This window comes from Carcharhinus amblyrhynchos, chromosome 5 (genome assembly GCF_965287045.1).
Source record: "Carcharhinus amblyrhynchos chromosome 5, sCarAmb.v2.hapA, whole genome shotgun sequence".
Classification (NCBI taxonomy): Eukaryota; Metazoa; Chordata; class Chondrichthyes; order Carcharhiniformes; family Carcharhinidae; genus Carcharhinus; species Carcharhinus amblyrhynchos.
Window position 1 is genome coordinate 31760060 of NC_137328.1, and position 72089 is coordinate 31832148.

The 72089-nt window shown below is 44.0% G+C and overlaps 2 protein-coding genes across 2 annotated transcripts in view; both read left to right on the top strand.

The window, feature by feature from the left end:
- The first annotated feature begins 7115 nt into the window (after positions 1–7115).
- Positions 7116–40557, top strand: LOC145342938 (leptin receptor overlapping transcript-like 1). The gene is made up of 4 exons (XM_080188574.1): positions 7116–7196; positions 8218–8293; positions 22846–23032; positions 39785–40557. Exons 1-4 carry the CDS (start codon positions 7181–7183, stop codon positions 39899–39901), a joined length of 396 nt encoding a protein of 131 aa, XP_080044700.1. The 5' UTR covers positions 7116–7180; the 3' UTR covers positions 39902–40557.
- Positions 40558–46198: 5641 nt separating this feature from the next.
- LOC145342939 (beta-1,4-galactosyltransferase 1-like) overlaps positions 46199–72089 on the top strand; it is a 71246-nt gene continuing 45355 nt past the window's right edge. The window contains exons 1-2 of the mRNA XM_080188575.1: positions 46199–46529; positions 63365–63600. Coding sequence (XP_080044701.1) covers positions 46241–46529; positions 63365–63600 — 525 coding nt within the window. The 5' untranslated portion in view covers positions 46199–46240. The remainder of the gene's footprint in view (positions 46530–63364; positions 63601–72089) is intronic.

The following is a 72089-nucleotide window of genomic DNA, read 5'->3' on the forward strand; positions in this document are numbered from 1 at the left end:
CCCCACCTCTCCCTCACCCCCACCCCTCCCCCACCTCTCCCTCACCCCCACCCCCACCTCTCCCTCACCTCCACCCCCACCCCCACCCCACCTCTCCCTCACCCCCACCCCGCCTCTCCCTCACCCCCACCCCGCCTCTCCCTCACCCCCACCCTCACCCCCCACCCACCTCACCCTCACCCCACCCCACCTCACCCTCACCCCCACCCCCACCCCACCTCTCCCTCACCCCCACCTCACCCCCACCTCACCCTCACCTCACCCCCACCTCACCCCCACCCTCACCCCCACCCCACCTCACCCTCACCCCCACCCCACCTCTCCCTCACCCCCACCCCACCTCTCCCTCACCCCCACCCCACCTCTCCCTCACCCCCACCCCACCTCTCCCTCTCCCTCACCCCCACCCCGCCTCTCCCTCACCCCCACCCCACCTCTCCCTCACCCCCACCCTCACCCCCACCCCACCTCACCCTCACCCCACCCCCACCCCACCCTCACCCCCACCCCACCTCACCCTCACCCCACCCCCACCCCACCTCACCCCCACCTCTCCCTCACCCCCACCCCACCTCTCCCTCACCCCCACCCCGCCTCTCCCTCACCCCCACCCCGCCTCTCCCTCACCCCCACCCCCACCCCACCTCACCCTCACCCAACCCCCACCCCACCTCACCCTCACCCAACCCCCACCCCACCTCACCCTCACCCAACCCCCACCCCACCTCTCCCTCACCCCCACCCCACCTCTCCCTCACCCCCCTACACTGCCCCTCCCTCATCCCACCCCCACCCCTCTACTCTGCCCCTCCCTCATCCCACCCCTCCACTCTGCCCCTCCCTCACCCCACCCCTCCACTCTGCCCCTCCCTCACCCCACCCCTCCACTCTGCCCCTCCCTCACCCCACCCCTCCACTCTGCCCCTCCCTCACCCCACCCCCACCCCTCCACTCTGCCCCTCCCTCACCCCACCCCCACCCCTCCACTCTGCCCCTCCCTCACCCCACCCCCACCCCTCCACTCTGCCCCTCCCTCACCCCACCCCCACCCCTCCACTCTGCCCCTCCCTCACCCCACCCCTCCACTCTGCCCCTCCCTCACCCCACCCCTCCACTCTGCCCCTCCCTCACCCCACCCCCACCCCTCCACTCTGCCCCTCCCTCACCCCACCCCCACCCCTCCACTCTGCCCCTCCCTCACCCCACCCCCACCCCTCCACTCTGCCCCTCCCTCACCCCACCCCCACCCCTCCACTCTGCCCCTCCCTCACCCCACCCCTCCCCCTCCACTCTGCCCCTCCCTCACCCCACCCCTCCCCCCCCCACTCTGCCCCTCCCTCACCCCCCCCTCTACTCTGCCCCTCCCTCACCCCACCCCCACCCCTCCACTCTGCCCCTCCCTCACCCCACCCCCACCCCTCTACTCTGCCCCTCCCTCACCCCACCCCCACCCCTCCACTCTGCCCCTCCCTCACCCCCACCCCTCTACTCTACCCCTACCCCCACCCTTCTACTCTACCCCTACCTCCACCCTTCTACTCTACCCCTCCCTCACCCCCACCCCTCTACTCTACCCCTACCCCTCTACTCTACCCCCACCCCTACCCCTCTACTCTGCCCCTACCCCTCTACTCTGCCCTACCCCTCTACTCTGCCCCCACCCCTACCCCTACCCCTCTACTCTGCCCCCACCCCTACCCCTCTACTCTGCCCCCACCCCTCCCCCTCTACTCTGCCCCCACCCCTACCCCTCTACTCTGCCCCCACCCCTACCCCTACCCCTCTACTCTGCCCCCACCCCTACCCCTACCCCTCTACTCTGCCCCCACCCCTACCCCTACCCCTCTACTCTGCCCCCACCCCTACCCCTACCCGTCTACTCTGCCCCCACCCCTACCCCTACTCCTCTACTCTGCCCCCACCCCTACCCCTCTACTCTGCCTCCACCCCTACCCCTCTACTCTGCCCCCACCCCTACCCCTATACTCTGCTCCCACCCCTACCCCTACCCCTCTACTCTGCCTCCACCCCTACCCCTCTACTCTGCCCCCACCCCTACCCCTCTACTCTGCCCCCACCCCTATACTCTGCTCCCACCCCTACCCCTACCCCTCTACTCTGCCCCCACCCCTACCCCTATACTCTGCTCCCACCCCGACCCCTACCCCTCTACTCTGCTCCCACCACTACCCCTACCCCTCTACTCTGCCCCCACCCCGACCCCTACCCCTCTACTCTGCCTCCACCCCTACCCCTACCCCTCTGCTCTGCCCCCACCCCTACCCCTCTGCTCTGCCCCCACCCCTACCCCTCTGCTCTGCCCCCACCCCTACCCCTATACTCTGCCCCCAATCCTTCACCTGGGCTTTCTGCTTCACAACTTCCTCTCTGCCACTCCTGTACTCCCTCCCGTTAGAATACTCGTTGGAATTCAGAAGAATAAGGAGAGATCTTATAGAAACATATAAGGCTATGAAAGGAATAGGTAAGGTAGAAGCAGGGATGTTGTTTCCACTGTGGGTGTAGATTGAGGACTGAGTTGAAGAGGAACTTCTTCACAGACAGTTGTGAATCTGTGGAATTCCCTGCCCAGTGAAGCAGTTGAGGCTACCTCATTGAATGTTTTTAAGGTAAGGATGGATAAATTTTTGTATAGTAATTAAGGGTGAGCAGGAGGGTAAGTGGAGATGAGTCCACAAAAAAATCAGCTATAATCTTGTTGAATGACGGAGCAGGTTCAAGGAGCCAGATGGCCTACTCCTGGTCCTTGTTCTTATGTTCTTCCCACTCTGCTCTCCCCTTCCTCCATGCTTCTGCCTTTCCATACCCTCCTTCATTTCTTCCCACTTTCCCAAGCCTCTCCCCACCACTCGACCACCCTACTCCCCAACCTTCCCTTACCCCCTCCCTTGCTGCCCCACCCCCTCCCATACCCTCTACCTTCCGTTTCCTTCTGTTCTCACACCCTCACTGTCCCATATCCCTCCCCTCCTCCACCCCTCCCTTCCTCCACTCTGTCTCACTTCCCATGCCTCCCCCCCCACCCCTCCCATACCCCCCCCACCTCTCCCATACCCATGCCTCCCCCCCACCCCTCCCATACCCATGCCTCCCCCCCACCCCTCCCATACCCATGCCTCCCCCCCACCCCTCCCATGCCTCCCCCCCACCCCTCCCATACCTCCCCCCCCACCCCTCCCATACCTCCCCCCCACCCCTCCCATACCTCCCCCCCACCCCTCCCATACCCATACCTCCCCCCCACCCCTCCCATACATATGCCTCCCCCCCAACCCTCCCATACCCATGCCTCCCCCCCAACCCTCCCATACCCATGCCTCCCCCCCAACCCTCCCATACCCATGCCTCCCCCCCAACCCTCCCATACCCATGCCTCCCCCCCAACCCTCCCATACCCATGCCTCCCCCCCCAACCCTCCCATACCCATGCCTCCCCCCCAACCCTCCCATACCCATGCCTCCCCCCCCAACCCTCCCATACCCATGCCTCCCCCACCTCACTTCATCTTCCCTGCCTTTCCATACCTCCCTTCCATACCCTTAACATCCCCCAACTCCACTGCCTTCTTTCCGCAATCTCCTTTCCGTCCCCACCTGCATTACCACACTCCACCTATCTCCCCCTTCAATCCTTTCCTCCTCCTACTGCTTTTCTATTCTCTCCCTTCCCGTCCTTCATTCCTCCTCCACGACCACTCTGCTCATCCCTTTCCTCCAATCCCATTCGCTCCCCTACCTCCTCACTCCCCCCCACCTCCCACTCCCCTCCACCCCCCCACCTCCCACTCCCCTCCACCCCCCACCCCCACTCCCCTCCACCCCCCCACCCCCACTCCCCTCCACCCCCACCCCCCACCCCCCTCCACCCCCACCCCCCACTCCCCTCCACCCCCCCCACCCCCCACTCCTCCCACTCCACCCCCCCACCCTCCCCCTCCACCCCACCTCCCCCTCCACCCCACCTCCCCCACCTCCCCCTCACTCCCCCTCAACCCCCCCCCACTCCCCCCAACCCCCCCCCCCACTCCCCCCCCCCCCACTCTCCCCCCCCCCCCCCACCCCCCACTCCCCCCACTCCCACTCAGACACTACAACAACAGATGAAAGAATTCCGCTCAACAATCACCAGGCAGGAGTGTTCCCTTCCTGTCAGCAGTTAAGGGCATTCAGTCTCTGATCTTTGGGTAAGCATTCTCCAAGTCGACCTTCAAGACACACAACGCAGAATCACCGAGCAGAAACTGATAACCAAGTTCCGCACGCATGAGGACAACGTCAACCAGGATCTTGGGTTCATGTCATACTACCTGTAACTCCCAGGACTTGCAAAATCTCACTAACCGTCCTGGCTTGAGACAATTCACACCACTTTAACCTATACTTAACCCAGTGGCGTAGCTAGGGTGGGGAGCAGGGGGAGCGACCGCTCTGACAAAAGGTATATTACCTTTATACTGACTAACTCCTGCCCACACCCAACCTCCTGACTGACAGCTTGATGAAGCAATTTGGACCACGGCTCCTCACCCACTAACTGACAAGTTTACAGAGAGGTTGGAACCTGTATTGGGAATGTACATAACCTAGGAACTGAATGGCAGAAACACTCATGTAAAGTGCAGTGAGGTGGGCAGATAAATATACCAGTACTCATTTGTTAATATTACACTGTATCTTTTAATTCTTTCACAAAGTTGAGCCAGAAGTTATGAAGCTGAGATGTCCCATTTCTCTGTTGAAATTAACGATCTCACAGCACTCCTGAGATTATAGTGCCAGAGAGAAATATTCATTGTCCTTCCTGCTGTCTGCAAGTGTCCACACAAGGGGATTTTGAATGCCTTTCGAACTTCGTGCACGGAATTCATTAATTACAGCCCACCTGTGATTATTGATTTTTTAAAAAATGTATATTTTGTGGTTATATATTGTGGTTTATGGGGAAGACCCGACCCAACTCCCTGACTGACAGCTCGATGAACCAATCGGAGCATGGCTCCTTACTCAATAATTCCCACCCACACCCACCCTCCTGACTGACAGCTTGATAAACCAATCCTAGGATGATACTTCACCACCGCCCCCCCCCCCCCCACACTCTGCCAATCTGGTACACAGGACCTCACTTAGTGCTGACTGACAGTTGAGTTCACCAATCACAGCATGGAACATCCACAAGCTTCGCCAATCCAGTCACAGCTCCTCAGCCCTGCTCCATCAGTGGGACGGCCTCGTCTATGGATGAACATTGGGATTCAGCAGCATCATTTTTCAGAAGCCTTTTCAAAAATAAATGTTTTTTCAAAGGAAAGAAAATAAATCACTAAGAACGGTTGTTTTGCGTGTGATGTGATGATGTCAGCGCAGGGGCAGGGCCTGGACAGGGCGGGTGGGGATTGGAAGAATAGTAATAAGAGGGCGGTCATGTTTTATTTCGTGGTGCCTTTTTTATGTGCTCACTCCCTCTAACCTTTGAACCTGGCTACGCCACTGACTTAACCCTCTCTCCACTTGCATTGTCAACACCTGCAAAGACTTGATTACCTGTTAAGACTTGCATTCCAACCACTATTTTGTAAATCGAGTCTGTGTCTATATACACCCTATTTGTGAACCCAATCCTCCACTCACCTGATGAAGGGGCAGCATTCTGAAAACTCATGCTACCAAATAAATGTGTTGGACTTTAACCTGGTGTTGTAAGACTTCTTATTGTGCCTACCCAGTCCAACACTGGCATCTCTACATCACGGGTAGCGGGGAGACTGTGAGTGGATGGAGGGAATGACGAGAGTGTAAATGTATGAGGGGGTAACCAGGGTTGCAGATTTGCAGGTAGGCAATGTGTGTGAGGGCTGGGTGCAATATGGAGGGAGAGTTTATGATGGGGCAATTATTCATACAGGCATGTTTTTACAAGTTAAAAAGCAATGTTTGTGTGTATTTTTTGTCTTCCACTTTGCATTTTGTGGAAAGAGGGTGGTCAGGTTCAGGGGAGACTTGAGGTCATGGCGTGGATAGCCTAGAGGCTGAGTGCAAGGGGCCCCACAAACTGTAATTCTGCCTCTGCTTTGATCATCAAAAACAAAGGCAAATTTTTTTAAAGCTGAGAAACTTGTATGTATACTTGTTCAAAGCTACCTGGGTGTGCTTGTATAAGGAATGCAGAAAGTTTGCACTAAGATACAGCTAGTAATTCGGAAGGCAAATAGTAGGTTGGTCTTTATTGCAAGGGGATTGGAGTAAAGAATAAAGGAGTCTTGCTACAGATGTAGAGCAGTTTGGTGAGACTGCATTTGGAGTACAATGCAGTTTTTGTCACCATATTTAAAAAAGGAAGAACTTGTATTGGAAACAGTACAACAAAGGTTCACCAAATAAATGCCTGGGATGAAGGGTGGCTGTTCTATGCGAAGCTGAGAATATGATATTCTCTGGAGTTTAGAGAGGTGATCTCAATGAAACCTACAACATTCTGAAGAGGCTTGATAGGGTAGATGCTGAGGGATTGTTTCTGTTGGTTAAGAAATCTAAAATGTTGGGTCAGTCTCAGGATAAGGGGCTTATTATTTCAGACCAAGTTGTGAGGGAATTACTTGTGTTATGAATCTTTGGGATTGTCTTCCCCATAAAGTTGTGGGTGTTCCATTGTTGGAAACATCTAAAGCTGGGACAGACAAGTTGTCTCAGAGAATTAAGGGATGGGAAAGTTGAAGTCTAGGATCAGCCATGATCATATTGAATGGGCACAGTGAGACGTCTCACAATACCAGGTTAAAGGCCAACAGGTTCACTTGGAATCACGAACTTTCACAGCACTGCTCTTGCCTCAGGTGAATGGAGGTTAGTTCACAAACACGGCACATATAGGGATAGAGACCTCATACTAAATGATGCATTAAGTTTAATGCGCCATGTGGTCTACTCTAGCTGCTATTTGTAATATGTGTTTTTAGCTTACCTAAGCCAGGACACAAACGAAACACAGAGCTTAATCACTCACACCCACTGCTCGACAAATTGAACACGACCTCAAGTTTGGAGTGCCTGACTGCGCGCGCAGGTGGCCGAGCGAGGCAGCGTCATTTCCGGTGGGCAGAGTACCGCGACTTTGGCCCGGAAGTGGATTTGTTTGTTTGTTTTGGGCCGGGGGGAGACAATGGCGGGGATTAAAGGTGAGGAGTTTGTGTGGGAGGGGGTTGCGCTTCCACCAATGGATAGCAATGGGGACAGAGACCTTAGGTTGGTGCGGCCGATACGCTCCCGCTTCCTTATCACCGTCGATCCTCCCCTTTCCACCCGCCCCCCTTTTCTCAACTCCTGAACACGCCAGCCCCCGCCGCCCCCCTCTGCGCGCGCCCCCGCCGCCCCCCTCTGCGCGCGCCCCCCCGCCCCCTCTGCGCGCGCCCCCCCGCCCCCTCTGCGCGCGCCCCCCCGCCCCCTCTGCGCGCGCCCCCCCCGCCCCCTCTGCGCGCGCCCCCCCCGCCCCCTCTGCGCGCGCCCCCCCCGCCCCCTCTGCGCGCGCCCCCCCCGCCCCCTCTGCGCGCGCCCCCCCGCCCCCTCTGCGCGCGCCCCCCCGCCCCCTCTGCGCGCGCTCCCCCGCCCCCTCGCACCCACCCTTCTGCCCCCTCCCTCTCTCGCCCCCTCCCCTTCTCACCTCCTCTGCCTCCTCTGCCTCCTCCGCCCCTCTCCCCCTCTCCCCCTCGCCCCCTCTTCCTCTACACCCTTTCCGCCCAACCCTCTGTGCCAGCTCCCCCCACCCCCTCTGCCCCTGCCCCCCCGGGACCCTACCATGGTGACCCTTCGCGCCACCCAGCCCAACCCTACGTGCCAACCAGCCTGCCCCTTCGTGCCACCCTGCTGCCACCTCTGCACCCTTCCACCCCCCCCCCCCCCCCAAGCACCTCCCTGCCCTCCCCACCCTTGGTGCCTGATCTCGGTGCCCCCCTGCTCATCTCAGCACACCTGCCCCCTGGTGCCACACCCCCATGCCCCCTAGGTGCCCCCTTCTGCGCACGCCACCGCCCCCCTTCCCCATCCCCTTCCCCAGTTCCTCTCCACCCCTTCCCACATGCCACTCCCCACCCTCTCTTCAACCTTGTCCTTTCTTGTGCTGACCCCTGGAGGGAAACCTGTTTTTAAAAATTATTTTTACACTTGAGTTGCAGAAATGTTTACATGTCGTATGTCTTCCAGCTCTGATCAGCCTATCATTTGGTGGAGCCATTGGATTGATGTTTCTGATGCTTGGATGTGCCCTTCCAGAGTACAAGTAAACAATTAATACCTTTTTTTCAGTGCCAATTGAAGCATCATTCTACCTCAATTTTGTCCATTAAAATTAGTGGAGATTTATTGTTTGATTCTTGGAGAGAATTAATGTAATGATTATGGACTAGAAACTAAGTTCCCCAGAGAAGGTAATGCTAATTTGCACTTTGAATTGTAGTCAAACAGCCATTGAACTGTAGAAATGTTCAGATGCTTCAATTATTACTTATAAAGAGTACTATCAGCCTTGCATTCTATATTCCTGTTTGTTAACTTGACATGCATCTTAATTTACAACTGATTCTATTCATGGGAGAAGGGACTTGAGGCATGTTGCAGGGACAGTACTGGAGGATTATGTAGTTTGAGTAGGAGGAAGGTTGTGAGGGGTATATACAATGACAAAGATCAACTGGACCACGCGGCCTCTTTCTGTGTCATAGAGTCTATAAGCTTTTTAAGGTGTGGATGTGGTGACAGACAACGTTGGGTGAAAAGAAAACAGGACCAAGGCTGGTAGAAGGAGGTTGTACGTGGAGCTGGTTGGCAGGGAAAGAGCAACAAGTGGGGTACTTTGGGGATCGTTACTGTTATGTTATGTATATTGAAATTAGGGATAGAAATACCTCCAAGTTTGTAGATTGTTTCAAACTGAGAGGGACTGCAAACAAGGAATAGGTTAATCAAATGTTGAAGGATAGGGACAAGTTGATGAGCTGAGCCAATAAGCGGCAGAAAATAACTTGGAGAAATACAAATCCACAAAGGTCCATAAACAATGGAAAGATAAACTGAACAGCATTCAGAAAGAGAAAATGAGGATTTTGGACAAGCTGGCAAATAGAATGTTGAAATCTTTTGGTATAGTATGCAGCAGCAAAGAAAGGGTTTTATAGAAATAAAGTTGAGCATAGGGCCCAACAACAAATTATTGGGACTCCAAAGCCACTAGAACTGGTGGGCACTCCATTTGTGGCAGTGCTGTGGCTTTAATTTGATGGCACTTTTAATTTGATGGCAACATTCTGACTTCAATGAGTTGCCAACAGTGCCATGATGGAAATACAGTTCATTACAGACTGATCAGAGAGGTTAACAGGACCATTTAAAAACTGCTTATTGGGTAGCTGGGAATGTAGTGTGAGCAGGGGACTGCTGGAATTTGCTGGTGTAAGTGGAGAGGGAAGATGGCTGAGCAATAAATGGGCAGTGGTTGTCAGTGGGGACTCTGGGACTGAATTTGTTGGTTTTTTCATCAACAGGGAGATTGGAGTTGCGCTGAGACCATATTTCATTTATTTCCTTATTTAGCTGCAGGTTTGGATAGACTGACCACATGAGCTGTCAGGTGAGGAGCTGTAAAAAGGTGGCTAGTGTTGATTCCAATAATTGTTGAGCAGGAATGAATCTGAAGCTAGCCTCTATCTTTACGCAGGTTAATCTCGAAGACAACAAAGTCTCAGGCTCCTAGTTTCTCCTCCCCTCTTCCACTTGTCACCATTTATATCAACCGATAGCCATCACCTGTTTAACAATGCAGTTACTGCAACAATATAATTGCCATTGCATCTTCATGTAACTAATAAGACATTGGCAGCAAATGCCTTGACCCAGTGGGTCCATCACAGAGGTTCCAGCAGTAGGAGACAGCAGGCTAGTTATTAGAATTTGGGAGGAGAGTTACAACCCTAAAGATCTAATTATAATGAGATTGGCACCAAAAGTAAATTGTTTGAAAATGGATTAAAAAGAGGCAAAAATAATTCAATGACATTTCAAAGCATGAAGTAAAAAGAAGAGAAAAAGTCCCTTGTTAAGATGGAAATGCATTAAAAAAAATGCATCTTCAAAGCATGGTAAATGTTAAATATTTATTGGAAAATATATTTCAGGAGAAAAAATGGTATGAGCAGATATTATCATGTTATTTAAAAACAGTAAATTTTCATTATTAATATGGTTCTATAAAGTTTTGCTCAAAAACTATACCAATAGGCTACAAAATGTGTGGACAGAAGTGCATCTAATGTACAGGATTTTTAATAAATAAGGGAGATCAACAAAGCCCTGGGCTCAAGTCTGAGTCATGTATCATGATGTGTTCGTGTCCACTCTTGCCCTAATCAAGTGTTACAGGTGTTTGTGCCAAGCTATTTTATTTTCACCATTTTTGGGAAAGGCCCTTGCATCTAGTTACTTCAGAATCACATATTGAGTAAGTAAATCTCCCCATAATGCAAATTCTTTCATCCCTTCAGTGATTTATTATTAAAAATTCTCTCAATTTAAAAATGCTGTTTAAAGTAAGAGATATTGGTGCTAAAGTATGGAATTTTTGACAATTTGACAGCTATCACTTTATTAGAAGTAAACTTTTGATCCCTTTGGTTTGACATAACATCAGAGAGGCTGCACCAGCATGGCAATGTTGTGTTTCGCACACCAGAACGTTTATAAGCCTTCGTATAGGGATTTCAAATTAATGGCATGTTATGCTCAGTGAGTCAGACAGAAAATGCTGGAAAAATGCAGCATCTGTGAAGAAAGAAGCAGAACAGCTCGAATTTGTATAGCTTTTTAAGCTCTGTTGCAGAGACTTGATCACATGATCTTGTTGCAATCCTGTTCGAGACCATTTCCCATTTTTTTTAAAAAAAGTAATACAAATACCACATTTTAACCAATGGAACAATGCCACAAGATTTTGCTTTAATAAATGAAACATTAAATATAAAATAATTTAAATAAACAAATTTAATGTGATTTCCAACTATGTTATGCACTCAATATCTCCTATAAGTTACATCAATTTTAAAGTTATTTATTGCTTTTGGGACTGCCCATAAACATGATACAATCCGTTTTTACGGAGCAGAAAGAGACTGTTGAGTGCCTTGGGTCTGCACTGCCTTTGTGAAAAAGCATTCTACATAGATGCACTTTCCTACTTTATCTCCATAACCTTTTATATTCTGTTACCCTCTGGGTGAAATTTCTTCACAATACTTTTACTCCTTTTGCCAATCATTTTGAATCTGTGCCCTCTCGTTCTTGATATACTCTTGAGTGGAAACAGTTTCCTGCTATTTATCCTGTCCATTCCCCTCAGAACTTTCTATACTTCTATTAAGTTTCTTCTCAGTCTGCTTTTCCCCAAACCTCCAATCTAACCTCATAGCCATCCTTATTTATCCCTGTGATGATTCTTGTGAATGTCTTCTGTACTCCCTCCAATGCCTTAACATCCTTCCTCAAGTATGGCACCCAGTACTGGATGCAGTACTCCAGATGAGGCCTATTTAATATAAGTTCAATATTACCTCCTTACTCTTTTATTTAATGTCCCTTTTAATAAAGCCGAGATATTTTATGCTTTATTAACTGCTCTCTGACCATGCCCTGCCAACTTCAATAATGTATGCGCTGTGGTGCCTCTGTTCCTGCACCTTGTTTAGAGTTTCTCCCTTTACTTTAAATTGTCACTGCATATTCTTCCTATCAAAATGAATCTCCCCTCACTTCTTTGCAGTGAACTTCGTCTGCCCAGTCCTCCAATATGTTTGTCCTTTTGACATTCAAGATTACTCTCACAGTTGACAACATTTCCAATCTCTGTATCGTCTGCAAGTTTCTAAATCCCGCCCTGAATACCACACTCTAGGTCATTGGTGTATATCAGGAACAGTAAAGGTCCCAACACTGATCGCTGAGGAACTCCATTACAAACTTTCCTCCAATCTGGAAAAATAACCATTTATCATTACTATTTTCTGTCACTCAGCCAATTTCTTATCCAAGTGCCTACTTTCCCTTTTATTTCATGAGCTAGCACACTATTTCTCTGACTGGAAGATTATCACTGTGCCTCTGCAATTTCCACCATCACTTCCCTCAGTAACGTTGGATGCACCTCAACCAGCCCTGATACCGTATCTATTTTAAGAAAGTCTTTCAATCACCACTTCCTTTCCAATTGTAATTTCTTCTTGTGTACAATTTGTCTCCTCTCTTGCCTGGATAGCATCTTCTTCCTTTGTGAAGACACATGCAAAGTACCCATTTAGTACCTCTGCTATTTCTCCTGTCTCCAAATGCAAGCTTTTTAAAATCTAATTGGCCCTACTCTTTAATCACCCTTATTTATTTATTGATGTGCATGTAGAAGACCTTGGTCTTCCCTTTTATGTTAGTTGCCAGTCTCCCCTTGGGATCTTCTGTACTCAGCCTGATTCTCCATTTATATTTTCTATCTCATGTCCGTCATATGTGCACCTCTTCCTTTTCGTCACCACCTCTATCTTGTCATCCAGGGCACATTGAATATTTTCCTCAACACCAGAGTTAATTCACCCTCTTGGCTGTGGAGAGTTGATCTGGTTACTTTTCCAATACACAAAACTAATTATCTGGTTGTTTTCTTTTGCAATAAAATGTCATGAAGCCTATAGTAGATTCTCCCACTAGCTCGCAATCTGGGCAGTCTTGAAGCCCGTGTTACAAATGTCAATTAAGCCTTGCCCCAGTGATGAAGTTAGTGTTTTACTCTGTGTAATGTGTGTAATTATCATTTATTTTGGCTAACTTCTCTGTGGTGCAAACAAGGTCTAAAATTAAAAACCTTCCCCAGGAAACACCCAGATGAATTGAAACTGGAGAGCCATCTTCATGATGACATGATCTGCTCTTGAGCTAGACTCAACCTGTCCATTTTGGTTAATTATTTTATCATTCATTTACAATTTTTATTTGATCTGATTAAGTAAATGAGATTTAAATCTTTTAGATGTTCACTGAATGCTTCTGAACTAACTTAGAACATAAGAACATAAGAAATAGGAGCAGGAGTAGGCCATCTAGCCCTTCGAGCCTGCCCCGCCATTCAATAAGATCATGGCTGATCTGTCGTGGCTCAGTTCCACTTTCCCGCCCTCTCCCCATAACCCTTAATCCCCTCTTTTATCAAGAACCCATCAACCCGCTTCTTAAAAATATTTAGCGAGGCAGCCTCCACCACTTCAACGGGCAGAGAATTCCAGAGATTCACCACCCTTTGAGTGAAGAAGTTCCTCCTCAACTCCGTTCTAAACCGCCTCCCCTTTATCTTGAGGCTGTGCCCCCTAGTCCTACTGTCTTTTTTGAGCGGGAAGAGTCTCTCCACCTCTATCCTATCCATCCCATTCATCATCTTATACGTCTCAATGAGATCTCCCCTCATTCTTCTAAACTCTAACGAGTACAAGCCTAGTTTATTCAGCCTCTCCTCATAGCTCAACCCCCTCAACTCCGGTATCAGCCTAGTAAACCTCCTCTGCACTCCCTCCAGGGCCAAAATATCCTTGCGCAGGTGCGGCGCCCAAAACTGCACACAGTACTCCAGCTGCGGCCTCACCAATGCCCTATACAGCTGCAGCAAGACCTCCCTACTTTTATATTCAATCCCCCTCGCTATGAAGGCCAGCATCCCATTCGCCTTCCTGACCACCTGCTGCACCTGCAAGCTGGGTTTTTGCGACTCATGCACAAGGACCCCGAGGTCCCTCTGCACCGTCGCCTGCTGCAGTTTTTCGCCACGTAAGTAATAGTCCTTCCTACCATTCTTCCTACCAAAGTGGACCACCTCACACTTGCCAACATTAAATTCCATTTGCCATTTCCTGGCCCATTCGCCCAGCCTATCTAGATCCTTCTGCAGACTCTCCACACCCTCCGCACAATTTGCCTTGGCTAACTTCCAAAAGAAAGCAGCTCTCTGGAGTGCACTTTGAAAGCAATGCAAACATCAACATATCCAGCTAAGTAAGGCCAACTGTTTTGTGATTTTTAACTTTCCAGGTGTTAATCTATTTTTTATTTTAAGAAAAAGACCCTAACCTTTTCAGTGTAATAGAGTCCAAGCTGTTTTGATTGCATTTATCCCATTTTTTGCAGTTACACTTACATAAGAACGTAAGAAGTAGGTGCAGGAGTAGGCCATCTAGCCCTTCGAGCCTGTCCCGCCATTCAATAAGATCATGGCTGATCTGAAGTGGCTCAGTTCCACTTTCCCGCTTTCTCCCCATAACCCTTAATTCCCTTGCCTAAATATATTTAGCGAGGTAGCCTCCACCACTTCAACGGGCAGAGAATTCCAGAGATTCACCACCCTTTGAGTGAAGAAGTTCCTCCTCAACTCCATTCTAAACTGCGCCCCCCCCCCCCCCCCCCCGCCCCCCTTATCTTGAGGCTGTGCCCTCTAGTCCTGTTGTCCTTTCTGAGCGGGAAGAATCTCTCTACCTCTACCCTATCCATCCCCTTCATTATCTTCTACGTCTCTATAAGATCCCCCCTCATCCTTCTAAACTCCAACGAGTACAGACCCAGTCTATTTAGTCTCTCTTCATAGTCCAACCCCCTCATCTCCGGTATCAGCCTAGTGAACGTTCCTGAAACTAAAAATATATGAGAACACATGAACCAGACATTCACAACAGTTGGCTGGCACTTCAATTTTGTGCTGAACTAATGAGAAATAAGCTGTTGGATGCATTGACTTTCAGATGAGACATTAGCTTGAAGTCCTGCCTCAGGTGGATGTAAAATATCCCATAGCACCATTTGGAGAAGAGCACTGGGGTTTTCCCTGATACCCAGGTCAACTTTCATCCCCAGAAAATATCATTTAAAAAAAGTAATCATTTGGCCATGATCACTTTGCTCAGTGAAAATTATCTGCTTTGTTTCTTACATGTTGACTGTGTCGGTGGTGGTTGTGAAGTACTTTCAGGACGTTCTGATGAAAGGCTGTATAGAAGCACAATTTTTTTATCTTCAGATTTATCACTAGGAACTGAGTGTGAACTGCTTTTCCCAAAAGCATTTCACACAAACCTTCAAAATCGACACAAAAGGAACATTTTCATTTTGTCAGTAAGGACTGGATTGAAATGACTTCTTGTGAAATTAAAGGACAGTGTGCTAATTCTCAAATGTTGCGCAAAAGTTGATAAGTTGTAAACCTTGTATGTTTCAAGGGTAGATGTCTTTCTGGGCTACAATTGGTGTAGCATCCTATAATGTGTAGCAAACTGTTTCAAAGTGGGAGAGAGAAACCTTTTATGACCATGTTAAAAGAAACTGAAAATAGATCAAGATTAAGAATTAAAATCTAATGAATAACATTTTTATTAGATTTGTACTGTCTTGTATAGAATCATGGGACTATTCAGCGCACAGGCTATTTGAAGCTTGTGCCTCTGCCAGATTTTCAGAAAAGCTACTCATTAGTCTCACATTCGGCTCATTTTCCAGAAATCCAATTCATTTTTAAAAGTTATAATTGAATCTGCTTCGCCCAATCTTTTCACACAGTGCATCCCAATCATCAAACTTTTTTAAAAGTTAATCCGCTTATAATTTTGTTGATTGTTTTCAATCTGTTGCCAAGTAACACACCCTCGTAGGGGTCAAACATGAAAACAATTTCTCCCCATTTACTCTTATCAAAAATCCTTCAATTTTAAACACAGCCATTGAATCTCTCATAAACCCTTTCTTCTCCAGGGAGAATAATCCCACCTTCACCATTTTTCCATATAACTGCCATCCATTGTATCTAGTACTATTCAAGTAAACCTCCCCTGCACCCAAAACTAAGTCTTGATGTACTTTCTGAAGTGTGATGTCCACAACTCGACTCCATATTCCAGCTAAGGCCTAATTAGTGTTTTCTTAAAATTTAGCATTTGTATCTAATGCTTATTTCTGAAACCCAGGAACCAATATGTTTTATACCAATTGCATCCATTTGTTCTGTGTCTTTCAAAGATTTGTATATGTACAACGCAAGTGTCTTTGATCCTGTATCTCCTTTAAAATGGTACCATTTCATTTGTACTTGCGCTCATCAAATATCCCATTCAAACTGCATCACTTCACACTTTAAATTTCATCTGCCACGTTTACAAGTCTGTCTTGAAGTTTGCTACTATCTCCTCACTTTTTTACTGTATTACATTTTTGAGCTTTCTCATCTGTAAACTTTGAAATTATGCCCTATAATCCCCAATTCTAGGTCACTAATATATTCAAAAAAACACTGATTCTGATCTTGATTCCGGAGGACACTACGCCAAAATAACTGGTCATTTCGCTGTTTTGTCTCATGCTGTTAATCTTATATCCACGCTGCCATTGTCCTGTCAATTCTGACCTTCGATATTGGCAGGAATTCAATTATGCTTTATCAAACCACTTTTGAAAGTCTATATGCACAACATCAAATGAATCATTTCTGTCGTTGCATTGAATAAATTAAATCAAATTTGTCAGGATTGATTTGCCTTTAATAAATCTTTGTTCAGTGTAATTTATTAATCAACTGACAGTTAATATTGCGTTGGTTTATGATCTCAATGATATATGACAGACTTGCCCAATTTATGATTATGGCTAAAACCATTGCTGTTTCCACCCTTCCCTTTGCACTATGTGAAACGTTGCAACTGCATTAGACAATTCTTGGACTTGGTACACTGCAAGTCTGCTACTTCCTTTTCTGTTTATCTTTATCCCATCCAGTTTCTCTGCCCAATAACGTTGGCATTCTTTAGTGTGGACAGATACAAAGGCTAAATTTTTCTGAGGAGGCAGAAGACCTGCTTCTGGAGCTGAAAGCAGGAGGTAACCCCACTTAGGTGGGGTCATGTTTTGAGTGGTGCCTATGAAATGGCTGCTTCTGGGGCTGCCATCATGTTAAGGACAGCAGCCCACCCCCAGGAACTGACTGCCCATTTAGAGGGCAGGTGGTTCAGCAGCATCGTTGCTAGTGATGGCTGCTGCTAAGACAGCAGCTGATGATGAGGGTGTCTCAAAGCGTGGGTATTGGGGTAAATGGTGTTGGTGTTAGGTGGGATCCAGCAGTCGGGGTGATGATAAGGTATGCTGAGGGTGGGTGACACCATTGCCATTAGGTAGAGTGCTGCTAAAGGAAAGCCCCTCTGAAGCCCAGGGAAGGCTGCCAGATCACAGGATGTGACAGGAATGTTTCCACCTCCATGTTAACAATTGCCTGTAGAAGCAGAAAGTGTTATTGCTGTACAAAGAACAACCCAGCACGGGAAACAGGCCCTTCGGTCCAATGAGCCCGCGCCGCCATCTTAACAAAGCATTTTCCTACACCTACCTTGACCTGTGTGAATGCGTATGGTACCCCCATTGGAAACCAGATTCAGGGGAGAATAGTTTAGGGACAATTTGTTACACCAATCAGCCTAAGAGCACATCTTTGGGGTGTGGGAGGAAACCAGAGCACCCGGAGGAAACCCACGCAACCACAGGGAGAATGTGCAAACTCCCACAGACACAGGCCCAAATCCATGTATCTGCACAGCTAGCAGTGATAGTCACTGAGCTGTTGTGGTGCCCATCTGCTGGTCCAGTGTTAAGCACACACAACGACGCAAAGTACTAGGCCACTCTCGAAACATCCAAGAGCAGTCCACGCAGGACCCACCGTGTGCACGCCCCTCATTAGACAACAAGGTGGACCGACACACCTGCGGATTAAAAGAGACAAAACATCAACATGCAGCATTAGATTTCCAGTATCGTCCTGAGGCTCTGACCCTTTTTAAAACCGTCTCCTATAACCCTCCATCCCTGTTTCACTCATGTGCCTATCTAAGTAAACCTTAAAAAAAAGGTCCAGCGTGCCTGCCTCCACCACCTTACTTGGTAGCGCATTACATACCCCCACGACCCTCTGTGTGAAAAACCTCCCTCTAGTATCCAAATTATACTTCTCCCCCCTCACCCTTAGCTCATGACCCCTCGTCATATTTGTCTCCAATCTAGGAAAAAGCCTGCCACTGTTGACTCTATCTATATCCTTCATCATTTTATACACCTCTATCAGATCCCCCCTTAAGCTCTGTCTTTCTAAGGAAAAGAGCCCCAGTTTACCAATCTTTCCTCATAACCCAGTCTTTCCATACCAGGCAGCATCCTGGTAAACCTCCTCTGCCCTCTCTCCAGGGTCTCCACGTCCTTCCGGTAATAAGGTGACCAGAACTGGACGCAGTACTCCAAATGCGGTCTAACCAACGTTCCGTACAACTGTAGCATTAGATGCCAGCTCTTATACTCTATACCCCTTCCTGTAAAGGCTAGCATTCCGTAAGCTTTCTTCGCCACCTTCTCCGCCTGGGTTGCCACCTTCAGAGACTTGTGCACTTGCACTCTCAGGTCCCTCTGCATTTCTATACTCTTAATTGGTCTATCTTTTATCATGTAACTCCTCCCTGCATTATTCCTTCCAAAATGCATCACCTCGCATTTGTCAGGATTAAATTCCATCTGCCATCTATCTGCCCAATATACCAGCCTATCTATATCCTGCTGTGTCACCTGACAATCCTCCTCGCTATCCGCCAATCCTGCCATCTTGGTGTCATCTGCAAACTTGCTGATCACACCACGTATGCCCTCTTCCAAGTCATTTATATATATTACGAAGAGAAGAGGTCCCAGTACTGAGCCCTGCGGCACACCACTGGTGACAGACCTCCAGCTAGAAAAGGACCCTTCCACTACTACTCTCTGTCTCAGACTTTGGCTGATAGGATTAAGGAGAATCCTAAGGCGTTCTATAGGTATGTTAAGAACAGAAGGTTGGTTAGGGCAAGATTAGGGCCAGTTACAGACAGCAGAGGGAAGTTGTGTGTGGAACCGGAAGAGATTGGAGAGGCATTGAACCAATATTTCTCTTCGGTGTTCACGCTGGGGGACATGAATGTAGCTGAGGAGAACACTGGGTTGCTGGGGTGTAAACTAGACAGTATTGCAGTTGATAAGGGGGATGTGCTGGATATTCTTGAGGGTTTGAAAATAGATAAGTCCCCTGGTCCGGACGGGATTTACCCTAGGATTCTCTGGGAGGCAAGAGAGGTGATTGCAAAGCCTCTGGCTCTGATCTTCAGGTCGTTGTTGGTCTCTGGCATAGTACCGGAAGATTGGAGGATAGCGAATGTTGTCCCATTGTTTAAGAAGGGGAACAGAGACTTCCCCGGGAATTATAGACCAGTGAGTCTTACTTCTGTTGTGGGCAAGGTTTTAGAAAAAATTATTAGGGATAGGATTTATAGTTATTTGGAGAGTAATGAATTGATTGGAGATAGTCAGCATGGTTTTGTAGCAGGTAGGTCGTGCCTTACTAACCTTATTGAGTGTTTTGAGAAAGTGACCAAAGAGGTGGATGGGGGTAAGGCAGTTGACGTGGTATATATGGATTTTAGTAAGGCGTTTGATAAGGTTCACCATGGTAGGCTTCTGCAGAAAATGCAGATGTATGGGATTGAGGGTAATCTAGGAAATTGGATCAGGAATTGGCTAGCAGATAGGAGACAGAGGGTGGTGGTTGATGGTAAATATTTGCCATGGAGTTCAGTTACGAGTGGTGTGCCTCAGGGATCTGTTTTGGGGCCACTGCTGTTTGTAATTTTTATAAATGATCTGGATGAGGGTATAGTTGGGTGGATTAGTAAATTTGCTGATGACACCAAAGTCGGGGGTGTGGTAGATTGTGAGGAAGGGTGTCATAGTTTGCAGGGAGACTTAGGTTGCAGAGCTGGGCTGAGAGGTGGCGGATGGAGTTTAATGCGGAGAAGTGTGAGGTAATTCACTTTGGTAGGAATAACAGATGTGTCGAGTATAGGGCTAACGGGAGGACTCGGAATATGTGGATGAACAGAGGGATCTAGGTGTATGTGTACATAGATCCCTGGAAGTTGGGAATCAAGTAGATAAGGTTGTTAAGAAGGCATACGGTGTCTTGGCGTTTATTGGTAGGGGGATTGAATTTAGGAGTCGCAGTGTCATGTTGCAACTGTACACAACTCTGGTGCGGCCGCACTTGGAGTATTGTGTGCAGTTCTGGTCCCCACATTACAGGAAGAATGTGGAGGCTTTGGAGAGGGTGCAGAGGAGGTTTACCAGGATGTTGCCTGGTATGGAGGGGAGGTCCTATGAGGAGAGACTGAGGGATTTGGGGTTGTTTTCGCTAGAAAGAAGGCGGCTAAGAGGGGATCTTATTGAAACATATAAGATGATTAGAGGTTTAGATAGGGTGGATAGTGATAGCCTTTTTCCTCGGATGGAGAAAGCTAGCACGAGGGGGCATGGCTTTAAATTAAGGGGGGGTAGTTATAAGACGGATGTCAGGGGTAGGTTCTTTACCCAGAGGGTGGTGAGGGATTGGAATGCCCTGCCTGCTGCAGTTGTAAATGCGCCTAGTTTGGGGGCGTTTAAGAGATCCGTGGATAGGTTTATGGATGAAAAGGGATTGGTTTAGGTTAGAGGGTCATTTTTTTTTTAACTGGTCGGCGCAACATCGTGGGCCGAAGGGCCTGTTCTGCGCTGTAATGTTCTATGTTCTATGTCTCCTGTTGCCTAGCCAGTTTTCAATCCATCTAGATACCTGTCCCTGTATCCCATGTGCCTTAACCTTTTCTACCAGCCTATCGTGAGGGACTTTGTCAAACGCCTTACTGAAATCCATATAGATGACATCAACGGCTCGTCCATCGTCAACCATTTTTGTCACCTCCTCAAAAAATTCTACCAGATTCGTAAGGCAAGACCTCCCCTGAACAAAGCCATGTATATGATAAAAGGCAGAGGCTTGAATAATGATTGCTGCTGAACATCATTTTTCACATTCCATTGATCAGAGAACATTCCCTTTATCTCCATCTCCCATGTAAATAGACAAAAAGAAATGCGTCAACCCTTATTTTACACCAATCTTTGCACTGAGCACGTGCTGGAGAATTCACCAAGGGTCATTCACATTCCTTCAAATAGTTCTAATCCGTAAAACACTTGAGTATCTCTTTCCTCACTTTGACATTTCCTCACTTTTAAATACAAAATGTCCTCCTTAATGTTTGTGGTCCTACTTTTTCACATTCTTTTTCTAATGTTCTCCTACTTGTAAATCAATCATTTCCCTGCTTTAATAATCAAAGCCAGATTTGGCGAGGTCATTTTCTGCTTAACCACCGTAACTATTCTAAGAAGATTTATATTTGTGTCTCCTCAGTTTACTTTTGGAAAAGTTAATGTTCCCAAATATTGCAGCTCTTACTACTCCAAACGTTCCTAAATTACTTGAAAATTTCATTTTAGTAACAAATTTGAGTGATATATTGTATGCTCAACTTTAACTTTGTGTACAAATCTGGAGTTTATACTGTTGTGCACCTGATACGCTGGGAGCACAAAAACCATTAAATTTACAAATGGATTTGAACATCTGAGCTGAAAGGCGTGACTGGGTATTTACATTTGGAGAAAAGTACTCTGGAGCTTAATGGATCCCGAAGAGGGTTTTAATTTTGCTTGAAGTGCTGGAGCAAGAACAGCGGATTCAAATTAATTGCAGAGGGCGTTGTATATGGAGGAAGTGGAAATAAAATGGGTGAGCTTGTGATGGGACTGTGAAAGGACATCAGAAATAAGTCTGATAATTCTAGTCCTATGTTCCTAGTGATCTTGAATTTTTCATCATATTATCATAAGAAACCATGGACTACTAGAGCCTGATTGGTTACATTAGGGATTTTTGAAGGAATTCCTATGAAATGGCATGTGGCTTTTGTTCCCTTGAGCTTTTTGCCTTTCCTAGGGCTTTGTATTACTAGTGGTCACAAAGGATAGTGTACTGTCCAATTGATCATTGGCCTAATGGCATTTTCTCATCTTTATTTTCTTGTTTGTAAACTCAGGAAGCGTTTATCAATATCAATAGAAACTTTTTTAATGCTTGGAATTGTATCTTTAATTAATAATACCTCTCCTCTATTTAAATTCGTTGCAGGGAATTTTTAATTTCTAATCTTATCCTAGTCAAAAATCAAGTTGTTGCCAAGGCTGCCACGTCAAGTCTTTCCAATCTAATTAGTGCTTTAGGTTTTCCCTGCCTTTATTTGGCATGCTTTGCACAATTGCATAGAAGAACTGCAATCTTAATCCTTTCACAGCATCTTCTTTTCCTATTTCCATTCTTTCCTTCACTATTCTTGTTGTTGCCCCAGTGTACATTATCGTATTTTCTCTTTGGAATTGCAATTGTAGAATACTTTACCCTTTCACTGTACTTCTATTTAATTTCTTATCTATGATTTCCTTCCTTAAATTAACCTTGCTAATTTAAGCCTATACATCTGCTAAAAATATTTTTGTGTAGCTGAGGTGAACATAGTTAAATTCCTATAATGGGATTTTATGTGGTGGCTGAGAGTATTTCAATATTTCTGTTGATTTTATGTGCATTACTTATATGGAAATCAGCAATAAACTATGTTTCAGCTTTTACTTGCACTGTATTTCAGAGAAAATTAATACAAGGTCATTAATGTATGGAGCAGTGTAATCATGAACTAAATATTGTATCAGAAAACGCCATTGTTTGATTAGTTTACAAAGGGAGTTTTAATGGCATAGAGTTTGGTGGGATCAAACAGTATGTCTTGAGCTTTACCTGTGTTTCTCTCTTTTTCTTTCCTTTTTCTCTTGCAGCAAATATTGGCCATTGTTTGTTCTTTTCTTTTACATTCTCTCTCCAATCCCATACTACATAGCAAGGAGAGTAGTTGATGATACTGATGCAGCAAGCAGTGCATGTAAAGAACTTGCCATATTTCTCACTACAGGCATAGTCGTCTCAGCTTTTGGGCTGCCTATAATTTTTGCAAGAGCACAGTTGGTGAGTATCATTGGCATGTTACTGTAAATGGGCTCTGAACAGTTTTACAAATGCAGGGGAGAAGTAATGGCTAATATTTTTTATCTCTTGTAGTTAGTAGCTACTATGATTTTAAAACACTGACTATATATTGGCCTGGAATTTTGTGATCCATAAGTAGTGGTGTTTGCTGCTGATCTCACTGAGAAACATGGACTTTGTTGGTTTGTTAGCTGCAGTGAAAACTTCACCTTCTTGCTGTAGCATGGCCTATTGATGAAATGGCTTAGCAGCAAGACACATTTCCAGCAATGCTATACAGCCTATTGTCGCAGGCTGAAGAGCTGTCTCTTCAGATCAGTCTTCAGCTCGGAGGCACACAAGTGTTCTATTATGCTATTGAATCTTTTATAAATTTTTAAGTACTTTAACATGTTTATAAATTTTTAAATACTTTAATAAACTTGAACAGCCTATGACTACCCTGGAGAATATCTTGGCTAAATTGCCTTGGTTTAAACAGGAGCTGAGAGTCCTTCGTGAACCTCAGAACTTGGAACAGTCAGAAAAGAACAAACTGCAATTCCGCGAAATAAATCCAGATCCCATCTCTTACTAGGAGCACACAAATCTCCCTTCCTCTTTCTCCTAATTTGTAACTGCACTGAAACTGTCCAGAAAAATTTAGAAGAAACTTCTTCCTACCCCATCTCCCATCACTCTTCAATGTATGGACAAAGGATGTGCATAAAGCAAGATTTTCTTAATTGTCATAACTGCACCATTGATACAATGATTTCAGGAAACACAGTAAAATTGTAATCCTTTGATTTTGGAATTTGTCTGATGTTTCGTTGTTGCCTTTAATAAAATGAATCAGGTGATCATTCAGACTGAAATAAACAATGCAGCCTCATCAATATACCGTTTCATGGTTCCTTGTAGAATAAAGAAAAATACAGCACAGGAACAGGTCCTTTGGCCCTCCAAGCCCATGATGCCCTAACAAAACTTAAAAAAAACTTTCTGCCCTTAATCAGACCATAGCCCTCTATTCCCTTCCTATTCATGTACCCACCCAAATGCCTTTTAAATATTGCTCACGCACCTGCTTCCACCAGCACTCTGGCACTCACCACTCTCTGCATGAAAAATGTTCCCTGCACCGCTTCTTTAAACTTTACCCCTCTCACCTTGAACCTGTGTCCCCTTGACACTTCCACTCTGGGGAAATAACCTCTGTAGCAGTCATGATGTGGATGTGCCGGCGTTGGACTGGGGTAAACAGTAAAAAGTCTGACAACACCAGGTTTTAGTCCAACCGATTTATTTGATAGTAAATCAAATAAATAGAGAATCCATTCACCTGACGAAGAGGGAAACCTCGAAAGCTTGTGAGTTTACTATCAAATAAATCGGTTGGACTAAAACCTGGTGTTGTCAGACTTTTTACTGAAATAACCTCTGACATAGGAATGCCCCATCTATTCCTGTCATGTTTTTGAAGACCTCTATCAGGTCTCCCCTCAGCCTCCATCTTTCCAGTGAAAACAATCCAGGTTTATTCAACCTCTCCTCATAACCATCACCTTTGAGACCAGGCAGCAACCTAGTGAACCTTCTTTATACTCTCTCCAAAGCTTCCACGTCCTTCGTGTTGTGTGGCAATCAGAACTGCATGCAGTACTCCAAATGGTCTAACCAGGCTTTCGTATAGCTGCAACATGATTTGCCAACTCTTGTACTCAGTACCGCAGCCAATGAAACCAAGCATGCTGTATGCCTTCTTTATCACCTTGGTGACCTGTGTTGCCACTCCTAGGGGACTGTGGACCTGCACCCCTATATCCCTCTCTTTGTCAATGTTCTTAAGAGTTAGTAATCTGCATTGTTTGCTTATTGGTTAAATTGAACAAGGAAATTCCACAAATATATATCCAATGCAACACTAATCTATTTTTCCTAACTAAAAGTGTAAAATGGTTTCTAAGAAATGAGCTCCTGCCTTTATACGATGACTACTATTTACACTTCAGAAATGATTGCTTTAATATATTTGAATACTGAACACCATTGATATTTAGACCTGCATACTTTAAAGCAAGATACTCTTTTAGAAGCCTTCCACTTTTATCTGTCTCTACTTAATTATGACTAATGCAAAAATCAATGCTCTATTTCCTTGCTGGTTTTAAAATTTAAAGAACTTTAAATTCACCCTTAAAACCAACCTGACGGAATAGGTGCAAAGGTAAAGGTTATTTCTGTTTGCAGTGCAGGCAAGTTAATGCAAGGGCTTTGTTTCTGTTTGGTTCTGTGCTTTGTGAAGTTCAGAGTAAATGCTGTTTTTTAGACTGCCACTTGATTTCGATGTTAAACTTGCTGCTCTCAAGGAGGGTGATTCCACTGAATGACTGTCATCCCATTCTCCATTCAAGCTTAACAACTTTAACACCACCTTGTTTAATGTTTTATTAAAATGCAGTTTTTATTTGATACGCAATTCAAATCCCCCGTTGAATGAGCTGATTATGCTTTTTAATGGCAGTGTCTGTCATAAACTTTCTAGTCATGATTTAGTTGGCTAAAGATTTAATGATCTCACACAGACATTGCAATGAGAACTCAGTGTAGGATTTCTTTCTGACTCCTGTGTGCACACTGATTTTGTAATATTGACTTGGAGAATTAATGACGATTCCTGTTGCTGGTAATGAAGGTCAGAAATTACAACATTTCTTGGCTAAGCTGGGCTATTGAACTGGCCCTTGGGGTCAGCACAGCTTACTATTAATAAATTCCTTGCGAGAGATAAACTGGGACTGCAAAGTGCACAGACTCCAAAAGCCTTATCACTGACCTGAGGGAGAAGGGGAGAGACTAAAAGGGAGGGTGACAAGGTGACAAATAGAAAGGAAGTCACACAAACTGAAATGACTTTGAGACAGACATAGAGGGGGAGAGAAACTGGGGTAGAGACCATAGACACAAACAAGGCGATGGAGAAAAAACTGAAGAATGGTTTCTTGTTGCACAAGGATGCCAGAGAGAAACACAAGGGAGTGGATTGAGATATAAATAGGGAGAGACAGGCGCACACAACACAGATGGAGAGAGAGAGAGACTCCAGGTGTACAGTGAGACGGAGTTTGCTACATTCCAGAGCTCCTTTCAGTATATTTTTAAAAGCTGAGTAAACCTCAGGAAAAATGCCCTACGAAAAGATCCTGCTATTTGAAATATTTGGCATTTGTGAAAAAGGCCTTTAGTTTGAGACTTGTTAATTTAAACTGTGAATAAATGTGAGGTTATCCACTTCGGTAGCAATAATAGGAAGGTAGATTATTATTTGAATAGGTGTAAATTGAGTGAGGTGAATACGCAACGAGATCTTGATGCCCTTGTGCATCAATCAGTGAAGGGAAGTGTGCAGTAACAGCAGGCAGTAAAGAAGACACATGAAATGTTGGCACAGAAAGAGAATTTGAGTATAGGGAGAGGGATGTTTTACTGCAGTTGTATAGGGTGTTTGTGAGGCCATATCTGGAGTACCTTGTGCAGTTTTGGTGTCCTTATCCAAGGAAGAATGTCCTTGCTATAGAGGGAGTGCAGCAAAGGTTTACCAGGGCTGATTCCTGGAATTACAGGTCTGTCTGTCACATGAGGAGAGACTAAATCAGTTAAGATTATATTCATTGGCGTTTAGAAGAGTGAGAGGGGATCTCATTGAAACTTATAAAATTCAAACAGAATTAAGCAGGGTAGATTCAGAAATAATGTCCATGATGGTGGGAACTAGGGGCCATAGTTTGAGGATAAGAGGTAAACCTTTTAGGAGAAATTTCTTCACCCAAGGAGTAGTGAATGTGTGGAATTCACTACCACAGAAAGTAATTTGGCCAAAATTTTATGTGATTTCAAGAAGAAATTAGATATAGCTTTTGGGGCTAAAGGAATAAAGGGGGCAAGGCAGTCTCAGGATATTGAATTTGATGATCAGCCATGATCAAAATGAATGGCAGAGCAGACTTGAAGGGCTGAATGGCCTCCTCAAGTTTTTATGATTTCCCCCGAACAAACTGTGCATCTGCTAATATCAGTTCATTTAAAAAATATATACTGAAAATCAGAGTAACTTGTAACTTTGGAGGACATTCAGCCCAGATTGTTGGATTTCAGGTCTCTTCCCTTTACAGAGCTGCTCAGACCATCATCATGCTCTCCTCCAGAATTGATTGAGTTTGCAGTTGTTAGTACGGCCAAATCTGGGCCATGATAGATGTACTTTTTTTTTCTGTAGCTGTATTTTTCGTTGATTAGCATCATCCATATATTTGCTAAGGCTGCTATGCCATGTTCCTCCATTCCATTTATTGCTTTGGTTTTCCTGACTCCATTTCTAATGCATTACTTGCAAGAACTCCTGATCCTTTGATGTTTCTCAACATTTGTTTCATTTCTTTCTATTATTTCCTTAACAATTCTTTGTATACCTTCACCTTAAGATTACTATATTGTAATCTATTGTACCTTTGTTATACTTAGATTTAGCTCCTTTTCTCTTTCCATCCCCTTTACAAGGATGAAATCTTTTTGATATTTGTTTTCCCATACACGCTTACATCAGCTTGAATCCAGCTGTATGTTACACTTTGCACACGTTTCAAATTTCCTGCTGTACTGCTCACTGGTAATCTGGAACCTGACTGGGATGGGACGCATTCTTTGGGAAGTAGGATTTTACCCAGGGTGCCAAGAACAACCAGGTCACTTCTGTATAAAGTGAAATATCTTTGCATTTCTATTAAGTATAAATTAACTAATTTATTATGGTATTACATGATTATAATCTTTCTTTAGGATCAGACAAGGTAGCAGAAAATAAAACCCCCAAATGCTAGAAAAACTCCCCAGGTCTGGCAGCATCTGTGGAGAGAGAAACAGAGTTAGAGTTTCAAGTCGAGTCTGACTTCATCAGAGGATGAGTTTTTCCAGCATTTTCTGCTTTCATTTTAGACTTACAGTATCTGCAGTATTTTGTTTGTACCATAGGTAGCAGAAAATGAGTCTTTTCATTTTGTGCTATACTTGTCCAAAACTTATCACTTGTTGATATCTTATGAAAGGCGTGACATCAGGAATTTGATGTTCGTTGTTAACTTTGTGAACAGAAATTACAATCCATTGAGTGTAATTGTTTTTTTTCTCTTAATCATGGGTATAGCTGGCTACATCAGATTTTATTGCTCATCCCTAATCGCCCTTGAGAAGGTGGTGGTAAGCAGCCTTCATGAATTGCTGCAGTCCATGTGTTGTAGGAACACCAATAGTGCCGTTAAGAAGGGAGTTTCAGGACTTTGACCCAGTAACAGTGAAGGAACTACGATATAGTTCCAAGTCAGGATCGGGAAGGGGAATTTTAAGTTGGTGGTGTTTCCATGCATCTGCTGCCCTTGTCCTTCTAGGTGGTGGAGGTCACATGTTTAGAAAATACTGTCAAAGGAGCCTTGGTAAGGTGCTGTTCCTGCAGTGTATCTTGATGATGGTGCACACTGCTGCTACTGTGTATCAGTATTGGATGGAGTGAATGTCGAAGGTGGTGTAGTCAAGTAGGCAGCTTTGCCATGGATGGTGCCCAGCTCCTGGTGTACTGTTGGAGCTGCATTCATACTGGCAAGTGGAGAGTATTCCATCGCATTCCAGATTTGTGCTTTGTAAATGGTGGATAGGCTTTGGGGAGTCAAGAAATGAGTTCCTGTCTGTGGAAGTACCAGCCTTTGACCTGATTTTGTAGCCACAGTATTTTTATGGCTGATTCAGTTCAATTTCTAATCAATGGTAACTTCCCAGAACATTGTTAGTGGGGGAATTCACTGGTGGTAATGCCATTGAACATCAAGGGATAATGGTTAGATTCTCTCTCATTGGAGAAGATCATTACCTGGCATGTGTCTGGTGTGAATATTAGTTTCCATCTATCAGTTGAAACCTGAATATTGTCCAAGTCTTGCTACAGATGGACACTAACTGCTTTAATATCTCGGGTTGCGAATGGTGTTTCACATTGTGTAGTCAACAGTGAACGTCCCCATTTCTGACCTTTAAAATTAAAGTTTATTTCTTAGTTACTAGGCTTACATTAACACTGCAACAAAGTTACTGTGAAATTCCCCTAGTCGCCACTTTCCGGCATCTAACCAGCACGTCTTTCAGAATGTGGGAGGAAACTGGAACACCTGGAGACAACCCACTCAGACACAGGGAGAACGTGCAAACTCCGCACAGTGACCCAAGCTGGAAATCGAACCAGGATCCTGGCGTTGTGAAGCAGCAGTGCTAACCACTGTGTTACCATGCTGCCGGGAAAGTCGATGATTAAGCAGCTAAGATGATTGGCCCTAGATCCAACCCTGAGGAATTCCTACATTGATGCCCTAGTACTGAAATGATTTGACCTCCAACAACCGCAACCATTTCCCTTTGTGCTAGGAGTGGCTCCAACCACAGGACTTCAATTTTGCTTTTGCTCATTAACGCCACACTGTTTTGAAGTTGAGCACTTTGTCATTCTTGGACCACGGCTCAGACTTGTGTCAGTGAGCAGGTGACTGCCATGTAAGTATTGTTTGATAGCATTGTTGAGATGATTTGATTGAGATGATTGATGGGGTGATAATTGGTTGGGTTGGATTGGATTGGATTTGTCTTGTTTTTGTCTACAGGAAATACCTGGGCATTTTTTCACATTGACAGGTAGATATCACTGTTGTAACTATACTGGAACCATTTGGCTGGGGGTGCGGCTCGTTTTACAGCGCATATCTTTAGTACTATTGCCAGAATGTCATAAGGACCCATAGGCCTTTGCAGTATCCAATATCTACAGCAATTTCTTTATCACGTGGAGTGAGTCAAATTGGCTGAAGAGTCGCAGCTGTGATATTGGAGACCTCAAAAGGAAACAGAAATGGATCATCCAGCTGGCATTTCTGGGTGAAGTTGGTTGCAAATGCCTCAGCCTTGTCTTTTGCACTGACATGTTGGCTCATCCATTCTTGAGGATGGGGATATTTATGAAGCCTCCCCTCCAGTGAATTTAATTGTCCACCACCATCCATGACAGGATGTTGCTGGACTGCAGAGCTTAGAGCTGATTTGTTAGTTGTGAGATTGCTTAGCTCTGTCTGTAACTTGCTAATTGAACTGTTTGGCATACAAGGAGTTCTGTGTTGTGGCTTAACCAGGTTGACACCTCATTTTTAGATATGCCTCATGCTACTCCTAACATGCCTTCATTGAGCCACGTTGGACTCCTGGCTTGATGGTAATGGTGGAGTGGGGGATATGCTGTGCTGTGATGTTGCAGATTGTTGTTGTATACAATTCTGCTGCTGCTGCTGATGAACCAAAGAGCTTCATGGGTGCCCAGTATTGAGCTGCTAGATGTGCTCAAAGTCCATCTCATCTAGCAAGATGGCAGTATCACATTGGTTAGTATTCTCATGTGAAGGCGGGAATCATCTCCATGAGGATTGACTGAGGTGGTCACTCCCATCAGTGTTGTCCTGGACAGATGCGTCTGTCAAAAGTACATTGGTGAGACCAGGTCAAATATGTTTCTCCCGTATGATTCCTTCACCACCTGCTGCAGACTGAATTTAGCAGCTATGTCTTTTAAGACTTGGTCAATTCAATTGGTAATGGTGCTACTGAGCCACCCTTAGTGATGAACGGAAGTCCCCCACCCAGAGTACATTCTATGCCCTTGGTGCTTCTTCCAATTGGTATTCAATTTGGAGGAGAATTGCTTCATTAGCCAAGGTGTGGTTGGTGGTAATCATAGAAGGTTTCCAATGGATGCAATTTGCACATAGCAGGATCCCAGAAACTGGCACTAAATGGACAGAGTGTTTGGCTGTGTTGGTGAACATATGTTGAGCAGGAAACTAGGAGATCTCCCCTGCTCTTCTGTTGGCATTCATTTGAGTGAATTGTTTGCATTCATTTGAGAAAGATAGATGGGTCCCAGTTTAATGTCTTACAACGTTATCTATGTGTGGATCCACAAGAGATGGGTGAGATCATAAATGACTATTTCTCATCAGTATTTACTGTTGAGAAAGGCATGGATGTTAGGGAACTTGGGGAAACAAATAATGATATCTTGTGGAGTATACGTATAACAGAGAAAGAGGTGCTGGAAGTGTTTACTCCAGTCCAACGCTGGCATCTCCACATCAGACCATGGCAGGTAAGGCAAAGGAGAATCCAAAGAGCTTCGACAAATACATAAAGGGCAAAAGAGTAACAAGGGAGAGAGTAAGACCTCTTAAGGATCAACAAGGTCATCTATGTGCAGATCCACAAGAGGTGGTGAGATGCTAAATGAAGATTTCTCATCAGTATTTACTGTTGAGAAAAGCATGGATGTTAGGGAACTTGGGAAAATAAATAATGATGTCTTGAAGAGTATACATATTACAGAGAAGGAGGTGCTGGAAGTCTTAAAGTGCACCAAGGTAGGTAAATCCCCGGGACCTGACGAAGTGTATCCCAGGACATTGTAGGAGACTAGGGAGGAAATTGCAGGTCCCCAAGCAGAGATATTTGAATCATCGACAGCCACGGGTGAGGTGCCTGAAGATTGGAGGATGGCAAATGTTGTGCCTTTGTTTAAAAAGTGCTGCAGGGAAAAGCCTATGAACTACAGGCTGATGAGCCTCACAACTGTAGTGGGTAAGATGTTAGGTATTCAGAGAGACAGGATCTATAGACATTTAGAGAGGCAGGGATTGATTAGGGACAGTCAGCATGGCTTTGTGAGTGGAAAATCATGTCTCACAAATTTGATTGAGTTTTTTGAATGGGTAACAAAGAACAACCCAGCACGGGAAACAGGCCCTTCGGCCCAACGAGCCCGCGCTGCCGCATCCTCCTACACCTATTCTACCCTGCGTGTCGACGAGTGGAACCCCTAACTTAGCCAGATTCAGGGGAGAATAGTGTCAATTTGGTAAACCAATCAGCCTAAGAGCACATCTTTGGGGTGTGGGAGGAAACCGGAGCGCCCGGAGGAAACCCACGCAACCACAGGGAGAATGCGCAAACTCCCACAGACACAGGCCCAAATCCATGTATCTGCACAGCTAGCAGTGCTAGTCACTGAGCTGTTGCGGCGCCCGTCTACCAGTCCAGGATCAAGCACACACACCGGCACGAAGTACTAGGCCACTCCCGGAACCTCCAAGAGCAGCCCACGCACGACCCACCGTGTGCATGCCCCTCGTTTGACAACAAGGTGGACCTCCACCTGCGGAATAAAAAGACAAAAACGTTAACATACAAGTCTGCATTTCCGGTGTCTCCTGAGGCTCTGACCCTATTTAATACCCCCTATTATAACCCTCCATCCTCGTTTCGCTCATGTGTCTATCTAAGTAAACCTTAAACGAGTGCAACGTTCCTGCCTCCACCACCCTACTCGGTAGCGCGTTCCATACCCCCACGACCCTCTGCGTGAAGAACCTTCCTCTCACATCCAAATTATACTTCTCCCCCCTCACCCTTAGATCATGACCTCTGGTAATTGTACCCAGTCTAGGGAGCAGTCTCTCACTATTGACTCTACCTATTCCCTTCAGTATCTTATACACCTCTATCATGTCTCCCCTCAATCTCCGTCTTTCCAAGGAGAAAAGTCCCAGTTTCTCCAACCTTTCCTCGTAACTCAGTCCCTCCATGCCAGGCAACATCCTGGTAAACCTCCTCTGCACCCTCTCCAGAGTCTCCACGTCCTTCCGGTAGTAAGGTGACCAGAACTGGACGCAGTACTCCAAATGCGGTCTAACCAATGTTCTGTACAACTGAAGCATTAGACGGCAGCTCCTATACTCTACCCCTTCCTATAAAGGCTAGCATTCCATAAGTAACCAAGAAGGTAGACGAGAGCAGTGCAGTTGATGTTGCCTATGTGGACTTTAGCAAGGCCTTTGACAAGGTACTGCATGGTAGGTTGTTGCATAAGATTAAATCTCATGGGATCCAGGGTGATGACAGAAGACAGAGGTGGTTGTTTTTCAAACTGGAGGCCTATGACTAGCAATGTGCCTCAGGAATTGGGGGTCCTCTGTTATTTGTCATTTATATTAATGATTTGGATGAGAATTTAGGAGACGTGGTTAGTAAGTTTGTAGGTGACCCCAAGATTGGTGGCGTGGTGTTTAGTGAAGAAGGTTATCAATGGGATCTTGATCAGTTGGGCCAGTGGGCTGATGAATGACAGATGGAGTTTAGTTTAGATAAATGCAAAGTGATCGAACCAGGGTAGGACTTACTCAGTTAATGGTAGGGTGTTGGGGAGTGTTATAGAACAAAGAAATCTAGAGGTACATGTTCATAGCTCCTTAAAAGTGGAGTCACAGATGGACAGGGTGGTGAAGATGGCATTTGACATGCTTGGTTTCATTGGTCACAACATTGAATACAGGAGTTAGGACATCTTGTTGAAGTTGTGCAAGACATTGGTGAGGCCACACTTGGAATACTGTGTACAGTTCTGGTCACCCTATTACAGAAAGGATATTATTAAACTGGAAAGAGAGCGAAAAAGATTTAAGAGCAAAGAAAGAAAAATACAGCACAGAAACAGCCCCTTCGGCCCTAACTGCTGATTATTTAAAGAATTCTCCCTCATGTCATCTGTTCTTTTTTCAATTGCCTTAAATCTATCAATGCTCTCTTTTTATCCACCCTTCATCTGTTGGAAGCTGGTTCTCCTTGTTTACTTTATCAAAACCCTTCATTATTTTAAACATGTCTACCAAATCGCCTCCTGCTGTCTTCTTTAAGAACGACCTCAGCCTGTCCAGTCTAGCCACATAGCTAATTCCCTAGAATTAGTCTAGTAAATCTTTTCTGTATATTCCTCCCTAACGTGTGGAACCCAGACAGGGCAAAGATCTCAAAGAAAGTTATTATTTCATGTGGGTTCCAGGGTCCCAAATCAAATTTCAATGAGGTAATCCTTCCCCAAGGTCAGGAGGCTGAAAACCAATGTCATCTAATTCACTTTTCCAGTAGAGTTAACCCCCACAATAGGTCCGCAGAGATAAATCAGTCATGGAGGCAATGGTACAGAAGTTCCACTATAGATGTGGCCAGCTATTTGACCTGGGAAGAGCTCCTTTTCTGTGTTGCTTCCAGTTAGCTGTTAAAATGGCAGACTGAGTTTTCAGTTTATAGCAAAGCAGTATAACTCATTCCACCAGCTAGTGGATTAAGTCACATGACTCCAGTCACTTTACAGTGGCTCTGACAAAGGGTCCATATTCCCTGCCTTGGGTTCCCAAGTTGGTTAAATGTTCCATCCATTAAGAATTGAAAGGGAACTTGTCCGAGTGTCTAGTTCTTAAAATTTTAGAAAATGTTGAGGATCTGTACATCAACTTATAAAAAAAAGTGAGATCTTAGTCCCTTCATAACTCAAAACTTTGAGTTTCAGCTGCCATGTGCATCATTGTTCTGGTATGTCTTCTTGAAGTCTATTACCATCTTCCGCTCTACTTATTACATTTTCAAGTTTTCTCACATACAAATTTCAAAATTTTACTGTGTGCCTTCAAGTTCAAATCATTAACATATGTCAATTGTACAAGTACTGAAATGGGGAGCACCAACCCCAAACTCCAATTCAACCCAATTTTGTATTCACGCTGTTACTTCCCCTTTTATTCCATGGCTTCTGTTTTGCAAACAACTCTTATTATGTGACCTACACAACATCAGTTACGTTGCCATCATCCACCTTTGTCTCACTTCGTCAAAAATCAAGTTAGTCAAGCACGATTTATCCAAAAGAAATCTATGCTGACCCTCCTTTTAATGATGCATGATTATTAAAGTGGCTGTTAACTTTATATTGTCTCTGAGAAATTCCTCAGTGTTATACAACCTGGCCTACAATTGCAGGAATTTCCTTCTGCCATTCTTTTGAGCAAAGGTGCAATGTTTGCATCTGTTAGTCCTCGGACACCACCTTCGTAAATAAGGAGAATGGGATGTTTGTGGTCAGCATGCCTAGAATTTCTATCCTTATTTCCCTCATGGAGCCTTGGATGTAACCAATCAGACCATGCCACTTCCAAGGACTGGCAGCCTTTCTAGGAGCTCCTCTGTTACCCAGGGCACAGGCGAGTAATGACGCGAAGGGTTGGGCTCCTCCATAGCGAATCCCCTGGTTGCTGTTGGGTGAATACCAGTGGGTACTAATTGCCCACTTAAGAGCCTTAGTTGATTGTGTGCCCAGGAGGCTGTCTATGAGCATTCTTGCCCTGGTCTTGGTTGAAGCAAAGCAGGAAGGTGTCAAATTCCCCAACTGCTGATTGATTAAATATCCTCCTCACCACCAAATTCTGTCATAATGTGTGTGAAATTTTTGGTTTAGACTAAGAATTTGAAAACAATTGATCATCTAAACAAATCTATTTTTGCAATTATGGAGCCTTTAATTGAAGTGGTGACAAATGTAAGATGAACGTTACTTCAGTAACTGTTGCAATCTCTTATAAAATTATTATCCTTGTGTTAATTTCCTTTCATTGTCTGACCTCTCCCCATTTCTGTAATTTCCTTCAGCCATATGATCCTCCAAAATCCCTCTGCTCCTTCAATTCTGCCTCTTGCGTATGTCTGATTTGATTTGCCTTGCTGTGCTGGTGCAGGGCCTTCAACTGCCTTGGCCTTGAGCTCTGAAATTCCCATCCTGAAACTTTTCACCTCTTTACATAGAAGTTGTATATTGCTTCTTAGTTTTTGGTCATCTATTCTGATATCTCTTTGTAGCTCAGTATAAAACTTTGATAACATTTCTGTGAAACATTTTGGAATTTTTTAAAATGCACTGTTGGTCTCTTCTGGTTGTGAAGAGGTTGATTTTTAAAATACAGTGCGGACACAATTGGGTTCAGCAAAGTTAGTCAGATCAATCAATTTGATTTGAACCATGATGTGGAGATGCCAACATTGGACTGGAGTGGGCACAGGTAAGAAGTCTCACAACACCAGGTTAAAGTCCAATGGCTTTATTTGGAATCACGAGTTTTTGCAGTGCTTCTCCTTCAGTAGGTGAGTCACCTGCTGAAGGAGCAGTGCTCTGAAAGCTTGTGATTCCAAATGAATCTGTTGGACTTTAACTGGTGTTGTGAGAATTCTTACCGTAATCTGATTTCAAACAAAGTGCTGCTTTGGCCAGACTCAAGAGGCTTGTGCAAAAGCAAAATAGTATAGACTCCTAAAATTTTAAATAAAAACAAGAAAATTCTCAGCAGGTCTGTCAGCATTTGTAAAGGGAGAAACAAGTTATCTATTCAGACCCCATTACTTTTCATCAGGACTAAGCAAAGTTAGAATTGTGACATTTAATTTTTAACTTTTCCCACTTATGATGAAAGATCTCTGTCCTGAAACATTAATTCTTTCTCTTTCTAATGGCCTGAATCGTGCATTCAAGGTCATAACTCATTTTTCTGACCCTGATCAGTATAAAAAAATACATTTCCTCCAATTTTGTTGGCAATTTTACGATGGAGAGTGCGGCAGAACTCAGGAAGTCTCAAAGGAAGCTGTGGAGAGAATTCATGCAGTAGCCATAACCCCTCTTCATGGCACTGGCTACCATATTCTAATAGGTGAAGAGTTTCAATGTCCCACAACTTCTTTGAAAAGCTACAGAGAGAAGGTATGGTGGCGGTTGGGGAAGAGTTGAAAGTAAGGTGTAGGGAGAGTGACTCAGTTGGTGGGTTAGGTCAGAGGGGTGCCATGGACTAATCAGGTGGAATAAGAGAGGGGTTAGTCGGATGTTGGGTGCACTAGGTCAGATTGCGAGGTGAAGTTGGGTGATGGGGTCTAGTCAGGTCAGGGTGAGTTGGGGTTGGTGAGGTGGGTGAGTGGGAGTCTGGGTGGGGGGAGATCAGTCTGAATAATAGGGAGGTCCGTTCTACAGTTAGACTAGGTTTTAATCCTTTCCTAGCTAACTAAGTAGTAAGTTGACACTCTCCGACTTTAGCTCGAGTTGGAGACTTTTTCCAAGAGTCCCAGGTAGCAGAGGAATTGCCCATCAGAAGTTCAAACCTGGGTAATTCCTGCTAAGTCATTGCATCAGATGTTCCAAGTAGTCCCTTAGTCCAAGTTCAGACATGCTCCTCAAGATGCACTATTTGGAGACTGGACAATCTGGATCACTAAGTCTCTCTCTTCACTGATGCTGACAGACGTGCTGAGTATTTCCAACATTTTCAGAAAGCTAGGAAGTAGGAGGGTAGATTGGAGTTATTTAAAGTTAAGTAAAATGATCATTGATTTGGGTGAATGTTCATGCTTTGTAATATTACACAAAGCCAACTTATAATAATTGAATTACATGAATACGAAGTTAATTTTGTGTGAAATAAAGCTGCTTTACATTTGTCTCATGAATTTTTTTTTCAGCAATTGAAGAAGCATGCACAAGAGGTGTAAATATAAATTTCAGATCTCAAAGGGGTATAGCATATCCAAGGGATGAAATATTATAAGTGTTAGATACTGAGCAATGCAGGCATGCCAAATATATAAGATGGAGGAATTACTCACATAGTTGACATTAGGCATATCTATGGCAAGTCTGCAAACTTCCAACAGTCAGACGAAGTCAATTATATTGCTTCAGATACTTTCATGAAATTAAATTTTAGTCTCTTTCTTGCATTTTCCTCCATTTAAAAAAAACGATACTGGTGAAAGTCAATCCTTTACATGTCTGCCTGTGTATAATTACTCGTATACTTTGACACAGATCCCAGCAACATGATTTCTTGTGGAGATGATCTCCTGTGTTATGAGTGTGAAGCTCAGTTTGGAATTCTTGGCCGGATCTCCCAATAATAATGTTGTACTTGATCCTACTTGTAAATGTTTTTATGCTTCCTGATTTGTGTGTGTGTGAATGAGTGCAAACTACATCCCAACTCCAAAATAGAGCATGCAATGAAAAGGATTAACTGCATTTATGTGTTAAACATTTTATAAATACAACTTGTTCTAAAATATCCCGGATGGTTTAGATTGCTGTATTTTTTCAGTGAGACATGAGACAAATTAAACTTTAATAAGTGGCAAATGTCAAAATGCAATGTTTAGATTTTGTAATCTGAATTGTCACAGCAGTTACTGGTTTATAATGAATCAATAGCCATTAATCTGCAGAAAAAAAATAATTGCCTGTGGGGAGGTGTTGCTTCTCAAATTCTTTCATTGGATTTGGGTGTTCCTCCTTCCAACAGTACAGCCTTTGTCTACATGGGTGGAATCTCATCAATCAATGTAATGCAGTTTTGAAAATGGGATGGTTGGAAATTTCTGAAAAATGCAAACCTACTTCAGCCTGACTGTCAGCTGTCCTCACTGTTAACAAACCATGCTGGCTGTGCAGGAAACAGCCTGCAGTACTGCTTCTCCCCAGGGGATTTAGCCTGTAGTGCATCAGTGGTGTTACACATCTAAGTTTTTTTTCTCATTGAGCCCATTTGTTACTATATTCTCTTACTGCGAAATATAGCAATTCAACTGTGTCGGCCCTGGCTCAGTTGATTGCACCCTTGCCTCAGAGTCTTATGGTTCTAAAAACTTGAGCACAAATATCAGGGTTGGTATTCCATCACAGTATTTAGGATGCGCTCAGTGCTTTCTGAATCACTGTTTTCTCTTTTTCCAATGGACGTTGGTCAAAATAAAATCTGTCATTTGTATGCCTACTTTTGAAAAAAATTAAACAACTTGGATAATGCTAAAATAGGCAGTCCAGGCACAGCGCTTTGGTCTATATGGTAGGGGGAGGGTGGCACCAGCTAATACTGGGAAATATTGTGCTCATCTTGCCTTTGTCACCATCTCCTGCTAGCTTCCGAAATCCAGCCAGAAATGTTCATTTGTTTCTACTCTAGCAACATGAACTAACCTAATTTAAATGAATTAAACAATGCAACTGAGGATCTCACAGATAAAGGACACAAAATTCTTTAGATTTGTTCACTTTGACACACATTCATTTTTTTAAACAATAATTCACCTTAAACCACGTATACTGTGGGGGCTCTGGTTTTCTCCCACAGTCCAAAGACATGCTGCTTGCGTTGATTGGCTGTGGTAAATTGTCCTGAGTGTCAGGAGAATTAGCAGGGTAAATACATGGTTACAGGGATAGGACCAGAGTGGGATTGTTGTCAGTGTAGACTCGATGGGCTGAATGGCCTTCTTCTGTACTGTAGGAATTCTATGATTCTATCAGGAAATGTGAATTTAAATCACAGGACACCAATACAAAAACAGCATGGTAACGTTGAATATGATGTGGAGATGCCGCCGTTGGATTGAGGTAAACACAGTAAGCAGTCTCACACCACCAAGTTAAAGTCCAACAGGTTTATTTGGTAGCAAAAGCCACTAGCTTTTGGAGCGCTGCTCCTTCATCAGGTAAGCGAGAGTTCTGTTCACAAACAGGGCATATAAAGGTACAAACTCATCTTGTAAAATAATGGTTGGAATGCGAGTCTTTAAAGAATCCCTCTCTCCACTCACATTATCTGTACCTTTAAGACTTGATTAAATGTAAAGACTTCTTACAATGTTGAACATCACAGAACCTCAGGTTACAGTTGAAGTTTTGCATCCAGTTTGGATGTTTTTGGTTACAGATGTGTCCTAGTATTTCTTGTTAAACTGTGTTTTATATAATTTCAGATTCAATGGGGAGCATGTTCTCTGGTGCTAACAGGAAATGTCATCATCTTTGCAACTATTCTGGGATTTTTTGTGGTTTTTGGCACTAATGATGATTTCAGCTGGCAGCAGTGGTGAGAGTACACTTATGAACAGATACAGGAGGGACAGTCCGCACTCTAGAAAACCTCACCGAGAAACAAATTGCAATAATATCAACTGCTGTCCCTCCCAACACCAGATGTGGCTGAGTCATTACTTTTTGCACTGACATTCTTGTCAGTCTGCACAAGTGTGCATTTGTAAGAGACTGCCATCCCTTTTATCTACACATCAAGACAAAGTTTGATTTCACAATTCCTATTGTTGCAACATTGGTAACTATTTCAAAGGAATAGGCTAAAGTATTGCAACTTTGTATGAAAGAGTACTAATAAGAATCAACTGTTTTGATTTATTTTGTTGTTAGCTTTGACATGAAGCTTTTAATTTATTCTCTTTTTAAATCAAAGTATTTGCCTTTTGTCTGTGTACAGAAAATGGCACTTGTATGTACAGTAAGATTTTAGTGCTTTATTGTAAAGTTTGGTGCAAGATTGCATGCTGTATTATAATTGAGGTTTACTGTGTTAGTTTTTATGTTCAAGATCAGTGTCAAGTTAGAAAGTGAACCTTGTCCATTGCAGTTTCTTTGCAATTGGTGTATAGTTTATTTTTGTCTTACTGCTGTTTTCAGAAAAGCAAATGTCAATCAGTGTCTAAAAAGCTGCAGATAAATACTTCCAAAGATTTCACTCTGTTTATTGATGTTTGTGTGACTTGTGTTCAATTCATCTTGAATTTCTTGCATTTTTAACGTGATGAAATTATTTCAGTACTTTAGTAAAATTTTAGCATGAATGTCGAGGACACAAGTCCATTTCCTTGTGTCTCTAACTCAACTTTGAAGGCAAACTTAAAGTTTATTTCTCCAATATAGCCCTGCAGGTCAATTTCCTTAGTTGCCTAATTATCTCATCAAAACTACTTTCTCTCATACTCTAACTTTATTTCAAGAATTGTGTGTGTTTTGAATGTTCCTCCTGTCTCTCTCTTCTCAACTGATTAGCAGGTTATATCCAAGAATTTCTTCCTTGGGTTTTTTTTAGATCATAGAATCCCTACAGTGCAGGAGGAGGCCACTCGGCCCATCGAGCCTGCACTTTATCCTACTAATCTCCCTAACACTAAGAAGCAATTTAGCATGGCCAATCAACCTAACCCGCACATTTTTGGACTGTGGGAGGAAATCCATCAGAGGAAACTCACACAGACATGGGGAGAATATGCAAACTCCACATAGACAGTCACCGAAGCCAGGAATCGAATCCGGGTTCCTGGTGCTGAGAGGCAGCAGTGCTAACCACTATGCCATCGTGTTGCCCCTGTTCCATATTGATATATCATTGCTCCCTAATCCTATTCCCTGGCTTACTTTTTGGTTTCGGTTTCCACGTTAATACACTCCCTCGAATGATCTTTTGGGCTAATGCGGAAGTAAAATTCTGTGCAACTGCTATTCTGAATTATAAAGCAGAAAATGCTAGAAATACTTGAGTCTGACAAACAGTTACCAAAAATGATGAGTTGGGCAGAATTTTAACTAGCAAGTTGGAGATGGGTGTGGCTGGGGGATTTGATCCTCCAAAAACTAATGACATGTTGCAAACTTAACATAATCCAGGACACTTTTGGTTTTTACCAGCCTGAATTCAGAAGCATACCGGAAACCCCTGTGGCCTGTCACTTCTGCAATTTAAGTATGTTCAGAGCCAATGAATTCTGAATTTAATCGAGGTAGTATTGGTTTCCCAAGTTGCATGATAAGGATCAAGGTGCATGCATAGTGGGGATTTATTCTTCGGTGAAATGAGCAAACCCAAAACCCTAAAAAGAGTAAAACTTACACAGGTACAGTAAGAATCCACTGATGACCATGAAACCATTGTCAATTGTCAGAAAAACCCATCTGGTTCACTAATGTACTTTAGGGAAGGAAATCTGCTGTCCTTACCCAGTCTGGCCTACATGTGACTCCAGTGCCACAGCAGTGTGGTTGGCTCTCAACTTTCCTCCAAGAGCAACTAGAGATGGATAATAAATGCTGGCCAACTCGTGACACTTATGTCCCATGAATGAATAAAAAATACTTGGCAACTTTATGGAAGATTTATGCAGTAACCTTCTGGTAAGAATGTACTTTCATTGCTTTACAGCTGATTGCTAACCTTTTAGAAGTCATTTCACCTATCTTTGTCTTTACTTGCCTTTCTCGGAATTTCCCTAATTTCGGCCTTCGCTGCAGCATGGATGTAGCATTTAAGAGGATAAGAAATTGGTGCTCTGGTAGGCTATTTTGAACCCATTCTGCCTTTCAACATGATGACTGATCTATCAATTCTAACTTCCTGCAGTATTCCTAAATCCCTTTTGACCTATGCCTTGAATACTCTTAAACGATTAAGCATCCAGATGCTCTGGGATGAAGAATTCTAAAGATTCATAACTCATTGAGTGAAGAAATTTCTTTTTATCTTGGTCCTATAATTCTAAAAGTAATTCCTACGCTCACGTTGGCAGATGAATTAAATTTTTAAGAGTAAAGTTTTACTGGAATTCTTAAGGTCTTAATGACACCAAGTGGAAATTTCAGATTTCTCCCAAATTGTATCCCAGATGCCACTTTCCTGTCTGTTCATTTAACCCATCAAAGTCCCATTGCAGGGGCTTTGCCTTCTCACAACTTACTTTTTGCACTCATTAAGTTATTGATAGTAATTAGCTAGGGCCTAAGCACTGATCCCTGAGGCCTACACTAGTTGCAGTCTGCCAATTAGGTGGTATATAAATGTGGTGGGCCTGACTTAAAGGGGCAACTGGCAGCCATGATTGTGGAGTCCTTCACCATGATAGCAGCAGCATCATGGACACATCCACAGAAGTGCAACTCCATGATTTTCTTCTTGTTAGAGGTAGTAGCAGCCTGGTAGGGCATTCTTTTTCTGGAGAGCAATGGGAGGAGGCAGTCAGCCAAACAAAGCAGTCATGGATGGTGGTGGCTCAGGAGATGAGCAACCATAGTGTGGTCAGCAGTACGTAGGTGCAGTGCAGGTAGCGATTCAGTAGCCTTCTGAGGTCTGGCAAGGTGAATGAAATGCTATCTCCGGATGATAGGCCTTCAGCTTATGTATGAGCAGAGTCACATAGTGCTCAGCAATAGTGAGGATATGGATCCCTAGGTACATTCATGAGCCATAGGCAGAGGAGGTGAAACTGGATCCAGGTGAGCCATAGGATTCACTGAAAGAGAACATGAATTTAACTCTCATTCTTAAAAGACCACATGCTGTGAGAGAAAGGGATTGCACCACTGGGTCATCTCATCTCAGGGAAAAAGAACAGGTAGACCTGACATTGACTAATGAGATGAATGTAATGAGCAAACTGAACTAACTCAAGAAGACTGGTCTGGATGGATTACACATTATAAAATAATCTATAGATGAGAAAGTAGAGGCAATAGTTAATAATTTGTTAGACAGTGCAGTACTCGAAGATTGGCAGATAATGAATATAGTTCCTGTATTTGAGAAGGGGAACAGGATATGCCCAGGGAATTATGGACAAATTATTTTAAGATTGATAGATGGTAGAAAAATATGGAATCCCTAATACAACAGAAGAGTATGCAAAATCAACATGGATTTCAAAAGGGAAAATCTTGCTTGACAAAGTTTATTGAATTCTTTGATGAGTTAAGAATGATAAATTCAACAGATAAATACCAGTTGCAATTTTGCTAGGAAGAATGAGAAGGTCATTTTTGAGTTGGAAAGTGCAAGTCTAGATAGGGTCAAGCACATCCTTCACCAGTGCCGATACACTTATATCAGGAAGGCCTTGTGAGTTTAGAATGGGTAGCACACAGTGAACAGAACTTTATAAAATGTATTAATTCATGTGATAGCTCTACCAGTGACACCACTTCTTGAGCAATAATAGATGTATACTCAAATGCTGGCTTTTCTACAAAGGAGGAGCCTTGGGCAGAGAATGGAAAAGTTCATACATGAGATGTGGTCTGTAATGTTTCAGGTCTATAAGCAAATTAGATTCTGCACTGATGGTATGATCAACTTCATGGACAACCACACGCAACATCACATTGAGTGGATGCAAGAACATGCTGCTATGGACAGAAAGAATGCATGCCACTTTTTGTTGCATTGACCTGTCAAATGTACTGATACTGCAAACAGGAATGGATCAGCAACCAGATGCCCACCAGCTGCTGATTCCCTTGAATGTACATATACATCATGAAAGGGCCTTGGGCAAGAGCTGACATCAAGGGGGTCATCCCTCATGAGACACCTTCACCCTTTGCTGCACTCTTCGCCTCTATCTGAGGATGTATTTAGACAAATGTTCCTGTGACTAAGAGGTTGCCTCTGCATCAGTTCTGGTGGGCCAGCCTATGGCAATGTTTCCACCGACACTATGACGCTAAAAACATGCACCTTATACATCAGAGCTACTTGTGAAGCAGTCACTTGTGAAGCACCCAATAGGAATGGCTGTTAGCAGATGGCATTGCTCTTGTAATATCATTCAAAATTTCAGATTCAGTAATTTCATTTGAAAAAGTCATGAGCAACTTTTGTAATGCTTCTATTAACTGAAATGAAATGTAATGAAATGGTTCACGCTATTTGTGCAATCCCATTGTTTTGAGGACTGCATGATGCAGTGGATATGTGATGCAAATGTGGGTGGTCAGGGACACTGATCAATAGCAATGTGTTTTCCAGGAGTTGTGAGGAAACAGGAGACAGCTGTGTATGACTGACATTTTGGATATGGTCTCTCCTTGTGGGAAAATTTTGATATTGGACCAAATGTTATCGGGTATGTTATCCTTAGGAGACACATGCCTCGACCAGTATTGCCAGATCTTCCCTGACATTCTGGTCAATGACTCAGCTGGATATCTGGAAGGCCTTCGACCACAGGTTCATCTTGCTTTAACACCTTCCTTCTTAAAATGTACACATTTTCCTCTTTAAGATCCAAAACTCTCTGAAGATTCATGTTGTGTAGAGTGCAGCATACCACCACCATATGAGAAATCACTGAGTGAATCATCTTCAGGAATCCAATAGCTTGCTCCATGGTGGTCCTTGTGCTCCAGATGCCCCTGCCCGCGCATGATTGTTCTGATTGGTTCCTGTCCCCGTGAATGGTTCTAATTGGCCCCGCCTCCTGTAGCATGGTGCTGATTGGATCCCCTCGCTGCACGGCGGTGCTGATTGGCTCCTCTCGCTGCGGGGCGGTGTTGAATGGCTCCTCCCCCTGTTGGCTGATGCAATTGGCTCCTCTCGCAGCGGGGCAATGCTGATTGGCTCGTCACGCTGTGGGACGATACTGATTGGCTCCGCTCGCTGCGGGGCGGTGCTGATTGGCTCCTCTCCCTGTTGGGCGATGCAATTGGCTCTTCTCACTGTGGGGCGATGTTGATTGGCTCCTCTCGTAGGGGGCGGTGCTGATGGGCTCCTGTTCCTGCTGGGCGGTGCTGATTTGCTGTCCTCGCCGCAGGGCTGTGTTGATTGGCTCCCCTCGCTGTGGGGCGGTGCTGATTGGCTCCCCTCGCTGCGGGGCGGTGCTGATTGGCTTCCCTCGCTGTGGGGCGGTGCTGATTGGCCCCCTCCCCAGTGGTGAGATGCTGATTGGTTCCCTCGCTGTTGGGCGATGCTGATTGGCTCCTCTCCCTGCGCGCGTTGCTGATTGGCTCCTCTCCCTGCGCGCGGTGCTGATTGGCTCCTCTCCCTGTGGGCGGGGCTGATTGGCACCTCTCCCTGTGGGTGGTGCTGATTGGCTCCTCTCCCTGCGGCCGGTGCTGATTGGTTCCTCTCCGTGCGGGCGGTGCTGATTGGTTCCTCTCCGTGCGGGCGGTGCTGATTGGCTCCTCTCCGTGCGGGCGGTGCTGATTGGCTCCTCTCCGTGCGGGCGGTGCTGATTGGCTCCTCTCCGTGCGGGCGGTGCTGACTGGCACCTCTCCCTGTGGGCGGTGCTGATTGGCTCCTCTCCGTGCGGGCGGTGCTGATTGGCTCCTCTCCGTGCGTGCGGTGCTGACTGGCTCCTCTCCCTGTGGGCGGGGCTGATTGGCTCCTCTCCGTGCGGGCGGTGCTGACTGGCTCCTCTCCCTGTGGGCGGTGCTGATTGGCTCCTCTCCGTGCGGGCGGTGCTGACTGGCTCCTCTCCCTGTGGGCGGGGCTGATTGGCACCTCTCCGTGTGGGCGGTGCTGATTGGTTCCTCTCCCTGCGGGCGGTGCTGGTTTCATTTTCCTGTTGGGTCAGCGGTTGGTGGAGGGAGCGGTGCTTTGGGTGGGTAGCTGGTCACAGAGTGACATCCGCTCAGTGAGGAGGGCAGTGCCGGTCATGGGCAAGAACCTGACGGTGGGCCCGTCACTGCCGGGTCGCGGGCTACATGTGACCTGCCTGGCGGTGATGTTGCTGTGCGGGCTGCACCTCACCGTCACCCTGCTCTACTACTTGGATGTGCACGTCCTTACCGGGCAGATGATCCGCCGGGTCGGCAGCTTGCTGGCGAAAGAGGGGCTTTCCATCGCCGTGAACAGCACAGGCCCGAACAGCACAGCAGCGCCCAGGAGCAGCTGGTCCCCTCCACCGCTGCTTCAGCCGTGTCCGGAGACATCGCCGCACCTCGGTAAGTGACCCGGGGCGGTGGGGGGAGGATCCGGGCCCCATTACCTGCCCCTCACAGCCCAGGCCATCTCTCCCTGTGCCTGAGGGATGTTTAACACCACCATTGAACTTAAACCCCAGAAGCAGGGCAGTGGCACAGTGGTTAGCACTGCTGCCTCACAGCGCCAGAGATCCGGATTCGTGGCGGCCAGAGACACAGTAAGAAGTTTTACAACACCAGGTTAAAGTCCAACAGGTTTATTTGGTAGCAAACGCCACTAGCTTTCGGAGCTCTGCTCCTTCATCAGGACGGAGCGGGTCAGTGCAGACTGGATGGGCCAAACGACTACTTTCTTCCTGTAAGGATTCTTTGAATTCTTACAGCTGCCTAGTCATACAAGTGCATATTATTCAAGGGGGCAGGTTGTTAATCCCTTCAAACCTGCACCACCACTCCATAAGATCAGACGAACAGGCACCAGAGTGTGGCAACTAGAGATTTTCACAGTAACTTCATTGCAATGTGATTGTAAGCCTACTTGCAACTAATAAATGAACTTTCAAGATCATCACTGCTCTGCTGTGGTCTCAAACCTCCCTGCTCATCAAGGATCTGTTTGATTTCAATGTCTCCTCTGCTGGTTGAGGAAGAGTGTTCCATTCCACAGATTAAAGACCTCTGAACCATGAAGTCCCTACAGTGCCTTGGAGGCCGTTGAGTTTGCATCAATTTCAAAAGAGCTCATTGAGGCCTGCTCCATCCCTTCAGCCTCGTGTATTGACCATTTAACCTGCACACCTTTGATTTGATGTATAATTGTATGGTAGTCATGATGTAGAGATGCCAGCATTGGACTGGGGTGAACACAGTTCGAAGTCTCACAACACCAGGTTAGAATCCAAAATTTGACAGTTTATTTGATAGCAGGTTCAAAGCACCAAGCAGGTTCCTCCTGCTCCTACCTTTGATTTGATTTATTGTCACGTGTATTAAGTGAAAAGTAGTTTCTTGCACGCTATACAGACAAAACATACCGTTCATAGAAAAAAACCTCTTCACCTCAGTCTTAAAAGGATCTCCTATTCTTAAGTTGTGTTGCTTAGTTCTAGTCTAGCCCCAACCAAGATCCTGTAGTTTTGTAGTTATCCCCTTACAATAAATGTCAATGTTAGTTGTCTTCTGCATCACTTGCTATTGCTGTATGCTGATATTTTGTGATTCATGTGTCACAGCATGCAGGTTCCTCTTCCTCAGAACTGCTATCTTCCTGCCAAACTCATTCACATTTTCCCTCCACCTGCCAAATTTTTGTCCACTCAACTTATTTATATAGCTATAGCTCCTTTAGCTCCTCTGGATAACTTCCCCATCATTGCAAACTTGGCTACTGTACAGTTGATCACTTCAAGTCATAAACATAGACTGTAAATATTTGAGGCCCCAGCACTCACCCCTGTGAGACTTCACGTTACTCATTTAAGTGTGTTTCTGTCCTATTTATATTTGTTTAGCTTTGTACCTTAGTTTTAAACATAAATGTGGTGCATTTATGTCTCATCTGTTTAAAAAAATCTTTTTCCTGATCTCTGTCTGAAATCCCTTTCGTCATCCAGGTTGATCCTCAATCATTACCCCACCCACTTCCTCACAGTTGTAAACTTGTTCACAAAGCACTATAAAATTCTTGAACTAACAAATGCACCAATTTTCAGATCCATGTTTGTATTTCCTGCATACCATGCAGTTTGAAATCTCACAACACCAGGTTAGAATCCAAGGATTAAAACAGACTGTGCGACAGGCACAACAACCATCTTCATCGCGAGAGATTGAGTACAGGAGCAGGAATGCATTGTTGCAATTATACAGGGCCTAGGTGAGGCCACACCTCAGTTTTGGTCTCCTTTTCTGAGGAACAATGTTCTTGCTCTTGAGGGACAAGCCTGATTCCAGGGATGATGAGATTGAAGAAGTTGGAATCAGTGTGTCCTGTGCAACATGGGTTAGATAAAAATGTCCGTGCCATGAGTGCCTTGGAGTCTGAAGGCAGAACGAATTTAAAATTTTTGATTTGATTTATCATTCACGTGTATTAACGTAGTGAAAAGTATTGTTTCTTCCACGCTCTACAGACTAAACATACTGTTCATAGAAAAGAAATGAGAGATTGCAGAATGTAGTGTTACAGTTATAACTAGGGTGTAGAGAAAGATCAACTTAATGCAAGGTAAGTCCATTCAAAAGTCTGACTGCAGCAGGGAAGAAGGTGTTCTTGAGTTGGTTGGTACGCGACCTCAGACTTTTGTATCTTTTTCCCGAAGCAAGAAGGTGGGAGAGAGGATGTTTGGGGTGCATAGGGTCCTTGATTTGCTGCTTTGCTGAGGCAGTAGAAAATGTAGAAAAAGTCAATGGATGGGAGGCTGGTTTGTGTGATGGACTGGGCTACAGTTCACGACCTTTTGTAGTTCCTTGTGATCTTGAGCGGAGCAGGAGCCATACCAGGCTGTGATACAATCGGAAAGAATGCTTTCTATGGTGCATCTGTGGTGTAAAAGTTGGTGAGAATCATAGCGACGTGCCAAATTTCTTTAGTCTTTTGAGAAAGCAGAGGCATTAGTGGACTTTCTTAACTATAGTGTCAGCATGGGGGGAGCAGGACAGGTTGGTCATCTGGACACCTAAAAACCTGAAGCTCTATTTCATCCCCATTGATGTAGACAGAGGCATGTCCTCCTTTACGTCTCCTGAAGTCGATGACAATCTCCTTCGTTTTGTTGACATTGAAGGAGAAATTATTGTTGCTGCACCAATTCACCAGATTCTCCATCTCATCATTGTTTGAGATCTGATCCACTACAGTCATAGGTGTATAAAGAGTATAGTATGGGGTGAGAACACAGCCTACTGGGGCACCAGTGTTGAGGATGATCATGGAGGTGTTGTTGCCTATCCTTACTGATTGTGATCTGTGAATTGGGAAGTTCAGAATCCAGTCATAAAGGGAGGTGCTGAGACCCAGATCACGGAATTTGGAGATGAGTTTTATGGGAATAATGGTGTTGAAAGCTGAGCTGTAGTCAATAAATAGGAGTGGCATAGGTGTCCTTGCTATCTAGGTGTTCCAGGATTGAGTGCCGGGCCAGGGAAATGGCATCAACTGTGAACCTATTGCAGCAAATTGATAGTTTCTGGGTCCTCATCTGCCATAGTCTTTCTGTCGTCAATTTTTGGCATGTTATTTGTGTCTTCCACTGTGAAGATTGACATAAAAAACCTGTTCAATGCCTCAGCCATTTTCTCATTTCCAGTTATTACATCCCTCTTCTCATCCTCTAAAGGATCAATGTTTACTTTAGCCACTCTTTAGTTTTACATATTTATAGGTAAGGTGTAGTGGATCCAGGTAGCCTGGCAGCTGGAATTGATTCGTGCAGTGACTAACCTTTTGAAGCACTTCATAATGATGGATGTCAGAGCCACTGGCCGATAGTCAGTAAGGCACGTTGCTTGGTTTTTCTTAGGTACTGGGATGATGGTCATCTTGAAGCAGATAGGAACCTCAGATTGTTTTAAAGAGAGCTTGAAGATGTTTGTGAATACCTCTGCCAGCTGATTTGCACAGCATCTGAGTGCTCATCCGGGTACCCCATCTGGGTCAGTTGCTTTCCGTGGGTTGACCTTCAGGAAAGCTGCTCTGATATTTGCAATGGTGACCCCAAATATAGGTTCATCTAGGGTGGAGGACATACACTCGCTGATGTCTTGCTCAAATGCAGGGAGGGGTGCATTAGAGTCTGCGATTTTGCATGCCTTCATCTTCTAGCCTGTTATGCTTTAGCCTGACTTGAATGCCTCAGACCTGGACTTCAGCAAGCAGTGGATATTCCTGTTCATCCATGGTTTCTGGTTGGGGAACACAGATTTGCTCTTTTGGTACACTCTTCTACACACTTACTAATGAAGTCAGTTACTGTTACTGTAGTGGCATATTCATTCAGGTTGGTCGCAGAGTTTTTAAAAACTGACAAGTCCACTGACTCGAAGCAGCCCAGTAGAGATCATCCGATTCCTCAGACCAACATTGTACGACTCTCTTTGATGGATTCTCCTGCTTCAGTTTTTGCTTGTAAGTTGGGAGCAGGAACACAACCTTGTGGTCTGATTTGCCAAAGTGTGGGCAGGCGATAGAGCACTAGGCACATTGATATTTGTGTAGCAGTCGTCTAGGATGTTAGGACCATTGATAGAACAGGAGATGTGTTGGTGGTAACTTGGTAGTATGTTCTTCAGCTTAGCTTGATTGAAGTCTCTGGCCACGATAAACAAGGCCTTGGGATATTTTGTCTCAAGGCTCGTAGTGGTGTATATTTCGTCCAGCGCAATCTTCATGTCTGCGTGGGACGGGATGTAAACTGCCATCAGGATAGTGGAGGTGAACTCCTGTGGACAATAGTAGGGCAGCATTTTAGCGTAGGTATTCTAGGTCTGGGGAGCAGAAAGTTGCCAGTGTTGCTATGTCTAGTTACCATGAGTTGTTGATTAGGAAGCAGACCCCACCCCCCCTAAGCCTTGCCTGAGGTAGCTGTATGATCCATTCGATGGATTGAGAAACCCTTTGGTTATAGGGCACTGATCGGTGAAGCAGGAGTGAGTTGCATCTCCGTGAAACAGAGTACACAGCCCCTCAGTTCTCTTTGGAAAGTGAATCTGGCTTTAAGTTTGTCTAGCTTGTTTTCCAGAGATTGCACATTTGCAAGGAATAAGCTGGGGAAGGGGTCCTTGGGACCGCATTGTTTCACTCTCACCTGCAGGCCTGCGTGTTTTCCACGCTTCCTGGAGTGTCTGCGTCTTTTCGAGCCTGGGAGATGGTGAGAGTGGTTTGCGGTGTTAAGAGTATGTGTCCAGTGAAGTTTTTAGCAGAGTTCCCTTGCTTGTGGTTCCTGTGTCAGTAGATGGGTCTGCGCAATCGGGTGCTCTGGCTCACTGTCAGGCTGCATTTTGGCTTTGCCAGTTGGTGGATATCCAGACCACGCTCCGACGTGGATGGGTTGAAGGCTGGTAAGTGGTTGATGTCCCTGGGGTCACTGTCACGATCTACTGGCTCACTGCCAGTATGAGCTGTTCCTTCAGCGGCCTGAGGATCTTTAGACCTGCAAGTGAATTTAAAAGAGCAGTGTTGTGAAGCTGAAGGTTTAATTTTAGGAGTGTGGGGCAACTGTAGAAGGGAGAAGGGAATGCTTGGAGGTTAAAGGAGGTTACAGCTCTCTGGCTCAGATGGGTTGGGGGTGGGGGTCGGTGGCGGGGGTTGGGGGGGGATGGGGGAAGGTGGTGGAGAGGGCTCCAGCCTCAGGGATTCAGGTCTGGTGGTTGAGAACCAGCAGAGTGGAGATCTTAGCTCTGGCGACGTTTTCCTGGGCTCTCGGAATCCTCTGTACGCCCAGGCTTCTGGGGCATTTTCCTGGTCTCTGGAGGAATCTCTGGCTCTGGGACTGCAGTGCCGGCTGCTGCGCGCACATGGGCAGCTGCTCCGGGTCAGTTAGGTTGGGTGTCTCCAGGGTCCTAAGGATTGCCGATTTCTTACAGAATTGGCGAGCCTTCAGAGAGTTTAAAGAAGTTTTAGAAGCATAGAAGGAGCGAAAAAGATAGAATTAGAAGGTATGCTGGGCACAGCTTGCAAGAAGTCACCTCGCTGTGGCGCCATCTTAGAGTTTGAAGGCAGAACAAATTTAAAATTTAGCACAAGCATCTCTATGAATGTAGCACAACTTTAAAATTTAGCACAGTCACCTTGATAAAATTTAGCATAGTTTGGCTGGAAGTCTCCTCTTAACTAGAAGAAGGTGGCAAAAGAGCATGGCATCGGTCTGTGTAGGTAACCTGTTTAATCATATTAACACTTATACGGACGGCATGGGGATGAATTGGGTGCATTTAATTGTGGACGTTTTGATTTACGTTGGCCGTAGTGGACCTGCAGATTGAGGGATTTGTAAGTAGGTGTTTCTATCAGAGGTTCTTGTATCTTGCATTGGTCTGCATTGTAGGTTGAATTCTGTATGATACTAATGTTTTTCTCTTTTAATTCACAGGTTTTAAGTTGGTCCCCCTTGTTGTCCAACGAGGGGCATACACACAATGGGTCGTACTTGGGCTGCTCTTGGATGTTCGAGAGTAGCCTAGTGCTTCAAGCCGTTAGTGTGTGCTTAAACTGGACCAGATGCTGGGCAACACGACAGCTCAGTGACTATCACTGTTCGCTGTGCAGACACATGGATTTGGGCCAGTGTCTGTGGGAGTTTGCACATTCTCCCCGTGCTTGCGTGGGTTTTCTCCGGGTGCTCCGGTTTCCTCCCACACCCAAAGATGTGCTATTTAGGCTGATTGGAGGTAATAAATTGTCCATAAATTAGTTTCCCTTAATGTGGAATGCCATAAATGATAGATAAGGGTCATGGGTGGAGGGGGGGTACTGGTAATGTTAAAATGGCGGCGCGGGCTCGTTGCGCCGAAGGGCCTGTTTCCCGGGCTGTTTTTGTTCTTTGTTCTTTGAATTTGTCATCTGGAGCACCTTAGATTTCGTGATTCAGCATTTCCATTAACAAATTGCCCAACAGACTCATCCTCTGAATCATTTGTCTCATAGGGCTCCATCATTACATTCTCACCTGGCTTTCATACCTGTGTCTGTTTGTTGGACAATGGGGATCTGCACTGTGGGGGTCTGTGTTTGGTTCTGGGTTCAGGGGGTCCTGTATCCTCATCTCACATTTAATCAATCTATGTGTCTGGTCCCTTACCCAGGTGGGGGATGCAGCATTGGATGTCCCTATCAAAATAACCCTTTGTCGTTTAGTCAGGGCCTCACTGTTGGGTCTGGGGCTAGTAAGCTTTATGTTTATAGGGAAATCATAATGCTGCAAGGGCCGATACCTGTGAGTTGTGTCAGTCTTCTAGGTGCGCAAGTCTACTCTGATGAACGAGTCGATCAATATCCTTAGGGGTACTTCAGTTGTGGAAGAGGCTTTGGATGTAATGTGATGGGGTAAGGGTCTGGTTTGAACCTGGAAGTGGATGAGAAAGTGTCCGAGGAAATGCATTTACTGAGTGAGGCCATTCTGGTCGCCTAGTGTCATTCTCCCCTGTCTCTAATGTGAGATGGTGGAAGTGATTATTCTGAGTCCCATGAGCTTTTATTTGATTTATGTGAACCAACCAGTTTTTCCCAGTTGGCGATCAGGAGCTTATACACTGAGGGGCTTATTTTGTCCGTGATGGCGTACAGGCCTGCAGATCTTGGGGACAAGAAAGAACTGGGATCATAGAGGGAAATCATTACTCGCTGGCCAACTGTATATTCTATGGGATATGTGCTTTTATCAAAATACGCCTTGGCCTTTACAGTGGTTGCTAACTGAGCTGCTTTAATGTTTTCAGTTATTTGCTGGACAGCTTTCTTGTGGCTGAGGGCTGTGATAGGCTCAGTTAAATCAAATCCCATTAAATAGTCTGCTCCCCTCTTGGTCAGCCAGTCATTAATGAGGGCAAGGGGAAGCACTGTATCCCATGTCATGTTGTTTTGCTGCACAGTTTTCCTAATGATCTCTTTTAGCATTCGGTTCATGTGCTCTACGATTCCACTGGATTGTGGTACAACATAAGAACATAAGAAATAGGAGCAGGAGTAGGCCATCCAGCCCTTCGAGCCTGCCCCGCCATTCAATAAGATCATGGCTGATCTGTCGTGTCTCAGTTCCACATTCCCACCCTCTCCCCATAACCCTTAATCCCCTCGCTTATCAAAAACCCATCAACCCGCGTCTTAAAAATATTTAGCGAGGCAGCCTCCACCACCTCAACGGGCAGAGAATTCCAGAGATTCACCACCCTTTGAGTGAAGAAGTTCCTCCTCAACTCCGTTCTAAACCGCTCCCCCTTTATCTTGAGGCTGTGCCCCCTAGTCCTACTGTCCTTTCTGAGCGGGAAGAGCCTCTCCACCTCTATACTATCCATCCCATTCATCATCTTATACATCTCAATGAGATCTCCCCTCATTCTTCTAAACTCTAACGAGTACAAGCCTAGTTTATTCAGCCTCTCGTAGCTCGACCCCCTCAATTCCGGTATCAGCCTAGTAAACCTTCTCTGCACTCCCTCCAAGGCCAAAATTCCTTGCGTAAGTGCGGCAACCAAAACTGCACACAGTACTCCAGCTGCGGCCTCACCAATGCCCTATACAGCTGCAGCAAGACCTCCCTACTTTTATATTCAATCCCCCTCGCTATGAAGGCCAGCATCCCATTAGCCTTCCTGACCACCTGCTGCACCTGCAGGCTGGGTTTTTGTGACTCATGCACAAGGACCCCGAGGTCCCTCTGCACCGTCGCCTGCTGCAGTTTTTCGCCCCGTAAGTAATAGTCCTTCCTACCATTATTCCTACCAAAGTGAACCACCTTGCACTTGCCAACATTAAATTCCAATTGCCATTTCCTGGCCCATTCGCCCAGCCTATCTAGATCCTTCTGCAGACTCTCCACACCCTCCGCGCAATTTGCCGTTCCACCAATCTTGGTGTCATCAGCAAATTTCGACACCATACACTCGGTTCCCTCCTCCAGATCATCTATATAAATGGTAAATAGCTGAGGCCCCAGCACCGACCCCTGGGGCACTCCATTAGTCACCAACCGCCAATCCGAATAGCACCCATTGACACCCACTCTCTGCCTCCTATTTGACAGCCAATCCCCTATCCACGCCAACACCCTACCCCCAACTCCATGCCCCCAACCTTCTGTAACAACCTTTTGTGTGGCACCTTATCAAACGCCTTCTGAAAATTGAGAAACACCATATCCACTGGTTCCCCTCTATCCACCGCACTAGACACATCCTCATAGAATTCTAATAAATTCGTCAGACATGACTTCCCCTTAACGAATCCATGCTGCGTCTGCTCTATCAAACAACTCTTCTCAAGATGCCTCGCTATTTTCTCCTTGATTACAGATTCAAGCATTTTTCCTACAACAGATGTTAAACTAACCGGCCTATAATTCCCTGCCTTTTGCCTGCTACCCTTTTTAAACAGCGGCGTAACATTAGCCGTTTTCCAATCTTCCGGCACTTCCCTGGAATCCAGCGAGGTTTGGAAAATAATCACCAAGGCATCCACTATCACCGCCGCCATTTCCTTCAGAACCCTTGGATGCATTCCATCCGGTCCTGGGGACTTGTCCACCATCAGTCCCTCTAGTCTGTCGAGCACTGCCTCTCTAGTAACAATGATCTCATTCAGGCCCTCCACTTCTACCATCTTTCCATCATTAACACCCGGCAAACTATTCGCGTCCTCCTCCATGAAGACTTCTTGTCGATGTCCACCAAAGTTGCCAATTATGTTCTGCGCCTGCTGAAGTATTTTAACCGTCATACGGAGGATAAGGAATTGCGAATAGACTTCTTGTTAGTACAATAATATTTATTTACACACAATTATTAATCACTCACCCAATCAACAAGTTAGCTTACAGAGTAATGAGGCGGGTAGAATTAGGGACCTTGTGATGAAGGATCCTCTTGGGGAGAGTGATCATTGTATGGTGGAGTTTCTGGTGCAGATGGAGGAGGAGAAAGTGGGTTCCCAGACACGCGTCCTTTGTTTGAACAGAGGGGAGTACGGAAGGATGAGAGAAGAATTGGCGAATGTTCACTGGGGGAGCGCGTTGGAAGGCAGGTCTGCTGAGGAGCAGTGGAGGATCTTTAAGGAGATCTTTCTTGGTGCTCAGCAGAAATTTATTCCGATGGTTAAAAAGGACCGTAGGAGGAGAGGTAATAAGCCGTGGATAACGAAGGAGGTGAAGGAAAGTGTTAAATTAAAAGCGGAGGCGTTTAGAGTAGCTAAGAGTAGTGGGCGAGAAGAGGATTGGGAGAGGTTTAAAAGTCAACAAAGATTGACAAAGAAGTTGATAAAGAAGGGTAGGATAAACTATGAAGCTGGGCTAGCGCTTAATATAAAAAAGGATAGCAAGAGTTTTTATAAATATATAAAAAGGAAGAGGCTGGCTAGGGTGAACGTTGGACCCTTAGAGGATGAGAGGGGGTACTTAGTGGTAGGGGATGGGGAAATGGCTGAGGCCTTGAATAACTTTTTTGTTTCAGTCTTCACGGAGGAGGACGTGAATAATTTGCCGGGTGTTAGCGATGGAAAGATGGTAGGACTGGAGGGTCACAATGACATTATTGTTACTAGCGAGGCGGTGCTCGACAGACTGGAGTGACTGATTGTGGACAAGTCCCCAGGACCGGATGGAATGCATCCGAGGGTTCTGAAAGAAATGGCGGAGGTGATAGTGGATGCCTTGGTGGTTATTTTCCAAACGTCGCTGGATTCCGGGGAAGTGCCGGAAGATTGGAAAACGGCTAATGTTACGCCGTTGTTTAAGAAGGGTGGCAGGCAAAAGGCGGGGAATTATAGGCCGGTTAGTTTAACGTCTGTTGTAGGTAAAATGTTAGAATCCGTCATCAAGGATCCGTCATCACAACACAGGACATGCATTCTAAAAGGTGAAGCAACATGCTTTGAGCGCATCTAAATGAACCTGCAAATAGAATAAGATTTGCAGTGTTGCCATATTCAGTCATGAGTGGAGGTGAACAATTAAATAACTAATAGGGGGAGAAGGCTTCATAAACATCCCCATTTTCAACAACAACTGAACTCCATATGAAGGTTCAAAAGACAAGGCTGCAATGTTTGCAACAATTTCAGCTGAGTGGATGATCCAGCTTAGCCTGTTCCCAAAGTTCCTACCAGTACATGCCAGTCTTCAGCCAGTTTGGTTCAAACAGTTTGATTTTAAGAAATAGTTGCAATTTGGTTCAAACAGTTTGATATTAAGAAATAGTTGCACACACTCGATGTGACAAAGGCTTAGAGCCCAACAAATTCCCAGTACAGTTTAAAGACTTGTGCTTTAGAGCTAGTTGCACCTCTAGCTAGTTTCAGCAAAGCTGCAACCCCTGATATCTGTGTGTCATATTGGCCAGATTTTCTTGTCCACTAAAAGCAGAACAAATCTAATCTGGCCATTTACTGCCCCATCAATCTATTCTCATGAACAGAGTGATGGAAGGTGTCATTAACAGCACTATCAAGAAGCACTTGGTTACCTTCAGCCTTTAACTTACTAACCAACATACAACCTGGGTTTCGGCAGGAGTTTACATTAAAACTTGGATAAGATGCTAGTCTGGCCTTAGCCAAGCGTGAGGAATTTCAGTCATGAAGAAAGATTGGAGAATTTAGGACTATTTTCATTGAAGAAAAAAAGCTGAGAGGAGATTTGAGATACTCAGAGTTGAGGGGTCGGGACAGAGTAGATAGGGAGAAGCTATTTTCACTCTTGAAAGGATTGAGAACAAGAGGGCACAGATTTAAAACTATTTGCAAAAGTGATACTAGGAAGAAAACTCCACATAGTGAATGCTTAATGTTTGGAATGCGCTGCCTGAGAATGGTGGAGGCAAGTTCAATTGAAGCATCCAGAGGGAATTAGTTACTGAAAAGGAAGAATGTGCAGGATTATAGGGAGAACGGCAAGTGACTCTCTCATTTAGAGAGTTGGAACAGACGCTCCTGGTGCTGCAACCTTTCTGTTATTTCAGTGATGATTTATTGCTGATTTTTGCAGGAAGAGGCCAAGTTTATTGCTGAAAATTGTGCAAGTCAATGTTGGAAGAGGATTGATCAGTCTGAACTGATGTTGTAGTGAGTCATCTGTCAGCACATATTGTTCTAATTCCTGCATGAATAATTACCACTTTAGATAAAATGGTGGAAGGTTGACAGCAACTGACCAAATCATCACTTTCAGGCAAGGAGAAAATATGAAGCATTGGAGCAGGAGCAAGCTATTCATTCACTTGAGCTCTTCCACCGTTCTGCTGGAACATGGGATAAACTGTAACTCCGTTTGCTCGCCATTTCCCATAGATATCCTTGATTCATAAAATTGATTGACCCTAGTCTTGAAAATTTCACTTGGTCCAACAATCCCAACTTCTGTCGATCCTGGATAGGAGCGAAAGTAATAGGGTAATTGTTATGGGGGACTTTAACTTTACTAATATTGATTGGAATAGCTATAGCTCTAGCTCATTAGAGGGATCAGTTTTTGCACAAAGCGTGCAGGAAGGTTTTTTGACTCAGTATGTAGATAGGCCAACTAGAGGTGAGGCTATCTTGGATTTGGTGCTGGGAAATGAGCCAGACCAGGTGTTAGACTTGGAAGTTGGTGTGCATTTTGGTGATAGTGACCACAATTCGGTTACGTTCACCTTAGTGATGGAAAGGGATAGGCATGAACCTCGGGTCAGTAGTTTTAGCTGGGGGAAGGGTAATTATGAGGTTATTAGGAGAGAATTAGGAAGCATAGGTTGGACTAGGAGACTACAGGGTCTGGGAACGTCCGAAATGTGGAGTTTTTTCAAGGAGCAGCTGCTACGAGCCCTTGATATGTATGTCCCTGTCAGGCAAGGAGGAAATGGTCGAGCTAGGGAACCGTGGTGCACTAAAAAAGTTGATTCGCTGGTTAAAAGGAAAAAGGAGGCTTATGTCAGGATGAGACTTGAGGGCTCAGGTAGTGCACTGGAAAGCTTTAGATTGGCTAGGAGGGAGTTAAAGAGTGAGTTAAGAAGGGCTAAAAGAGGACATGAGAAGACTTTGGCTGATAGGATTAAGGAGAATCCTAAGGCGTTCTATAGATATGTTAAGAGCAGAAGATTGGTTAGGGCAAGATTAGGGCCAGTTAGAGACAGCAGTGGGAAGTTATGTGTGGAACCGGAAGAGATTGGAGAGGCATTGAACCAATATTTCTCTTCGCTATTCACGCAGGGAGACATAAATGTAGCTGTGGAGAACACTGGGTTACAGGGTTGTAAACTGGATAGTATTGCAGTTGATAAGGAGGATGTGCTAGATAGTCTTGAGGGTTTGAAAGTAGATAAGTCCCCTGGGCCGGATGGGATTTACCCTAGGATTCTCTGGGAGGCAAGAGAGGCGATTGCAGAGCCTCTGGCTCTGATCTTCAGGTCGTCGTTGGTCACAGGTATAGTGCCAGAAGATTGGAGGATAGCGAATGTTGTCCCATTGTTTAAGAAGGGGAACAGAGACTTCCCTGGGAATTATAGAACGGTGAGTCTTACTTCTGTTGTGGGCAAGGTTTTAGAAAAAATTATTAGGGATAGGATTTATAGTTATTTAGAGAGTAATGAATTGATTGGAGATAGTCAGCATGGTTTTGTGGAGGGTAGGTCATGCCTTACTAACCTTATTGAGTTTTTTGAGAAAGTGACCAAAGAGGTGGATGGGGGTAAGGCAGTTGACGTGGTATATATGGACTTTAGTAAGGCGTTTGATAAGGTTCACCATGGAAGGCTTCTGCAGAAAATGCAGATGTATGGGATTGAGGGTGATTTAGTTAATTGGATCAGGAATTGGCTAGCAGATAGGAGACAGAGGGTGGTGGTTGATGGTAAGTATTCGTCATGGAGTTCGGTTACAAGTGGTGTGCCTCAGGGATCTGTTTTGGGGCCACTGCTGTTTGTAATTTTTATAAATGATCTGGATGAGGGTACAGTTGGGTGGATTAGTAAATTTGCTGATGACACTAAAGTCGGAGGTGTGGTAGATAGTGAGGAGGGGTGTCATAGTTTACAGAGACATGGACAAGTTGCAGAGCTGGGCCGAGAGGTGGCGGATGGAGTTTAATGCGGAAAAGTGTGAGGTAATTCACTTTGGCAGGAATAACAGATGTGTCGAGTATAGGGCTAACGGTAGGACTCTGAATAGTGTGGATGAACAGAGGGATCTAGGTGTATGTGTACATAGATCCCTGAAAGTTGGGAATCAAGTAGATAAGGTTGTCAGGAAGACATACGGTGTCTTGGCGTTTATTGGTAGGGGGATTGAATTTAAGAGCCGCAGCGTCATGTTGCAACTGTACAAAACTCTGGTGCGGCCGCACTTGGAGTATTGTGTGCAGTTCTGGTCCCCACATTATAGGAAGGATGTGGAGGCATTGGAGAGGGTGCAGAGGAGGTTTACCAGGATGTTGCCTGGTATGGAGGGGAGGTCCTATGAGGAGAGACTGAGGGATTTGAGGTTGTTTTCGTTAGAAAGAAGGCGGCTAAGAGGGGACCTTATTGAAACATATAAGATGATTAGAGGTTTAGATAGGGTGGACAGTGATAGCCTTTTTCCTCGGATGGAGAAATCTAGCACGAGGGGGCATAGCTTTAAATTAAGGGGTGGTAGTTATAGGACGGATGTCAGAGGTAGGTTCTTTACCCAGAGGGTGGTGAGGGATTGGAATGCCCTGCCTGCTGCAGTTGTAAATGAGCCTAGTTTGGGGGCGTTTAAGAGATCTGTGGATAGGTTTATGGATGGAAAGGGATTGGTTTAGGTTAGAGGGTCATTGCTTTTTAATTGGTCGGCGCAACATTGTGGGCCGAAGGGCCTGTTCTGCGCTGTAATGTTCTATGTTCTTGGAGGGCAAGTGCCAGAGAGCTCCAGATTTTCATTACCATTATAAACATAAAGGTGCATTATAAATGTAAATGTTAGGGGTAAGTTTTTCACTCAGAGGGTGGTGAGTGAATGGAATCGGCTGCCGTCAGTGGTGGTGGAGGTGAACTCGCTGGGGTCTTTTAAAAGACTTCTGGATGAGTATATGGGGTTTTATGGGATTGGGGGTTATAGATAGGTCTATAGATTGGTAGGTGTTGATGTGATCGGCGCAACTCGTGGGCCGAAGGGCCTGTTTGTGCTGTAGTGTTCTATGTTCTGTGTGCCTCCTGATTTCATTCCTGAATGACTGCCCCTGAATTTTAAGGTTTCATATTCCTTATTCTGAATTTTCTCACCCAGAGGAAATATCATTCCAATCATTTCATCATTTTAAAAGACATTTGAAATTGATCTTCTAAACTCAAGGGAACATGGGCTGAAAATATATAAGTTGTTTTCATGGCCCTTCTATAATTTTGATGGAACTGCCTCTCATCCAAGGTCAGTATATTCTTCCTGATGTGCAATGGGACAAACAAATACTCTATACAATGAAACATAATTTACTCTTCTATTCAAGTCCACTTGATATTTTTGAACGTAATTTGTACCTGTCAACAGCTTTTAGTAGTGTGTGTACATGGGATGGCACAGTCGCTAGTACTGTGCCAGGGACCAGATTCAGTTCTGGCTTTGGGTGACTGTCTGAGTGAGTTTCCTCCCAAAGTCCAAAGATGTGCGGGTTTAGTGGAACAGCCATGCTAAATTTACACTTAGTTTTCAAAGATATGTAGGTTAGGTGGATTAGCCATAGTAAATGCATGGGGTTATAGCGATAGATATTCTTCCTGAGAGTCAGTGCTAATTTGATGGGCTGAATGGCAGCCTTCTGCACTGTCAGGATTCTGTTGTTCTGTTCTATGGTTCTAGGAACGCCTAAATTCCTTTATCCCTCTACAGCTCCTAGTTTCTTATCATTAAGGCAATGTTCTAATTTGTCTTTGTCAGAACCAAGGAGGTTGACATCACACTCCTCCACATTGAGCTTGCCACGGATTTGCCCCCTCAGTTGGTCTGTTTATACCCTGTTGTAGCTTCCTGTTTCAACCCATGCAGTTTATTTTGTGGTGGGTTAAGGTGGGGAAGGACGGTAGAAATTATTAATTTAAACAAAATAAGAAAATCATCTGTGGCACTAAAATAATCAAGTTAGAGAAAGCTCTTCAGAAAATGGAACATATCTAGAAATCCAAGCAACTGTGGTACTTTTTTTGCAAAACAATATTTCTCATAAGGGCAGAAAATGCTGGAAGACTCTTAAGCCAGGCAGCATCTTTGGAGAGGGAAGTAGTGAACGTTTCAGTTCAATGATCTTTCATCAGAGCTGGAAAATGGTAGGACATATTGATAAGCGAGTACAGAGAGCAGGAAAGAACCAAAGGGAAGGATTGTGAAAACAAAAGGCTTAATGGTGCAAGGAACAGAGGAGGTGACTGGGGACAAATAAAGAAACAAAAGATTTGCCAAGATGAAGTATAAATGGGAAAAGCAAAATTATCACTGCTGTTTTCCATTGCACCTAGGAATGTGTTGGGTATGGGGGAAAAAAAACTTGCAATTATAGCTACATCATTCAACCTCAACACCCCAAATTGCATTATGGCGAAGAAGTGTCTTTGAAACATTACTATTAGTGATGAGGGAAATTCTGCAGCCAGTTTGTGTATAGCAGACTCCCGCAGCCATGTAATATTGACTATTTGGTTTTAGTGCTATTGAAAAAGTAGTAAATACTGCTTGACTCTTCTTTGAAATAGCGTCATGGAATTTTGTGCATTCCAGCAGGAGGACCTTCTGTTTAACATGCCATCTGATAGGTGGGAAGGCTGATTTGAAAGATTGCATTTGCCTATGCAGAGTCTTTCTGGACTGTATTATGTGTTGTCGGAGGCTCGCTGCCTCTCGGTACTAGCAGAAGTGATACCAGCTGATACCAGGAGTAGTTGACTGATCTATTGATCCAGAATTGATAAAGGATTAAAAGTTGAAGGATGTGACTTTAAAATCCTGAATGGAAGTTCCAGATTTAATTTCTACTTGTGCTGCGTTAGTTGCTCTCCACCTAGGTGATGGCAGAGATTGCCAAAATGAGCAGAAAATCTCTTGAGATTCCAGCTCCTAATTATTATTTAGTGATCCTTTATTAAATTACCAATATGTCAGTTAATTAATGAAGGGCTCAGCTACAGAATGTTTTTGAATTGATTCTAGATTATCTTTTTCTCTATAGTGGGACCACTCAACATAGAATTTTCTCAGCCTGTTAGTCTGGAGGATGCAAAAAAGATGAATCCGCTAGTGCGGGAAGGAGGTCGATTTACTCCAACGGAATGTACAGCTCTTCAGAAAGTTGCCATTATCATTCCTTTTCGTGATCGTTTACAGCATTTGAACTATTGGTTATATTACTTGCATCCAATTCTTCAGAGGCAGCAACTCGATTATGGAGTGTATGTCATTAACCAGGTAAGAATTGCTCCTATAATGTCGTTTGAATCATAGAATGATTGCAACAATGAAGAAGGCCTTTCCTGCGTGAGTGCTGGCTCTCTGCAAGGATATTAACTCAGCTTCGCTCTCCCTGCCTTTTCCACATAGAATTTTTGAAGCCTTCAATTGAATCTGCCTACACCATACACTTGGGTAGTGCATTTCAAAACCAAACAATTTATTGTCTAAATAAGATTTCCTCCTGTCACCGTTGGTTCTTTTGATGTGTCTTATATCGGTGTCCTCTGGTTCTTGATTCTTACTCCAATGTGAGTAGTTTCTACCTATCTACTCTGTTCAGACCTCTCTGAACTTACTATATTCAGCCTCGTTCTTTCTTGTAATTTCAACTTGCCTTAGCTCACTATCTCTTTCATCATCCAGAGAGTATAGATTTGTTTGCATACCTATCCCCTCATTGGAATGGTGACTGAACTATCTCCATCTCAAAGGCAGGGCATTGTTCAGTTACAGTTTTGCCTGTCTCTGATTCTAACTTATTTGCACGCCAATTAAGTTTCATCCATCCCCCTCTTAAATTATTTGTACTCTGGATTGGTCCTTTCCTCTCCATAGTTAGCTTAAATCTTACGATGCTGTGCTTACTGTTCCTTAAATCGTCCCGTACTGGCACTTGTAGTTGACCTACCTCATTCAACTGATGCGCTAAACTACAGAAAAGGTTTATCCCATTAACTTTTTAACACAACTGAAAACCCATGCCACATTTATATAATGTTCCATCCTCTCGGCAGAAATGTGGTCTTGTTCTTAAATCCTCAAGTTCATCTTGGTTTTAACAGACTTTCTTCTCCCTGCCCCACTAGGGTTAATCTTCTAGTGTACTTTTAAACAAGTCCCTTCACTTAACCCGTTGATCACAATCACATGAACTTCCAGGATCAAAATACCCTTTGGTGATTCCATAGTCTATAATTTTTCACAAATATCAATTCTTTGGAACAGGGAATCCATCCTTCCCAGCTGCAGCAAACAGGCTTTTCCTCTGCCTGGCATGACAGTACTTGTCTCCAGTCTCTTTTTTCAGTTTTCCCTGCCTGACTGAAACTCTTGTGCTTCCAAAAACACTTGACCTTGTATCTGAGTTATTGTGTCAGGGTGTTAGACTTTGCACCCTTCCTTTCAATAAGTTTTTTCCTATGTCAACCAGGTTACAAGTGCTCATCTCTGAGCACAATTAGTATGAAGCTGCAGCGGCTTGTTTCCAAGCAGATCTCATAGGAAGCGCCATCCTCACCTCTCCAAACTTCTCCATTTTACCTTGAACTAAATAAGCCAATTTAAAACATAGCCATCATAAAGTCCAGCGTCATGCCAAAACATGCTATCCATGAAACTCTCAAATTTGCTGGTGTGTTGCAGTGATGCAAACTGTTGCTCGAGTTCTGAAGCCCAGAGCTTCTGTAGCCGACAGTGCATCTGCACTGCGAAGCACCCTGAACTTGCTGTTTAAAGGCTCACTGCTCACCAGCTATTCACAAATCAGCTCCTTCTGGTGATGCCGCTTTATTACGGAGATTCGCTGAAATGCTTTTTTTAGATTTTATTTAAAATCCTTAGATTATAATCTATTGAAAACTTTACCTCTTGGATCTAATTGATTTGAGCACTGATTTTAATTGTTATTCGATTGGCTTAAACTTTTAATTTCTGTACTAATTAATTGAAAAAGTCTTACTTTATGGCTGATTAAATTAAGTTTGCTTGTATACTCCTCCTACTACTTTTCCTGTGACATCATTTCATCATTTTTTTCCTCTCTTCCACCATTTTGGTTCAAACTTGCAGCTCACAGCCCAAATCGCTCACTGTTTCTCAGCTCTGCTTCCAGCTACTTTTATTTTTTCCTTCTCGCTTCTTGCTTAAAATATAAATACACTTACGAAGTTAGCATTGCCTCTAGTCCTGATAGAGCACTAATTTCGACCATCTGATTTTTCACATGCCTGAGATAGCTGGTGAGTGTGTTGCCACTTATACTTGAAAGCTTATTAATTTTAGGGTGGTTGGGTGAGAATTGCTGCAGCTCTGGTGGTGTAAATTGTTTTTGACAGGTGAGGACGTTTGGCATAATAATCAGTTTCTACCAAAAGAGAAAATGCTGGAAAATCTCAGCAAGTCTGGCAGTGTCTGTAAGGAGAGAAAAGAGCTGACATTTTGAATCCAAATGACCCTTTGTCAAAGCCCTGAAAAGTTTCCAACGTTTTAGTTTCAGATTCCAGCATCCAGAGTCATTTGTTTTAATATAATAACCAGCTTCTTCTTGTTGTTTGGGCATGGGCGTGATCATAATTGGTATGATGCAAATGTAGTCAAAACAAATTTCCGTCTTTTTCTTGTGTGGGTAAAAAAATCTCAAAGCTCTGGGTTATTTAATTTATTGGTTGTGCACTAGTGATCCAGACGTTTGGCTAATGATCCAGAGAATGAAAGTTCAAGTTCCACTAGTTATGTATTTTATTAAATATAAGTTATTCTTAGTTTTTAAAGAACCTGGAGCAAAGCTGGAATCTATAGAAGTCCCCATATAGCTTTCTGGTATTTAGAGTAGGCAATGATCTAGTGGTATTATCACTAGACTACTAATCCAAAAACTCAGCTAATGTTCTGGGGACCGAGGTTCGAATCCTGCCATGACAGATGGTGGAATTTGAATTTAATTAAAAAATCTGGAATTAAGAATCTACTGATGACCATGAAAACATTGATTGTCAGAAAAACCCACCTGGTTCCTAATGTAGGAGGACATGTGACTCTAGAGCCGTAGCAATGAGATTGATTTTCAACTGTCCCCTCGAGCAACTAGGGATGGGCTACAAATGCTGGCAAGCCAGCAACGCCCATATGCCATGAACAAATTTTTTAAAAATCCACTGGTTCACTATTTAAAGAATTTAAAGAAGTTAAGCACCCAGTATGAAAGCTAATTCCTTATAGAAAAAACGTGATTCCATGTACTTTCTTAGCTAGTTTCTCCTTAGTGGTGATTTTATGCACTTTGCATTACATGTAGTCATTGAAATAATACGAATGTAAAACATTGCATAGTTATAGACCTACTTATCTGCTCAGGCTGTCTCATATGGTTGTCGTAAGTCACACACTTGTTCGGTAAAAATGTGTAATGGAAGTTGGGTTAACTTAATATTTTCCTGAGGCATTGAGTTCATTACAATCGTGTGGACTTCTAACACTGTCTCTGTTTTGACATTGAAAGAAGTATGCTGTAGAAATTTCTTCAGTTTTAGGTTTTCAACTTCTGTTCAATCTGAATTGCTTTGTAACAGTGTCAGATTGACATTACTGCAAGCTGAAAAGGTACATTGCTTGAGCAGTATAATAGAGGCAATGAATGAAGTGGAATATCTATTGAACTAGTTCTTTAATTAAATTCCATAATTTTAATGGGAAATGTTAGGATCCAAAAAGGGTAAAATATGTATAAAACCCATATGAATTTATTGCTAAGTGTTGAGAATACTGGGAGTTTGCTAGATTTTATAATCTGATGTGAACTAGTGCGTTATTTATTTTTTTCTATATTAAAGTATCTTCAAGCTGTTTCAGTTTCAATATACAAATTGGAAGTTACCAAGTGTTGTCCCTGTGGTGAGACTATCTGATCAACAACAGCTTTGTGACATGAGAGTTTAGGTGATTTGGCACTGCTGTTCAAGGCCTTGATCTTTGGCTCTGTTATGGGTGAAGTGCCTGTTTGTTGACTATCACGCTGAATAAAGTCACACCTCATTTATTTTTATTTCATTACTGTAATTTTTCCAGTCATGGACCCATGTGACATGTTATGGTTCTTGCTTTTTCTAACACCCTTTTTCCATGTTAAAATCAATTGAGCATTCATAGGCTAATCACATCAGCTGAAACCTGTGTTTTTATCTTTGCCCAATGCTCATGCATCCGAGATCTAAAAATTACTTCCATTCACAGTAAACTAATTATTCAGTGCATATATGAAACCGAATATGATTTGTCTTGATAATTGAAAGCAGAGAGGATAGTCTTTCTTCATACAGATTAAGCTGCTCTCTAAAATTATTTTACAAAGAAAATAATTAAAAGCAGCAGAAACATGACAAAAGTATACAAAGGAATAATTGTGTAAGATTTGGATGCAGTTCAAAAGGGCTTATCTCATTTTATTTAATCCTCAGTTTTTATGGAACAGTGCAGTATCTGTGCCAGCCTTAAATATTAAAATTGTTACAGATAGGATGATTAAGTAGGATTCTAGAGAAGAAACATTTTTTGCCTCTCTTGTCACCATGACATGGCTGCCTCTAGCTACAGGCATACAGTTTCCATTGCGATTCCATACAAAGGGCAATTTGTATTATTGTTGGAGGTCCTCAACCATCTCCCTACTCTCAGAATTCGCACATCTGAAAATCAGAGAAAGGAGCTGCATGTGATTTTCCAGGTATTAGTTTAATGAATGGAGAATTGTGTGTTACTTGAAATGAAAACTTCCATTTATGCTTTTGGCAGGAAATAAGTGAAGTTTGAAAATTACTTGTTTTCTGAACAGAATGGCATATAGGACCATTGGTATTTGTTTAAGGCGTGTGTTTTTCACTTTGTAATTTGTGGAGATAGCTCCTGAAACTGAGATGAAGAAATCTTTTCAACAGCCAAGTACATAACTCACTAATTACTAAATCCTGAAGGATGTTTAGTCTAAATAAACTCAAACTGAAAGTCAGCTGATCCTAAACTACTTATGTTGCTTCTGTTCTGAGGCTTCAAGGAAATGTAGGAGTTTTTAATGCCCCAATGATCCTCATTCACTTGGCAAAGAATGTTTCTGTATGCCTTAACATATTTCCTCTTGGCGTCAATTCTTCATAAACTTTGGGTGGTGAAGGTGCCCTCTTGGATGTTGAAACCTCTAGCTACATCTTCAACCAACTCATCTGGATCCTTAAAATCTTAATCAGTAACTTATAATAGTTTGGCAATGTTCCTCCAGGTCTTCACCTGACAAGAAAGATTGGTTAATATGTTAAAGATTCCACGTCAAAGTCTTGCATTATCGAGTGAAATAGATGAGCAACCAAGGCTCCCAATTCAGGACGCTATAGTTGCTGGAAAGAATAAGAGAGACACTTTGGTGATTTGATGACACTAAGCTTGACTCCTTCAAAAGCTTATAGGTTGTGTCTGGGAGGTGTGATGGAGAGAAATCAGGGTTATTATGTGCTGTTGGAGGTATTGGATAGAGAGGACAGTCTCCTGAATTAGTACAGTCCGAGGTGCTCTCACATGTTCTCAGAACCATGAGATTTCAGATTTACAACACCGCCATCTTTTGTCAGTCTTGTTAATGTTTTAAATTTGACTTGGAGCATGTTTTTTCCTGTTGATGATAGATGAGGTTTTCTGCGATAAGGCATATGTTTTGCTTGGGTGTTTGATAAACATGTTAGCTAGCATGAGTTTAGAATGAAAGACAAAGCAGAATTTCTCAAGAAAGCTTTTAACTATAGATGTAGGAGATCTATTTGAGATTTAAGGAGGTCTGCATTCTCACAAATTAAGAAATTGTTTCACCAAGGATTGAAAGAAACTTTTTTTAAAAAAAGTAAAATATTGTCATTGTCCTATGGATGATCCTGGCTATGATGATGATTTGAATCTGCTGTTTCATGGTATGCACAAGAGGGCATAGAATCTGAATATTTGGAGCCACATATTTTGAAGGACAGCATCAGAACTAGAGCTCTTATTGAGTTTTAATATGGAAATTACTGTTGGTGATACCGGGTTAAGGCATTTGCACAGTAGAGGTGAATGTTTGTATGTTGTCAGGCAAATATTTAGTGGATCTTAACAAATGTTGAGTGTATACTAGTGGACAATACCTGGTGTGTCAATGTGAAATTTTCTGTTTTGGCAGTGACAAAACTTAATTTGTTTTGAGTTAACACATTTGCTAAAATAGTAGAGAAAGGAATATCATATGACACTAAACTGATGTCATTTATAGTAAATTCTAGAAAGCAAAGCACCTCACTGATACAGCAAAGGAACCTTGGAGAGGTACAATGATTAGTACTGCTGCCTCACAGCTCCAAAGACCCGGGTTCAGTTCTGGCCTCGGGTCACTGTCTGTGTGGAGTTTGCATGTTCTCTCTGGAATTTGCACATTCTTCCCGTGGGTATCCTCCCACACTCCAAGGATGTGCAGGTTAGGTTAATTAGCTATGCTAAATTGCTGCTTAGTTTCAGGGGGATGGCAGGATAATTGCCGTGGGGATTATGAGGATAGGACATGGTGAGGATTGTTGTTAGTGCAGGTTTGATGAGCTGAATGGTCGCCTCTACACTAAGGGATTCTATGAAGAGATGTGAGAACCATTTGGAGGGATTTGAAAATATAACTTTATTAGAAAAAAAACACAGATGCTATTCAGTAGTTTTAACATGGAGTTAAAGGTGCAAGAAGAAAGGAATATAGGAAAATACAAAGGCTTAAAGTCCCCTCAGGCTGACTTAAAAAAACTGAATGCCTCCCTGTTGGTCATCCATTTCTTCACCTGTCCAATCTTTCTCTAGATATTTCATGCTATTTGCCCTCACCGTGTCCGTGGGAAAGTTTATATCATAACTTCATTAGTTTCTGCAAACAGCCACTAAATTGAAACTGCTTGTTTGAATCTTCCTTTTAAGTTTGAGCCTAGGGCCTCTGGTTCATTGGAACTGTACATGTATTTTTTGATTCAGTTTATTAATTTAAGGATCATAAATATTTGAATATTATCCTCCCGCTTTCTCCAAAGTGTATAATCCCATTCTTTACCTTAAGCTCGATAGCAATTCTTTGCAGTACTGTGCCCATTCATTAGTTTATCCTTGCCAGATTTGAATTTGATCAACAGCAAATTCTGGAACTTGTCTTCCTTTCATTCAAAACGGTTTAACTTGGAGTTGGTGGGGAACTTTGGTGACTTCTTGATGACGTCCGTGAATATCATTTCTGCACCCATAAAAAATGAACTATATGTTGCAGGATATGTCAGTCGATTCAGTACAATGTTAAGTTGTTTCAAGGATATTGCACTTTCAGTTGATTTTCTCTTGATGAAACTTCCTGCAGCAGGTAACCCAGTAATACTTGTGATGTACTTCAGATTCTCTTCTTTATCACCTGTGCTTGAGTAAAATCTTTGCAGACCTATTTGTTTTTGGAAATGTTTCCTGCTTTGATATAAAATTGAAGTGTCTGATAGCCAGTAAGATGCATATTTCTAATGATCTGTGTTCACAATGCTGTGTTGGGTGGGTGGTGGGAGAACCAAACTTCTGAAAATGTCTTTTGTTTATTTTAATATTCACTGCACTCATCTTTCTCTTCTCTTCCTTCCCCCACCTGTGCCCCACTTGCTTTTTTTCTAGATCTGTGCTTGTTTCTTCTGTCTTCTGCAGAGCATTTTGAGATTGTGAAGGTTGCAGTGGAATCTCATTACACCTTGCACTAGCTAGCTGAATGGAGAAGGAAGAAATAGTCCTCTGCTCTGCTGGGCCGGTAAAGTGGAATGTACTTTGTGTCCTTTGAGGGACTGATAATTCTGGACACTGTACTGACGCAGGCAAATTTTCAAACCAAATAATTGAGAGTGGAATTTTATATATGTAACCAAGGGGGAAGTTAATTGATTATTTCCAGCAGCCCACTAAAGATTATTTTTGCCTGTTATCTTTTGAACATGGTATACTTGAAACATACTAAAATTAACAGGTGCACCTGCACTCATCACGATCAATGATGATCAATTGATGCCTTTACAACAGGTGAGGCTAACCAGGCTGTTGTTCATGGCAGTGGACTCTTCCTGCAGAATCAACCACCAAACATATTTTCTACTGCTTGAAAGAACCCAAGTAAATGCTTCATTCTTTGTATAATGATGAAAGAATTGTTCCATATTTCACCACTTTGTTTTTAATGAATGTTAAGAGAATCAGTATCATGTACAGAAAGGTGTAAGTTTACAAGGACAAAAAAAACAGCAGTTTTAGATTTTGGCAACAAAATCCCATTCTGTACAATCGAGTAACATGGCTTATAGGTCTTGGTAATTGCAGATGACTGCAGTGTAAGTGGCGCATCTGGGTGCTAACAGTGACGTGGAGTTCTCGCTGGAGCAGACACACAATTCTAGATGAAGCCATGTGCCTGGGCCTACCTAAGCAAGCAGAGGGTTATTTTTCTGATATTTTGAGCTGAGTAAAGTTCATCCTAATCCAGAACTTGCTGAGAACAGCTGTGAAATCAACAGTCGAGCTGGGTGACAGCTCACCCAGATGCATTATCGTTCAAGATGATGGTTAATTGCCTGTTACCGTAATTATGGAGACAACTTGTAAGGAATACACTTCATAGCATATGCTGGAGGTTTACTACAGGCAACAGAGCATATGCAAGA

Bases quoted from the DNA above. Each gene is read 5' to 3' on its own strand.
- LOC145342938 (XM_080188574.1), top strand. The intron at 8,294-22,845 runs GTAAACAATTAA...TTTCTCTTGCAG, and splicing joins TGTGCCCTTCCAGAGTACAA to CAAATATTGGCCATTGTTTG. The intron at 23,033-39,784 runs GTGAGTATCATT...ATATAATTTCAG, and splicing joins TTTTTGCAAGAGCACAGTTG to ATTCAATGGGGAGCATGTTC.